General features: G+C 42.3%; 2 protein-coding genes across 2 annotated transcripts; one reads left to right on the top strand and one right to left on the bottom strand.

Moving 5' to 3' along the window:
- Nucleotides 1-53,478: 53,478 nt before the first annotated feature.
- LOC128746182 (uncharacterized) lies at nt 53,479-54,904 on the top strand. The gene is made up of 4 exons (XM_053843224.1): nt 53,479-53,664; nt 53,731-53,995; nt 54,053-54,723; nt 54,833-54,904. Exons 1-4 carry the CDS (start codon nt 53,479-53,481, stop codon nt 54,902-54,904), a joined length of 1,194 nt encoding a protein of 397 aa, XP_053699199.1.
- A 1,336-nt stretch (nt 54,905-56,240) lies between these two features.
- Nucleotides 56,241-57,624, bottom strand: LOC128745442 (uncharacterized). Its single transcript, XM_053842520.1, has 2 exons — nt 57,500-57,624; nt 56,241-57,441 (listed from the first exon to the last, which is right to left on the bottom strand). The coding sequence occupies exons 1-2, from the start codon at nt 57,622-57,624 to the stop codon at nt 56,241-56,243; spliced, it is 1,326 nt and encodes a 441-aa protein (XP_053698495.1).
- Nucleotides 57,625-72,089: the final 14,465 nt, after the last annotated feature.

Genomic DNA, 72,089 nt, shown 5'->3' with positions numbered 1-72,089 from the left:
AGCCGAAATGTGTCGGGATAAGAATGGCAGTATTCTGACGGACGATCGTGAGGTGATCGATAGGTGGAAGCAGCACTTCGACGAACTCCTGAAAGGCGCCCAGGCGGAGAATCATGGTGGCGGGCAAAGCGATTTCGACGGTGCAACAAACGGGGAAGAGGTGCCAGCCCCAACGATAGGCGAAGTTAAGGAGACCATCATGCAGCTAAAGAACAACAAGTCAGCTGGAAAAGATGGCATCGGAGCGGAGCTTATTAAAATGGGACCAGAAAAGCTGGCCGTTTGTCTGCACCAACTAATTGTTAGAAATTGGGATACGGTACAGCTACCGGAGGAATGGAAAGATGGGGTTATCTGCCCGATCTATAAAAAGGGCGACAAGTTGGACTGTGAGAACTATCGAGCGATCACCGTTCTCAATGTCGCCTATAAAGTGCTGTCCCAAATCATTTTCCGCCGTCTATCACCAATTGCGAATAGATTTGTAGGAACTTATCAAGCCGGCTTCGTCGAAGGTCGGTCCACAACGGATCAAATATTTACACTGCGGCAAATCCTCCAAAAGGGCCGTGAATACGAGTTCCCACGCATCATTTATTCGTTGACTTCAAAGCCGCATATGATACCATCGACCGGAAAGAGCTATGGAAAATCATAAACAAGAACAGCTTCCCCACGAAGCTCATCAAACTGATTAAATCTACGATGGATGGTACACAGTGCTGTGTTCGGATTTCGGGTGGATTGTCAAGTTCATTCGAATCACACAGAGGGCTTCGTCAAGGTGATGGTCTTTTATGCCTCTGTTCAACATAGCGCTACAAGCTGTTATGAACCGAGGGGATATCAACACGCGGGGCACGATATTCAACAAATCTAGTCAATCCGTCTGCTTTGCCGATGACATGGATATTATCGGCAGAACATAGGTGGCGGTGGCTGAAGTACACCAGACTAAAGCGCGAAGCAGAAAAGATTGGGTTAAAGGTAAATACGTCTAAAACAAAGTACATGCTGGCCAGCGGAACCGAGGCCGAACGGCACCGCTTGGGCAGTAGTATATTGATCGACGGCGATGAGTTTGAGGTAGTCGATGAATTTGTCTACCTTGGCTCACTGGCAACGGCGGACAATGATACCAGCCGTGAGATTCGGAGGCGTATTATCCGCGGAAGTCGTGCTTACTATGAGCTACACAAGCAATTGCGGTCGAGCAGACTAAGTTCCCGTACAAAGTGCACCCTGTACAAGACACTTATTAGACTGGCTGTTCTCTACGGGCATGAAACATGGACAATGCTCGAGGAGGACCTGCGAGTGTTCGGAGTTTTCGAACGACGAGTGCTAAGAACGATCTTCGGCGGCGTACAAGAAAACGGAGTATGGAGGCGGAAGATGAACCATGAACTCGCACAGCTCTATGGCGAACCCAGTATCCAGAAGGTGGCTAAAGCTGGACGGATACGATGGGCAGGGCATGTTGCAAGAATGCCGGACAACTACCCTGCAAAGATGGTGTTCGCCTCAAATCCGGTAGGAACAAGACGACCAAGAGCGCAGCGAGCAAAATGGTTAGACCAGGTGGAGCGAGATCTGGCGGAGAGTACTCGGTGTCCGAGGAATTGGAGAGCGGTAGCCCTCAACCGAGTTACATGGAGAAACTTTGTTCAACAGGCTTTGTCTTAGGACGGTAAGCCACCTAAGTAAGTAAGTAAAACGTCGAAACATAGGTACAAAACTCGAACGTAACACTCGTTGTGATAAATTAAAATCAAATACTGCCGAAACTCGGTTGAAAGAACGCTGTAGACCAGATATAGCGCTGTTGGCACTGTAATTTGTCCGTCGAATAGGTAAGTTTAGTAGAGATAACCTCCGCAGTGATCTCGTTGGTGCATTCAAGTTGATTTGACGAAGGATGGTAGGGTCGATTTTGGAAGTTAAGATATCCGAAACAACCATGGCGGGCGCTGTTTCTCGGCGAAGTTCGAGCGTATGGATTCGGATGAGTTGGCAACGATCCTCGTATCGAGTATTCCTCATTGGCTGTCGCCATGGAAGCAATCGAAGAGCGTAGCGTACGAAGCGACGCTGGACACTTTCGATGCGGTAGATAGCGTTGTAGTGAGGGATCCATACTACGGAACAGTATTCTAGGGAAGCTCATGCCAGTGCAGTGACCCGTAGAGCGCTACCAAACATTCAATGCTGTTAAAGTCACGTTGTCATTTGCTTAATTAAGCCTAGTTGTCTAGAGGCTTTGACAACAACCAATGAAACGTGTTGTTTGAAAGTTAGCTTAACATCAAGTAACACGCCGAGATCCTTGACTTGTTCCACTTGCTGAATTGGAAGTCCATTGAGTTTGTAGTTGAAGTGAATCGGTTGATTTTTTCTCGTAAAAGTGATTACAGAACATTTGATCAGATACGACTCGTCTCGCACCGGCTGGCAAAAGCATTTAGCTGTTGTTGAAGAAACAAAGCATCGTCAATGTTTTGGACAGCGTTGAAAAATTTTAAATCATCCGCGAAAGCTAGACGTGGGCATTCTAGCGAATGGATTGCATCGTTAAAATACAGGTCAAATACCAGTGGACCCAGATGACTGCCTTGTGCAATCCCGGAAGTAGCAGGGAACGAAGCGGAAGTCACATCACCGATTTTCACACTCAGGATTCGTCCAGTTAAGTACGATTCGAACTAGTTCAACATTTTGCCGCTAAAACCATACCTATCCAATTTAGCGACAGCGATGCGATGATTATCTTTATCGAGAACAGTGGAGAGGTCTGTGTGTGTCTGTGTCTGAATGTGATCCCATGGTTGTCTATGCAAGCAGGGAGGCTATGCTAGGATTGACATGGTCTTTTATGGAAAACCATGTTCAGAGCCCGATCGGCGCAATCAGGAATCAGGATTGTTTCAACTGATCCTAGTACTACCAAAGCACCACTTGGGAAACGAGTTTTGAACGTACCCGAAGGCCCGCCAAAGTTTTACCGGGACGGGGGCAACCAAGTCATTGCCCAACTCGTATATCCATGTACGAAGCGGGTCGTGCTTAATCGGATATTATCTATACCTATAAAAAAGGATTTCTGTCCGTATGTTCCTTATAAAATCGAAAACTACTGAACCAATCGGCGTGAAAATTTACATGTAGAGGTTTTTGGGGCCAGGAAAGGTTTTACTGATGGTTAGAGACCCCTCACCCCAGTAAGAGGGGGGGCTCCCACACAAATGAAACACAAATTTCCTCATAACTCGAGAATTAATCAAGCAAAAAGAACAAAATTTGGCATGTGGGTGTTTTTGGTGAAAAGAATTTATTTTATGGTAAATTGGGACCCCTCCCATCTTTAGAAGGGGAATTATGAATCCTCTCCCCTTTAAGAGGGGGGCTTTCATACGAATGAAATACAAATTTCCTCATAACTCGAGAGCTAATCAAGCAAATGGAACAAAATTTGGCATGTGAAAGTTTTCGAGGGCAAAAATATTTTCTATGGAGAATTAGGACCCTTCCTCACTTTAAGAGGGGGGGCTCCTATACAAACGAAATTCAAATTTCCTCATAACTCGAGAACTAATCAAGCAAATGGAACCAAATTTGGCACGTGGGTGATTTTGGAGACAAAATTTTGTTCTATGATGAACTGGGACCCCTCCCCACTTTAGGAGGAGGGGCTCCTTTACAAATTAAATACAAATTTCCTCATAACTCGAGAACTAATCAAGCAAATGGAAGCAAATTTGGCATGTGAAAGTTTTCGAGGGCAAGAATATTTTCTATGGTGAATTAGGACCCCTCCCCACTTTAGGAGGGGGGGCTCCTATACAAATGAAAAACAAATTTCCTCATAAGTCGAGAACTAATCAAGCAAATGGAACCAAATTTGACATGTAAGTGGTTTTGGAGGCAAGATTTTTTTCTATGGTGAATTGATACCCCTCTCCTCTTTAGAAAGCGAGTTATGGCCCATCTTTCCTTTAAGAGGGTGGGCTTCCATACAAATGAAATGCAAATTTCCTCTTATGTCGAGAACTAATCAATCAAATGGAACCAAATTTGACATGTGGGAGTTTTAGATGACAGAAATTTTTTATATAGTGAATTACGACCCCTTCCTTTTTTAAGAGGGGGGCTCCCATACAAATGAAATTCAAATTTCCTTATAACTTGAGAACTAATCAAGCAAATGGAACCAAATTTGGCATGTGGGAGATTTTGGAGTCTTGAATTTATTTTGTGATAGTTAGAGACCTCTCACCCCTGTGGTAGGGGGATATGGACTCTCATACAAATAAAACAGAAATTTTTGCGAAACTCAAAAACTAATCGAACTCGAGAAATTCGAGACTCTTCCATAAAACATTAGTCAATAATAAGACCACAAACACTGTCTATAGTAACACTAGATCATTCAGGACGAGACGGTCGCGAGTGTTGCCGGTGACCCGCCGTTAGAAGCGCCGCCCACTGGGGGGCTTGCAAAACTCGAGATTGTGACAAAGATCATCCGAGATACATGATTTGTGTACAACACAGGTTAATTTGTGGCAATACGAAGTTTGTCGGGTCAGCTAGTCATATATAAATGCTTATATAGTCATAAGGCTTCAAATTATTTCTAATCACGTATAACGCCTCCAAAATAGTACGGATATGCCAATTTCGCACATCAATTACGATTTATTAGCATGTATATCTAGACGTAACGCTGATTTTATCTTTAATATAAATATGAAGCTAGCTGGGTAACGCAGTCGCCATTTCTGGGAAGTACCACCATTTCTTACTCAGAGAGTAGAATGGCAGTGTCAAATCCAATCGTGTATTCCAGTAACCAGTATACCATAGTTAGGATCTTACTGGTGTTTATCCTAATGTGCTCACCGTATGTATCTGCTTAACGTCACAAGCACCATTAGGACGGGACAAGGCACTGTTAGCGGTATTAGACCACATTGAGGTGCTGGTTTTGGAATTCTGTGGCATTTTTAGAAGACTCGTCATGCCCAGGGGTCGCGCCCCGCCACACCTATTCAACTCACCGGGTGGATCAACCGTTAACGCCTAAGGGCGTTAGGGCGTTAGGGCTAGGGCTAGGGCTAGGGCTAGGGCTAGGGCTAGGGCTAGGGCTAGGGCTAGGGCTAGGGCTAGGGCTAGGGCTAGGGCTAGGGCTAGGGCTAGGGCTAGGGCTAGGGCTAGGGCTAGGGCTAGGGCTAGGGCTAGGGCTAGGGCTAGGGCTAGGGCTAGGGCTAGGGCTAGGGCTAGGGCTAGGGCTAGGGCTAGGGCTAGGGCTAGGGCTAGGGCTAGGGCTAGGGCTAGGGCTAGGGCTAGGGCTAGGGCTAGGGCTAGGGCTAGGGCTAGGGCTAGGGCTAGGGCTAGGGCTAGGGCTAGGGCTAGGGCTAGGGCTAGGGCTAGGGCTAGGGCTAGGGCTAGGGCTAGGGCTAGGGCTAGGGCTAGGGCTAGGGCTAGGGCTAGGGCTAGGGCTAGGGCTAGGGCTAGGGCTAGGGCTAGGGCTAGGGCTAGGGCTAGGGCTAGGGCTAGGGCTAGGGCTAGGGCTAGGGCTAGGGCTAGGGCTAGGGCTAGGGCTAGGGCTAGGGCTAGGGCTAGGGCTAAACAATTGAGTTATGTTCGGAAGTCGTGTTGATTTCTATCTTAAATAATAAATAAGAGGTTATAACAAAGGTTCTTTTCACCACAATAGGAAAACTAAGCCGGTCCCTTGGTGAACGAGTGGTCCACTGCTTCAAAGTTTTTAAAATGTAATCCAGTTTTCAGTCATTTTCAACCAATCAAACCAAAAACAATAGGATATATCGGAATACCTTGTATTAGATTCACGCTACACGCCATTAGAATTATTACGCACCCCGTCAGCTGTAATTTGTTCGCCGTAGTTATTAACCTTTACGTCCCCGACATCAAAAATGAAGGTACTTTCAGTTACACTTTTGGCTCTATCTCCACTAATTTTCAATCGATTTTTATGAAACTAGTCTTAAAAGAACCACATTAGATTGGCCTTTAATGAAAATATATGCAGGTAAATTATGGTTCCATTTTTTCCGGAGATATTCCAGATCGCGGTGGGATTTTTTTTGACGTCATAAGTAACAGATGAAATAAAATTAGAAATCTGTTTAATTGACATCGCAAAAGTTACCCATTTTATTTGTAGTCACTAATAATGACTTGTACACTATCCTGTAGAGCGCTGACTTACGCCTCACTCTCCGGAACATCCGTTGTCGGTTCTACCGGAACTCAAAAGTGGTCATTCAGTATTCTCTTCGAAAGTATGGCAAATGGGGTATCAAATCACAGGATTTTTCAACACGAGCTCGTTAGTGGACATTTGGATGTATTTTGAGTCGATCTGGACATTTTGGAACATCCGGCATCGGTTCTACCGGACTTCAAAAGTGGCCATTTGGAATTCTCTTCAAAAACATGGCAAATGGGGTATCAAATCACAGGATTTTTCAACACGAACTCTTTACTGCATATTTGAATGTATTTTGAGTCGATCTGGGCATTCCGGAACATCCGGCATCGGTTCTACCGGACCTCAAAAATGGCCATTTGTAATGCTCTTCGAAAACATGGCAAATGGGGTATCAAATGACAGGATTTTTCAACTCGAACGCTTTAGTGGACATTTGGATGTATTTTGAGTCGATCTGGACATTTCGGAACATCCGGCATCGGTTCTACCGGACCTCAAAAGTAGCCATTTGGAATTCTCTTCAAAAACATGGCAAATGGGGTATCAAATCACAGGATTTTTCAACACGAACTCTTTAGTGCATATTTGGATCTATTTTGAGTCGATCTGGACATTCCGGAACATTCGGAATCGGTTCTACCGGAACTCAAAAGTGGTCATTTGGAATTCTCTTCGAAAATATGGCAAATGGGGTATCAAATCACGGGATTTTTCAACTCGACCACTTTAGTGGGCATTTGGATGTATTTTGAGCCGATTTGGACATTTTCACACCCCATTTGCCATATTTTCGACAAAAATTCCAAATGATCACTTTTGAGTTCCGGTAGAACCGATGCTGGATATTCCGGAATGTCCAGATCGACTCAAAATACATTAAAATTTGCAATAAAGAGCTCGTGTTGAAAAATCCTGTTATCTGATACGCCATTTGCCATATTTTCGAAGAGAATTCCAAATGGCCACTTTTGAGGTCCGGTAGAACCGATGCCGGATGTCCGAAATGTCCAGATCGACTCAAAATACATTCAAATATGCACTAAAGAGTTCGTGTTGAAAAATCCTGTGATTTGATACCCCATTTGCCATGTTTTTGAAGAGCATTACAAATGGCCATTTTTGAGGCCCAGGAGAACCAATGCCGAATGTTCCGGAATGTCCATATCGACTCAAAATACATCCAAATGTCCACTAACGAGCTCGTGTTGAAAAATCCTGTGATTTGATACCCCATTTTCCATATTTTCGAAGAGAATACTGAACGACGACTTTTGAGTTCCGGTAGAACCGACAACGGATGTTCCGGCGAGTGAGGCGTAAGCCAGCGCTCTACAGGATAGTGTACAAGTCATTATTAGTGTCTACAAATAAAATGGATAACTTTTGCGCTGTCAATTAAACAGATTTCTAATTTTATTTCATCTGTTACTTATGACGTCAAAAAAAATCCCACCGCGATCTGGAATATCTCCGGGAAAATGGAACCATAATTTACCTGCATATTTTTTCATTAAAGGCCAATCTAATGTGGTTCTTTTAAGACTAGTTTCATAAAAATCGATTGAAAATTAGTGGAGATAGAGCCAAAAGTGTAACTGAAAGTACCTTCATTTTTGATGTCGGGGACGTAAAGGTTAAACAGTCATTAGCTGTAACTTATCCGCTTACAAAATAGAAACCGCGTACTGAATTTGAAACCTCGCTCTTCTGATGTTTGATTTACAATCAGATAACGGATACCACGAAGCATGACTATGTTCCAGCGAAGCTGGAGAAGATGATAAGCTAATTATTATCGATTAAAGTCCTATTATTGCTATCTAATGTGCCAGCATCATTAGTCCCTAATGAATCGATTAGGATTTTGTGAGTAGATTATGGTTCATTATGCGGCTCCATCCCACGCGGAGCAGATGATGGTGACGCCCGGTTATTGACGGCATTCGAAGCAAGCGAAGGTGCGGTGGTGGCAAGGCATGCCAACAAACAGCGAGTGATGGAAAATCACTTCTCCAAGTAGTTGAACAGTTTTTCGAAACCATTTTCAAGTTTTATGCAAACTCGAACTAATTTCCCGGAAATCGCGCACAAACAGGCAGGAAGAAGTTCACTTTTCCACTTATTTGGCCTGTTCCTGCTCTCAGTCAGCCAGAAATGGAACGACGACGATTCGTAAGTAGAAGATAAATATAAAACTTTCCGCTTGCCGCGAGAATGCTTACTTGGCATCAACTATTCGCCGAAGGCGTGAAATTGTGTTTGCAACTGAAAGCGTTTCTTTCAGCTGCATTTCCACGCCCCGACTCGACCCGACCATCAAACCATCCATCCGTCAGTCGGTGTGTAATGAATGACTTTGCAAACATGAAAGGTGCGGGCGAAAAATTGCATAATCCTTCCGCTGCGCTACTGGCTGGTGGATGACTGGATGGATGAGTGCTAAAAGCCCACCGCTGTTGCTTTCTGTTTCTACCGGTCGAGCCGTGCTGCACTGTCATTAGCAGCCGTAAGTACATGTAGTTTTGCACCGCACCGCACCGAGACAACAAAGGCAGGATTTGATGCAAATTTAACAAGATGCTCGCGGCAGTTTTCGTCCGTCGAATTAGCATGTAAAAACATCCGTCCGCTAATCTGTGATCTTATCCTTGTGCAGGAGCATGTTCTAGTGTTTCATGAATACGTATCATGTTTGTTTGTTGTTTTTTTTTTGTTTCTACTCAACACCGACAACGCCGTTTTGCTAAATGCCGCCTGCATGATCGTTAGTGGTAGTAGTAACACGTACATATACACAAGAGAAGCAAGCAGTAGGACGAAATGCTTTTAGATGTGCCGTCAGGCTGGAGATTGTCCACGCCTTCCAGTAGAAGAGGTTCGTGCCAAAAGTACAACATTGTTTGTTACACTTTACACTGCTGGCAGTAGAATAATGTGAGTGATCTTGTGTCTAACTTACTGTAACCACGGCATTCTTTACCGATTTTGCCACAAGTTGCACTTTGAGTAAGGAAATTTTGAGAAATTCTCCTAGTAGAACTGTACAAAGTCAGAGTTATTTGTTGAAAGGTTTCTTCTCTATTAGAAACATTTTTTAATATCTCTTTTTCCTGTGAGTCTCCTTTAACCAATCAAAGTTGATCCCACATCCCATAAACATTACGCTATATGTCGCAACCTAACTTCATCTAATAAGTCACCTCTCAACAAGAATAATAGCCCAAAATGGGTTCTACAAAGTTGCATAAAAATTAAGACCTTTACTTTATCGCATGTTCAACTATATGAATTACGACAAAAGTTCATCCAACACCCATTACCACGCGCATAGCCCCGGGGACACGCCGGTAGACCGTAATGATTTGCAGTTGGCACACGTCGAATGACGGAACTTCCTGTCGCAGACTCGAACAACCGGTCCCTCCGGGAGTGAATCCCGTCCTGTCGGGAGGGAACAGCCCTAATTGTAGAAAGAATAATTGCACTTTCATTTGCCCGCCAGTAACCGCAGTCGGAACAATAATTCCGGTCCGTTGGGAGCCGGCCTGCATCGGAGACCGTCGGTTCCCGTTCGGTTATCTATTGCACAGCAGTCGTGGCCCATAGAAGGGAGAGCACTTTGTGGTTAGTTCCACCGTTGAATATGAGGTGCTACATTTCGTCAAGTTCTTTCGAATGTATTTTAACCACAACAATGTCGTTAATTGTTTTGCTGCTCACCTTCGCTCACAGACAGGAACCATAATTATCGCACTCGACAACGTTCGAGTTCCATTAACTGAAATTGGCACATTTCATTGCCCTCATAATTTGATAGATACCTAATTGTGAAAGTGGCTTCACATTATAAATTTTCATAATTTCAAACTAACTACTCTGCAGCAAAGAACCACGAATTTATGGGTTATCCGAAAACTCGTTCGATTTGTGCTCAATTACACTTTCGCTATTAAATTTGATTCGGTTAAATTGTTTGGCCTTGCGGTTGTAAATTTATGGATGCTCTCGGTTCTGGAATAGCGCATCCCATCTAGCCTAATTCCAGCCAATAAATGCAACGCCAGACACATTGATTTGTGGGTGGCTATGCATTTCCGTAAACCGTACCGTGGCTAGCCAAAGTCACGCCACGTGTAATTAAGGAAAGGACATGTTCATTACCATCGAAAAACGGACGACATAGCACAGTACCGCGAGTAAAAAATTACCGCTTCGCCGAGCGTGGCATGATTGAAAATTAATCCCGCAGCCATTTCCGGTAGACAGATTCCTCCGGAGTGCTTTCCCGCCGGACGATGTAAATGAATAAAATACTGCACCTTCCCGCGGAGCGTATGGACTCGAACGGAATATCAATGAATGGGCAGATGATAAAAAAAATTGCTACAACCAATCGAAATAAAATTTTACTCCGTTGTCCACGCGTGATTGATCGCGTGCAGAGCCCTCTAGAATGGCGGAAACAAGTCGGAAGAATGCTGCTAAATGATCTCCTCTAGCAGCAGGGGAAACCATTTCCGCCCGATTGTGATGGTCGCCATCAGTCGCACAAAGTTGTATTCTCTGTCGGTATCGAAAAATAGTCCCCCGCGAATGTGAGTGAATGTATCAGCAGTACGATAAAAAATGAAGTTCGCTGAGTTTTGCTGTGTTGAGATTTGTTTTTTTTTCGTATTGCGATTTATTTCGTTCTGCTATGAGTGAGGGCCTGCACATGGTTTTCTGTCGCACCTACTCCGTCAGGATGCCCGTTCCGCTGGTGGGAACCGATTGGACAAAAATTGATGTGCTAATTTAAAACCATTCATTTCTCTTTCGCCTCGGTTGACGAACGAAATGTCACATTTCATTGCTGCGTTTTCGGTTGTCGAAGGAGTTTTTTTTTTCGATTTCGAAATCGAGTTTTGCATATTCGCGCAATAGAATTTGACGGCACCGCACCGGGACGTTCCCCGTTGATGGCCGTTTATTGGGCCTTAAAAATAGCCCGTAATAGGTATAATAGACTAAATTTCATGTGTTTCCGTCCTGACTATAAATGACGTCTATAAATTTGGAATTCACTAGCAAACATCAGTATCGGTAGAAAAATTTATTGATATATTAGATTTTGACACTGGGAAAAAGCAGTGCTGTGATGAAAAATTGTAGTTAACTAAATTTTGAGTACGTATATACATCTAGTTCTTTCATAAATCGATTTTATCATTTACAGTCTTCAGCACTTTTGTTCGTATGAATATCCCCCTAAACCTCAAACTGTCAAAAGTTAGTCTTTGCTTACTATAATGAAATTAAGAAAATTACTTTTTTGTATTAGGAAATATAGACATAGTTTCTTCGGCAATGTTGTAAATAATGTAAAAACAAGCAACTTTGCTGAAGAAATAAAATTTCTATCTTTATCGAGTGCTGAACTTCCGGGCATATTCTTTAAAACTTCTTTAAAAATTGGTTTTTCTTACTTAGCTTTTCTTAGTTACAAGAATACAATGTTCTAGGCAATTATCGGAGCACTCAAAATATAGGTTTTTGCGGAAGACCGCGAATCTCTTGGACCTTTACTTGCTGAGTTATAGCATATTCATGCTATAAATTTTCATAGCCTCACGAGCCCATGGGGTAAAATATGGCAAGCGGATTAATGAAATCAGCACTTCATCTTAAAGCTTAAGTCGAGTACTATAAACTTGCATGGGTTCCGCTTGTCCCCAACCACTCAAATGCGAGTACGGCAACTTACTTACTTTACTAAAGTGTGCATGTCCGCCGGTCCGGCAGAACTAAGGGATGAAATCAGTGTTGCGAACGCAACAAAAAGACAGTTTTCCGGTTCTTTAATAACTTAACTTTATTTATTAACAGCCACTGATGACGCTATTAAAAATTTCCTATCGAATAACGTAATACAAAGTTAATAGATTTTTCATGTATAATGTACAATATTTTAGATTTTGATATTTCAACTTATAGTAATTTAACAGTGTTTCATGCTTCATGCTTTCATGCGAAGTTTCAGGGCACTTACGTTTAGTGTCTTTTCTAATTTTCGTTTTCCAAACAGGTTAGCTCAACTAGCTTAGTATTTTGTTTAATCCTTACGTTTCTATAGACCGTACTGTAGGTTAAGAATCTGTCTTTATAATATAGATTTATTTAGTGTTAACAATTTTACTAATTTTAAGAAAATTCAGGTAGTTTTAATGCAATTAGCCAATAATTAGATTAACTTTTAGGTTTAGTTATCTCCTCACTTACGAAACGTTTTTCTGTTTACCTCTTCCGAGTGACGTTTTAGAAGTTGTCATTTACTGACGTTAATCCCATCGGTTCGTTGACGTTAAGGGCGAACTATGGTATCAAAGTAGTTTTGACGAAGGTGCGTAACAACTGAAGGTTATGACACTCCCCCCGGTACTTCGAGGTCAACGATTCGACGTACCAACATTTGCACCGACGTCCAACACTGCTAGTTTCACCGCGGGTCTCTCCAAGATTCCATATGCGGTCTGTACAACGGCACGTCGAACCTGTCCATCTTTAGAGCGGATCGCACGAATCACTCTACCTTTCGGCCAGCTGTTCCTCGGCAAGGTCTCGTCCACTATGATGACGATGTCTCCTTCAGCGATAGGTTTGACCGGGGCAAACCACTTCGTCCTTCGGGTCAGCGTCGGCAGGTATTCTGCTATCCAGCGCTTCCAAAAGCGGTTTGCATACACCTGCGACATCTTACATGTATGCTTCAGTGCACAATTATTGTCGTCGAATGCGATCGGGGGCTTAGAGCCGTCTGAGGATCCGAGGAGGATATCATTCGGGGTGAGCGGCGAGGACAACTCATCCTCTAGAGGTAATTCGGTTAATGGGCGGAAATTGATGACTAGTTCGATCTCAGCCAACATATTTTTTAATATTTCATCGGTTGGTGTACGTGTGAGTTGAAGGTGTTTGATGGCCTTTTTGACAGATTGCACGAGGCGCTCCCACACGCCTCCAAAGTGCGGTGAGGCCGGCGGATTAAAAGACCATTTGGTGTCGACGGTGACAAAGTGTTCGACCAATTTATTCTGGTTCAACTCTTGCAAAGCGTCTTTTAACTCTCGGCTGGCTCCGACAAAATTCGTTCCGCGGTCGCTTATTATCTCCAAAGGGGGACCTCTTCTGGCGATGAAGTTTATGATGGCGAGAAGAAAAATACAGTGGACTCTTGGAAAAGTTAACATTTTGAAAAGTTAATTGTTCAGAAAAGTTAAGCGTATATTAACTCTCATGCAACACTCTAAAAAGTTAATTTTTGCCTTAACTTTTCTGAGAGTTTAAATTTTTTGGTTATCCAAAGCGTTCATTCACACACGTGTGTTTTCCTTCTATCTTTATTTCTCCTTTTACGATTTCTTGACGCCTTTTCACAGTTACTTACAGAGTCTCATCATAACTGGGATTAAATTAAACTCTTGTACCGGACAGTTGTATCAACAGTTCAATACGGGCACATACTTATCTCAGGATTTTTGATAACATACTGGAAAAGCGCAAACTTCGATTTTAAGTGCAAAAGAAGGAACAGCAGGGACGAAAAATAAACGCGAACATTATCAAAACGTTGGCGTGGATTACGAAAAATCAACGGATTACGACTATTTTAAATTTACTAAAAGGAACTAAGTATTATTTCATAAAGATGTTTTTTTCTTTTTTTTTCTTTTTTTCGGGTTATCTAACTGGTCGCTTAATCTTCTATACCTATAAAAATAGATTTATGTCTGTCTGTCTATTGGTATGTTTCTTATAGAATCGAAAACTACGATCGGCGTGAAAATTTGCATGTAGGCGTGAAAATTTGCATTGTAGGATTTTTGGGGCCGAGGAAGGTTCTTATGATGGTTAGAGACCCCTCCCCGCACTAAGAGGGAGGGCTCCGATACAAATGAAACACAAATTTCCTCTTAACTCGAGAACTAGTCAAGCAAATGGTACCAAATTTGGCATGTGGGGGATTTTGCAGGCAGGATTTTTTTATGACAGTTGAGACCCCTCATCCCTGTGGTAGAAGAACAACTCTCATACAAACAAAACAGAAATTTTTCCGTAACTCGAAAACTAATCGAACTCGAGAAATTTTAGACTCTTCCGTAAAACATAACAGACAATAACAAGACCACCAAAAACTTTCTGCAGCCCCCCGCAGAAATCAGCTCTGTCTAGGTTGATTTGTTTTCCTAGGTCTACTGACCTCTATTACTTCCCTTCAGTTGGGTCCGAACGAGCGACAACGAGTAAGGAGAGGATCGCCCCGAGGATCGAAATGGAACTTTTCATGGAAAGGTTTTCCGTGAAATGGGACATTCCGCGTAAGGTTTTTCGCGAAATGGTATTCAGCGAAATGGTATTCAGCGAAATGTTATACAATCACGGTGAATATTTAAGTGCTATCCGCTTTATTTTATGTGGCTAAGTAACAGGGGGATTGTTTTCTACTTTATTGCGAGGAAAAATTGAAAATTTGTAAATCAAACTACCCATGCTCTCATAGTGACGTTACTGCCAAAATCTTAGGTCTTATCTTATCTTAGGTTGAGCTCCTCAGAAACTTGCTAAACTCAAGATTGTGACAGATTCACGATTTATGTACAACACATTTTAATTTGTGGCAATACGAAGTTTGCTGGGTCAGCTAGTAGCGTATAACACTCTGCGCTGGGCCCTTTTGTGACGTCAACAAAGTGTCAGGGAGACCTCAAACATCAGTTCTACCTGACCAGACAGGCAATGTCGCCCACTTAAACACAGGTAGAGTCCCAAGCATAGCCGTCATGCCTATGCACGCAGGCGGAGGCGTTCCGGCCCTGCGCAGACTCCATGAACTGACTCTAAGATCTCTCTGCCAAAGGCCAGAATGCCATATTTTAAATATAATGATGATGATAATGATGATGACGATGATGATGATAATGATGATGATGAGAAGAAAAATGATAGATCGAATTTGTAAATGTGCTTTGGACTTTTTGTGCTACTTGAGTTAGACTAATCTCATGTTTTTATTCTTGACCTTGAAATGCGGTCATACTTGAGTTGTAAAATGTAGTATAGTGAAGTGGAGGATTCGTCAGCCTCGCCTGACACCGGTCATCAACCGTGCGCCTGCTTTCTACATATTTTCTAACACAAACAACGACAAATGAACTAATGGGAAAGACAAATTTCGGAGCATTGGCGGTTATCAACTTATCAGGGCAAATTGAATCTTTCATTCCCCCAGCATTGATGCACTGTCCCAAGATACAAAGTAAATTGAGCGCAGTACAACCCGGACGTTCGCGGTAGTCGACAGAAGTTTTAGAGCTTATAAAGCTTTATAGAGAAGCACCCGCTTTCCAACCCTCGAGACCAAAGAGCTAGTGCAGTAAAGCTGTGGGCTTAAACGTCTCTCTAAGACTCAAGCCCTCCCTATCGACAGACCCCGCGGCCGGCCATCAGAGCACAGGTCAGCCACGGGGCCAGTGCAAAAATCCTACTGACTATCTAGCAGCACCGCCCAGCCGAGACTCGAACACACGACACGAATTGACCTAAGTACTTCTATTATTATACCCGTAATCATTGTAGAGTGGTCCTTCGGCATCCAACAGGATCTGGTATCCCGCTTACATCCCCTTACTAACCCTAAGCCCCCGATCGACCCAACCAATCCGACATTTTTCGGAGATATTTGTGACAGCTGTGATAAATAGGGATGAATCCCAAAAACATTCATTTATTAATTATCAGAGATCCCCATACTGGCCTTATTCTTAAACGGAATAAAAGCACTTTCTGAACAACGCAACAATCGCATTTGGTAAATTTTTACCCCGAGTTCCACTTGAAATCACAAAAGTATTTTGACAGGGCCTTTTTCTAATTCCCGTCGTAATAAGGAAAGCCATTCTAATTTTTATCATTTGCTGGATGGATTTAGTGAATACTCCAAAAGTTCTTGTACTGATTTGACTAAAACACACTTACCTTCCGATCCGTGAACTTTGAAATCACTGAAAAGCGACTATTAAAGCATATTATTGAAATTATGCAACTGAGTTTATTGCTAAAATTCGTCGTACCGTTTTAAAATCCGTCCAACAAAATTTTTCATCGTCCGAACTAAAAATCACAACAATGTTTACGAAGCTAACGCGCATGTATTTGTGTAGGACGGCATGACAAATGTTATTCTACAAAATTTCTGCAGGTCAGGCAAGTTTTTCTGGCTGTAGAATAACGACAATGCTTTGCGTGAGTTATTTTCATTTATGAATGACGGAAATTAGCACGATTAGTCGACATTGTCTTCTTCGTCGCACGAAAAAACGTAGGAAATTTGGCTGGTAGGACTTCTTTAATGATAAAAAGCATTTAAATAGATCTCAGCTCACTTTGATTGATTGCGTATGATAGACAACTTACTAAAATATTAGGGAATATCTAGTTTTGCATTGTGTGTCATAAAAATGCTGATATTTTTAATAATTTGTGTTGGATAGGACGGGAATAGGCAATTACGACGTTGTAGCAACATACCCTATATTCAGAAGTAAACGTGACCGCTGTTCATTTACTGATTAGTTAAAAAGCCCTACACCACGACACGGTTCAGTTTTATCGTAGGGAAGCATTATTTCATAAAGATCTTGCTACATATTTCTTTACGTTGCAACTTCCAGATACTTAAAAATGAGTATCCTGCATCCGAGAATATATTTTCCGCTTTTGTGTTTATCATTTTCAATGACTCTTAGGACTACTCAGAAAAGGTAATATTTCGAAAAAGTTAATCGACCCATTCACCAATCGATTAACTTTTCCGAGAGTCCGCTATATTTTAAAATTTCTTAAGACTTAGAACATGGGCTTGCCAACATTTCCTTAGAATTTTGCACCGTCATAGAAAATGATGTGGAAAGCTTGTTCCAACTAATATTTTTCCTGGATTGCTGGGAATTCGTTGGACTTGTTTTGGAGCCTTGCATATCGTTTCGGCGTTGTGCGAGCAAGACAGTGTCGCCGGCTAGGTCGAAATCATTCAGCTGCTCCTTCGTTAGAGGATTCCAAGGCAATCCTCGATTTGGTCTACTGTCAATTACTCCAACTAATATCTCATCCATAACGATGAGAAACAGAAGCGGTGATAAAATGCAGCCCTGTCTCACGCCAGCAGTAACCCTTATGGGATAGGACAAGACGCCGTCGTGCAAAACCTTGCACGAGAACGGCTCGTACTGAGCCTCGATGAGATGGACTAGCTTCTCTGGAACTTCTCTACGCCTAAGTGCACCCCAGATGTTTTCGTAGTTGAGTTGGTTGAACGCCTTTTCGAGGTCAACGAACACCAGCAGAAGAGAGTCCTGGAATTCGTTGATCTGCTCCAATATAATGCGGAGCGCTGTAATATGGTCTACACATGATCGGCCAGCACGGAATCCGGCTTGCTGCCGCCGGAGAGTAGCGTCGGTCTTCTCATGGATCCGGTTGATGATTACCTTACAGAGTACTCGGTTAAAATTATGACTCTTGTTTCGATGCCTGCTCGTCGGATCACCCCCTAAAGAGCGATGTTGAACAGCATGTAGGATAAGCCGTAACATTGCCTCAACTTTCGTCGAGTCTCAAAGCGAGTCGAGAGTGTTCCCAAGATGCGCACGAAACACACCTTTCGCGTCAGTTTATCCGAAAAACCGTGTTCGTACATTATCTGCCATAGCGGGTCTCGTTCGATCGTATCGGATGCTGCTTTGAAATCAATAAACTTGTAATGCGTGGGCACATTGTACTCCCAATATTTCTGCATCTGATCTGTCGGATGGTTTTTAGTCTTCAGGATCGTGGTCATCAACAGGTCCTTTGTTCGTCGGTATTTGGACAAGTTCTCCCTAGTGGCAATGCTCCTGATAATTTATGACATATAGTCATAATATGACTCACGACTTAAATATACTTAAATATATTTTAGTCGTCAATATGACTGATGTTTTTACTAATTGATATACAACTAGATCACTACCTCATACCAGTTAATCCTTCGAAATTTTAATTTTCCGGGAACCGTATTTTGTTTAAATTTGGAACTTTGCTTAAAGAATTGATAGTAGTAAGTAGTAGTAGTATGAGGGAAATCCACCATCATTTCAAGGACTTGCCAGTGTATGTGGGTAGACTTACAGTAGATCCAAATTTGATTATCAAATGAATATCACACTAATGCTGTTATAGAAGGACCAAAAGGGGTTTGGCGGACCCACAAGCAGAGACACTTGTGCGCATTCCGGGGTTTTAAGATTTTCCTTCCAACATTAGGATCCTTCCATGTAATAATCAATTTCGCTGCACCAGCTTTAACCCACGTGATGGCTTGTTTGTGAGAAGAAGAACTTGGCATAACTGTTTCAGACCTTAAGGACTCCGGTTGGCAATCCACTCCATCATCCAGCCTTCCACAATTATGCTGTTCATAACAATCATAGCAATTATAATATGATATATAGTAAGGTTATAATAATATTCTGGTAAAAGTTCTATGTCATACCTTCATGTTTGAGTTTTACCTACAACCCGTTAAGTAATTTCCCGTTTTGTAGTCCTCTCATCCTTCCTGTCCTCGCCATAGGTCTTTCCTCTCCACGTAAGCTAGCACTAATCTACAAAAAAAAAAAAAAAAAAAAAAAAAACCGGGAGTCCCTTGGTTTTCGTCTGGCTTGTTGTTGCTGTATGCAGATGTTATTATGTTTTCGTTTGTACCGATATTATCAATATTTTGTATGTATTTGGTAGTGTGGTAATTTTCAATAATATAAAAAATTTACATGTGATTGGAGGTGAATTTAATATGGATATTTTGCTCACCAGTACCGCTGATCCAATATGGCTATTAAATATTATTATTAGAATAAATACCTGTATGGAACGTGTCAACGATACTGGCAACACTCACCCGCCTTGCTAAGCCAGTTACCAATACTTAAATATACTTCCTCACCACTCCGCTATTTAGCGCCGTCTTAGCTGTCGGTGCCGCGCTCTTTCGTTTCAACGCCTACTGTGCGAACGTAAATCAACGAAATCGTGATCCGATCCGATATATACGTGATTTATTTGCAGCTTTCCTTTGCATATATAAACCAGCCTCTACACCGGTTATGCCACCGCACTTCGATGTGTGCGCACAGCCAGTATTCTCTTCACAGATAATAGGTGATTGCTTAGGTGTCCAAATTCCCCCAAATTACCCTACCAGTCGAAAACTTCAACCGTCTGTCCAAAGGCTTGTTAGCGCCAATATGTGTACCTCTCCATTCTGTTACGATCAGGGATTAGTGCCTCCATTTTGTTGTGATGTGGACACTGCCGATCAGCAAGCTCTGCTTATACTTACTAGCCTTTATAGTAGGTTCTGTTATATACGCACTCTTACATACGCTCCCACAAATTCAGATCTTCCACTCACTCACTCACACCGAGCCAAGGCAGCACATAATCGCATGTCATGACAGTTTGTGGAGATTTTTTCAGTCTCTGATGAAAATGGCAATGCGTTCACCCACACTGAGTAACACTATCAACCCACGCGCTAGGCTGTTGTTTTCGCTATCGCTTATGACCTTTTCACTCATACTTCCTTGCATGCACAACTTTTTCGTTTGCGCTTCCCTTCCACTTTTCAGTGCCACTGAAACACAATTTTATTTTAAAATTTTTCCCTTCGTAAAAGAAAAGATTCTTTTAGAAATTTGGACAATTCCAACGACTTCATCACTTCCCAGCACATTTTTCCCCCCACACAGCTGACTTCGAAAACCAAAAACTCGTTTGGAGCACTCGACCGGCGAACGCAATTTTTTTATTTTTTCCACTACGCTTGTTCACTTACGGACTGACTTCAATACACGACCGCACCAGCCGAACTCTTGTGAACGAATGGAACTTTGCTTAAAGAATTGATGGATCAAAACTAAACAAAATCACGAACCAAATGCCACCGGTCTCGTAAAAATTTTTTCAAAATTGTTAAAGTTATGGCAACAACAATGACCCGGGCACCCGAACGAACCAAAAAGATTAGCACAGAATTTCAGGGATTCCTCGCATTAGAGTCGTGTAAGGAATTCTGCAGAGAATTAGCCTTGCTTATAGAAACAGGATTAGCCTCCCAGTTGGCCTCGAGGTAAGACGCTGGTCTAATAAGCCAGTCGTAGGATCGTAGCACTGACCCCGCACTGTCCTGTATTCTAACAGCTGGTTGCGAAGTCTGTCGTATAAAAAACATAAGGTCAAATTTCGATAACGGAACTAGCACCCAGGCTTTTTTTTTAGAAACAGGCTTCTTATATGAGAATCCAAGAGTTGAATCCCCGGGATATCAATAGCTCGGTAACCCGAGCAGGAGCGAAGAGCAAAATAATATAAAAACAATATCAAACTGTGTTATAATGCTATATTTTGTTATTGAATAGATATGGAGATACATTGATAACATATTTTGTTATTGAGTAGATATTTTATATAGTGGACTATTAGGACTGACTTTTAATTTAAGTTGCAATGGTTAGTCCATGATAGAAAGCAAATACATTGCAAAGTTATGGGACTGATATGAGGTTAACGGCAGTGTAGTAGCTATCAATATACGTTACGTTTCAGTACTGGTCGTTGGCATTCCAACCGTTACATACTTAGAGTGTTGGGGGAATGTGTGTTCCTGCCAGGAACTTCCTGCGTACATATAAGTTTGTGAGCTAACAAACTTATATGTACGCAGGGACACACATTCCTCCAACACGCTCGTACGTAACTCAACGAGCTCCAATTTGAAAGCAAACTTTCTTGTCTACGAATCAGCATAGCTTAGCATAAAGAAATCACTTGCGAATCATCCAGTTCAGAATCAGCTGCAACTCGTGCTTTTACTATTGGAATGAACAAGTGTTTTTCTAACATAACGCCTCCATCCTGCAGGATGGAGCCGCAGTAAAATGAAAATGAAAAATAAAAGAACACTGCAATATACCTATTTTCTCCCTATAATTTTTTTTCTGGAACTTAACAGATCCAGCAGAGGGGAAAACAACTTGTTTCACAGCTATCCGATGTGAAACTCAAAAAGATATTCTCGGCTACGGGGGATGAACAAAAAAAACATACTGCCATGGATTTTCCTCCTGAAAGGTGTTCTGCTGTAGATTGGATGCGGTGCATACAAAAGAAAGGTTGGTTGGTTGCTCATTTCTTTATGTATTTTATACATACAGGTGCGCCGTATGAAAAGTCATGGAAACATCTTGAGCTTTTTTTTATTACTCCTCCATTCAACACCAAGTCAGCAGCTGGTTGTACCATTTGGCATGCAAAAGGGAGCGATGCAGCAGTTCTTTCTGTGCTTTGACCTGTGCTTGCTGCCTTCGCTGCAACGAGGTACCCAAATGACAACAACAAGATTAGCCTCCCGGAGAAAAGGATAAAATTCCGTTGGTGCCGTATTACAGTGATTTTGTTTTCCAGCTGGATAATTGCGTTCACAAATATTGAATAACGTTACGGGAATAAGATTCGTTATTGCTACAATCCCTGCCATCGTGTGACCGGGGATCTTAGACCAAGAAAACGTGATTGTGTTTAATTCGAAGACGACAACACTTTTAGTTTTCAATAATCTCTCTAGAATTCATTTTTATAAGGTTAAGAGATTTTTTCACCTTCTCACCAACACACTGTACGTATCCTTTTCCTGGGATAATTGTCTATTTTTCACGGTCTCTGTACTCCTGTTTGTGCTTTTGCTCCTCAAGACCGTGGTCAACATGATCAGCACTCGGCGATACTTGTCAAATTCTCTCCCGTGCTTAGGGTTTCTTTTAAAGCTGTTTTTCCTGACCTTTCTTTGCATTTTTTTAATAACCTATTTTGTGTTGAGCACATAACAATAGCATTTATTTCCATTTAAACAATTACATAAATATACAGAAATATGTAATCTTTAGTAATACCATTTTCCCACATCAATCATTCACGCATAGAAAAGTGTTTTCCACCTCGGCTCATCATCATTTCGCAACTTTGCTCGTACTTAGCAAGAAAAGAAATCCAACAATCGTGTAAACACATAATCCAGACTGGGCAGCGGCGGCATCAACATTATCAGGAGCAACAATCTGTTAGTACACAGCCGCACTGGGGAAAGTTTTTGATTTATGGCTCAATTCTGCTTTAATAATGTGGCCGCCACCGGCTCAGACTTAGTAGGCCGTGATTCACAAATTATCACCACCACCGCGGATCTACAGTCTCCCCCTTCCTCCTACCAAAACCGAACGGTTTCCAGAGTTGTTTTATCTCCCCTGCGCCGCCGGTGGGTAATAACAATGTGGACGCCATTTTCAGGCCCAAACATAAATATAATCACGTAATCACGGCCCCATCTTCGGCACACGGTGAGCCTCTTAAGCCGATGAATGATACGCTCACGTTGTCATTTCAGCGCGTGATGCCGATGAAAATAAACAAACATCCCCCGGTTGACTACTTCGGCAGCCAGTGCCGGCTTGTAGAGGTACGCTCGCTGACAAATTTTGATTGATTTGGGCAATTTGATTAATATTGGTCCTCTCGGCCCCTCTCGATTCAGGCTGGCAGGTCGAAAAACAATCGCTTCGTTAGTCGGAGCGGATCGAAAAATTCAAGTTTGTCACACGGATATTTTCCGTCCTCCATCAATCACCGCACCGGCACTGGTCTCGCGTTTAGTAGCCGTCCTGCGAGCAAGCACCACCGGCTACGGGTCGTCAATCCCATCGACGCCCGACGCGACGATGGCAAACGACGAAGAGGAGAGGATATAGGCACAGCTATTGCGCGGCCATTATCGGCAGGATTATGGACAACTAATTTAATTTTCGTGCCTGATCGGTTTTGGAGATAATTAATTTTACACTGTTGAAGGATAATTAGCTAGCTGGCTTTCGTTGTTGGGGGCGGGTGACGGAGAGGAATTGCGAGTTTTAATTATAGACTGCGGTTTCAGCCTGACGGTTCAAAAACAATGGATGTTTAGTGATCGGTCAGAGGAACAAAAATGTGTAATACAGATTAACTGCAAGCAGTTTAGAAAGAAAATTTCTAATTTTTCTGAAAGTGTTCCCATACTGCTTACTGTTTACGTCGATCGAAACTGAAATGGACCAAGATAAAATATAAGGCATTCCCATTAGTGCGAAACCATTGCAAATCAAAAAGAAAAGTCAGGTATTCGCCAGTGCTCAAATGGCCAGTACTTTTTCATGTCGAATTTGATGAAACGGACAACAAGCGAGCGAGCGAGAGCACCATCAAGAACAAGAACAATCGGATAATTAGAAAAACACGGATTGCTTTTCCTACTGTGGATGGCTTCCTGGAAAACGGATCGTTTTTTTTTCTTCCCGGTCTCCATCCGCTCGCACGGCAGCTTCAACCTTACCTACGCTACGCGAAGTATCAACTCAATGAATGCGGCGCATTGATTCATTGGATCCGATCCGCTGGCCGTTCATTCGTTTTGTTTCCAAATGCTGAACACTTTACACGATGAAGCGCGTCCCGAGGAAATCTATTATGAAGTAAGTATTTCTGTACATCGGATACTGCGAGGAAGCAAAAAAAAAACGAGCTTCTCTAATGCTGAAACAATGTGGAACGAAAGTAGAGTAGAACAAAAAAAACACACGCTCATGAGCGAGAAGTGCACAATTAGCTTTCGGCACTTTTAATTAGCGGATGCTTTGTTCGGCTTTATCCAGCAGTAAATCCTCTTGTGGGGAGCTCATTCCAATTGGAAGATGATTTATCTTGCTACGCCGAGTCAATCGCCCGTACGCCTTACTTTCGTAATGTACAGATTCATTAATAATGATTTCCCTCTTTTGTTTTTTTCATTTCACAGATCAAGGAAGACCATAGTCTTATCTACTATTTAAGTCATTGAGGCTCGCAGGGCCGAGTCTCATATATCTATCGATAGGGTTCAACGAACTAAGCAATGTCTGAGTGTGTGTGACGCTTGACTTTAGCCGTCTGTTTCTCGGAGATAACAGAGTAAACTGAGGAAACAGGAAAGTCAGAAAACAGAGTAAACTGAGGAAACAGGGAAGTCAGAAAACAGAGAAAATAGGAAAGTCAGAAAACAGAGTAAACTGAGAAAATAAAAAAATCAGAAAACAGAGAAAACAGGAAAATCAGAAAACAGAGAAAACTCTCAAGTCAGAAAACAGAGTAAACTGAGAAAACAGTAAAGTCAGAAACAGAAAAAACAAGAAAGTCAGAAAACAGAGTAAAATGAGAAAACAAGAAAGTCTGAAAACAGTGAAAACAGGAAAATCAGAAAGTAGAGAACTGGAAAGTAAGAAAACAGAGTAAACTCAAAACAGGAAAGCCAGAAAACAAAGTAAACTGAGAAAACAGGAAAATCAGAAAACAGAGAAAACAGGAAAGTCAGAAAACAGAGTAAAATGAGAAAACAAGAAAGTTTGAAAACAGTGAAAACAGGAAAGTCAGAAAACAGAGTAAACTGAGAAAACAGGAAAGTCAGAAAACATAGTAAACTGAGAAAACAGGAAACTCAGAAAATAGAGAAAACAGAGAGAACATTAAAGTCAGAAAACAGAGTGAACTGAGAAAAGAGGCAAGTCAGAAAACAGAGAAAATTTTAAAAACAGGAAAGTCAGAAAACAGAGAAAACAGGACAGTCAAAAAACAGAGAAAACTGTGAAGTCTGAAAATAGAAAACTGAGAAAACAGGAAAGTCAGAAAACAGAGAAAACTGGGAAGTCAGAAAATAGAGTAAACTGAGAAAAGAGGCAAGTCAGAAAACAGAGAAAATTGAGAACAGGCAAGTCAGAAAACTGAGAAAACAGGAAAGTCAGAAAACTGAGAAAACAGGAAAGTCAGAAAACAGAGAACACTGGAAAGTCAGAAAACAGAGTAAACTGAGAAAAGAGGCAAGTCGGAAAACAGAGAAAACAGAGAAAACAGGAAAGTCAGAAAACAGAGAAAACTGGAAAGTCAGAAAACAGAGTAAACTGAGAACACAGGAAACTCAGAAAACAGAGAAAACAGGAAATTCAGAAAACAGAGAAAACAGGAAAGTCAGAAAACAGAGCGAACTGAGAAAAGAGGCAAGTAAGAAAACAGAGAAAATTGAGAAAACAGGAAAATCAGAAAACAGAGAAAACAGGAAAGTCAGAAAACAGAGTGAACTGAGAAAAGAGGCAAGTCAGAAAACAGAGAAAATTGAGAAAACTGGAATGTCAGAAAACAGAGAAAACAGGAGAGTCAAAAAACAGAGAAAACTGGAAAGTCAGAAAACAGAGAAAACTGGTGTTGGATAGTGATGTCACACCCTCGTATGATCGCTACCAACCAAATACACCCTGCGCGCCGCAATAGCTATATTCACCACTTTTGATTGATTAGGCAGAGAGAGAAGGAGTTATCAAATGATCGGGTAGATCATCATCCACTCGATAAGCGATCGGCAGTCGTCTCCAATTACACCACGAGAACACACGGTAACGAATCAATTATACCGTTATACTTTGGCGCGGAAATTAATAGAATTCAATTTATCTTAAGTTAAATACACGTAGTTTATAAATTATTAATAAAGTGTCATTCGCTAAATAAAGTTTACAATAATTAACTCGGCCGAGTCGCGTGTGCTAAATTTGATTCCTTTCATTTACCTATCCGTGGCCATACGGATAAATCCGGATAAAGGGAATCCGGATAACCCATCGATAACGCCAGCCGGATCAACCCCAGGAAACCGGGTGATCTTCAACCGTTCCTCAACCCAACAGCTGGTCCTTCGAGCCGGATCGGTTGAAGACCACCGGTAAAAGGACGGATTTTGGTTAATTCCGCACTGACGCCATCCACCATTGTTAAGGCCACACAATTGGTTACCGCCGCCATTGGAAAATTTGGCGCTGAAAGGACCGCCATTGCAAACGACCGCCATCGTATCTTCGAGCGTTTTTCGACGCTTGGCTTGGGTTGCTTGGAGAGCAACATTTCTGGAAGGAGACGGCGTTTGGTTCCGGCTTAAATAATTTATTTCAAGGCATATTAATTTGGAGAATCACGTGAGTAGCATTCCAAGCTGCTTACGAAATCCGCTGGTGTTTCTCTTTGGTTTTCTTCGGTTTTGGTTCCAGCAAAGATCACTATTGCGTCACGGTTTACTCTCATCCCACCTACTGCACCGAAGTAGGATTTCGGCGGCTCACAATCAACGTTTGTGATAAATAAATACAAGGCATACTATAATTGGTAGCAGGTTAGTACCTCTCCAACGCGATAAAGGCGTTTTAGTTGGTGTTACCCTTGGCGTTTTTGCTTTTCGCGAGTTGGTTCGCGGGTTTTCAGTTGGCGTCACTCTACATAGACGGCCATTTTGGAAAAAGGGCCATCATTGGCATATCATCCGACAACTTCTAGCACTGTACAGGAGCCAGTGAGGAAGCCTGGCGATCGTTCAGCACATTTGGAAACAATTATTCATTGGCATCTTTATCTCGTCTCATTTGGACATTACATTTATTCAGCGCGTAGGATCGCGCGCTGTGGCAGATTCCCAATTAATTCAAGGCACGAATTTTTTGGGAGAAGGTTAGTACCTCTCCAATACTACACACGTTCCCCACGGGTACTTTTTGGATTTTTGTTTATTTTCTCGGTCACTGTCATCTGTTGCTGCAATATGTCGAAGCTGCGGGACAAGCAGACACGGCTGCGAAATTTGATGACATCGTTCAACGTGATCTACACCTTCATGGAAAAATATGAGGCTACAAGTCACTCCAGTGAGCTGGCTTCGCGATTGGAGAAATTGGAGCCTCTGTGGGAGAAGATAAACGAAGCTATTACGGAGGTAGAGTTGGTCGACAATGAGGAAGGGGCGGTAGGCGAGAGGTATGTTAAGGAACTGGTAGAGTTCCAAAATAAATTCTACATTGTGAAAGGTTTCTTAGTGTCTAAACTTCGGGACAATCCCGAGCAAAATGGAGCCTTGCATACGTCTCAGGTGTTGGAGTCCACTATTATACCCCCGCATCATCATGTTAAGCTACCATTGATTAGTCTACCGAAGTTTTCTGGAAAGGTTGAAGAGTGGTTGGCTTTTCGTGACTTGTTCTTATCTCTAATACATTTGTCGACGGAGTTACCAGATATCGAAAAATTCCACTATCTACGGGGTCAGTTGGAAGGTGAGGCATTAGCGGTGATTTCGTCGTTGGCATTAACTCAGGCTAATTATAACATAGCTTGGGAGTTGTTGGTGAAACGGTATTCAAACAGCAAGTGTCTAAAAAGGAAACAAGTGCAGACCCTTTTCGAACTTCCAGCTTTAAAAAGGGAGTCGGTTGCGGAATTACACAAATTAGTGGAAGGCTTCGAAAGGGCGACCAAGGTACTAGACCAAGTAGTACCCCCGGAAGATTACAAGGATTTGTTGTTGATTCATCTTTTAGCCTCGCGATTGGATGATAAAACCCGTCGTAGCTGGGAAGAACACTCGTCGACATTGAAGGAGGAAGGTTTCAAGGATATGATCGAGTTTTTGCTTCGCCACATACAAGTTTTAGAGTCTTTACCAAGCAAACCGGCAACAGAAAATCAACTGCCAACCATCAGGAGGTTTAATCCACCCAGGGTTTCTAGCAACGGATTGACTGATTCGAATGAATATAAGTGTATTTCCTGTTCTGGTTCCCATCCGCTCCACACTTGCCCTATCTTCGAACGGTTATCCATCCGTGATCGGGAAGGCATATTGCGTCAACATTCTGTTTGTAGGAATTGCTTTAGGAAAGGGCACATGGCAAGGGACTGCACTTCCAAATTCTCGAGCAGGCGATGCAAGGAACGTCATCACACATTAGTTTGCTACAAACAGGAAAGGCGACAGGACAAGCAAGACGGTAATTCCAATAATAAACCCACGAATACCGTCCATTCCAACGCGGTTGAAAGGGCGGCCACAGCGTCGATAACGGATGCTGCAACCGTAAATAGTAACGTTGGCAGGTCAGGCACTCGAATTCTTTTAGCTACTGCGGTGATTCGAATCATAGATGATTATGGTAACGAAGTGCTAGCAAGAGCGCTCCTAGATTCTGGTTCGGAGTGCAATATTATATCTACTAAGATTTCGCAAAGGTTACACGTGAAGACACATAAAACCAATATCCAAATATCTGGTGTTGGACAAAGTCCCACAAACACACGGCTAAAACTTAAGGCAACAATCAAATCCAGGCTAAGTGATTATTCCCAAGATATGGAGTTCTATGTTTTGTCAAAGATAACAGAAGATCTTCCAACTTCAGTTATAAGACGAGGAGAATGGAACTTGCCAGCTGGAATACAGTTAGCGGATCCGGAGTTTTTCAAAACTAATGCTATCGATGTGCTACTAGGTGGAGAGTTTTTCTTCGACTCCCGATGAAGCAACGAGTACCACTAGGAAAAGAAATGCCCATGCTCGTTGAATCCGTTTTTGGTTGGTTGGTTACAGGACGTTGCGGTTTGGGCCAAGGTGCGGCATTAACCGTTTGTCAACATTCGGTTATTTCGGAGTCCATGGAGCAGCTGATGAGCAAGTTTTGGGAATGTGAGGAAGGGCATTCAGCCTCGAGTTATTCGGTAGAGGAAACCATGTGCGAGCAGCAATTTGTGGAGACAGTTAAGCGAGGAAACGATGGGCGTTACACGGTTGGATTACCAAAATCTCAAAATTACCTGGCTCGACTTGGCGAGTCCAAATCAATCGCTTTTAGGGGTCTGTTGCTGCTTGAAAGAAGGCTATCCCGAGATGAGGCATTAAAAGACGAGTACCATTCTTTTATGAAGGAGTACGTGGATCGTGGCCACATGAGAAAAATTTCCGTGAACCCAACTGAGGCTGTTGGGAGTTATTATCTTCCTCATCATCCTGTTGTTAAGGAGACAAGCACTACAACCCGCGTCAGAGTGGTGTTTGACGCATCTAGCAAAACATCTACTGGAACGGCTTTAAATGATATTTTGTTGAACGGACCCGTCATACAGGACGATTTACGCTCTATTATTTTACGAAGTCGAATTTATCCCATTATCCTGGTGGCGGACATCGAAAAAATGTTTCGTCAGATCAGGATGGATACCAAGGATCTGCCCTTGCAAAGGATCCTTTGGCGGTTTTCCCCAGAACAACCTGTAGACACATACGAACTCCTCACCGTTACTTACGGTACAAAACCAGCACCCTTTTTGGCCACACGGACCTTGAAGCAGTTGTCGTCAGATGAAGCCGCTAATTTTCCAATAGCGTCTAATCGGATGGTTAAGGACGTTTACATGGACGACGTCATTACCGGAGCAAGAACCGTCAAGGAGGCGAGAATTATCCGGTCCGAGTTGGATGAAATGCTACAGAAGGGAGGCTTCCGTTTACGTAAGTGGGTGTCAAATAATGACAAGGCACTTAATGGCATCGCCGAGGACAATCTGGCACTTCCTCGAGGAGCAGGTATTGACTTTGATCGTGAACGTACCGTTAAAACTCTCGGTCTGGTATGGGAACCAGAATCGGATACATTCAGATTCAAAATCAATATCGTATTGTTACCGGATGCAGAACTCACCAAACGAAAGGTTCTGTCATGTATTGCGAAGGTGTTTGATCCTTTAGGGTTGATTGGTCCGGTCGTGACAAAGGCAAAAATGTTCATGCAGCAAATTTGGCAGTTTAAGGATAAGGAAAACAAGCCGTTAGGTTGGGACGACTTGTTACCACCAACATTTGTAACGATTTGGAAGGAGTTTTACCATCAATTACCAAAACTAGATGAAATCCGTATACCTCGATACGTATCTTGTCCTGATGCAACATCATTCCAGCTGCATACATTTTGCGATGCCTCGGAAAAGGCTTATGGGGCTAGCATATACTTACGGTCTCAACAAAGTGACGATAAGGTCACAGTCGTTCTGCTTTCTTCTAGGTCCCGAGTCGCGCCACTAAAGCGGCAAACGATTCCCCGCTTGGAATTATGCGGAGCACGGTTGGCAACAGAATTGCATCAAAAGGTCACCATTTCAATGGCAATTAAATGTGAATCTTTTTTTTGGACGGATTCTAAAACGGTGCTGCAATGGCTTGCGCAGCCACCGAACACTTGGTCAACATTTGTTGCGCATAGGGTTTCGTTTGTCCAGCATAATACTCAAAATTGCCATTGGAATCATGTACCCGGAATACTAAATCCATCCGATCAATTATCCAGAGGCCTGGATCCAGAACAAATAGCAACCGAATCTAGCTGGTGGAATGGGCCAGCGTGGTTAATGAAAAAACAAAGTGACTGGCCGAAACTGCCAGATACCACACTTCATGTAGAAGACGCAGAAGCCGAACGTAGGAGGACACTTGTTACCGTGGCAACTCCGATAGAACCGTTCAACGACTGGATTTTTTCCTTATTTTCAAGTTATTCCAAACTAATACGGGTTACAGCATATTGCAGGAGGTATCTGCATAATTTACAAGCAGCGGATTCGACTAGACTCAAATCAGTTCCACTAACAACTTTAGAACTACGTAATGCTGAAATCAGTCTTGTTCGATTAGTACAGCAAGAGGTTTTCCCCAAGGAAATGAAACTTCTTTCTAATAACGAGTCGGTTCATCGTGGCTCTCGACTTCGTTGGTTCAACCCTATCTTAACATCGGAAGGCATCATTCGCATCGGGTGGCGATTAGGTAAATCGGACCTACCAGACGATGCAAAACATCCAATGGTCATTGATGGTAGTCATCAGTTTTCCAAGCTGCTAGCAGAATACTACCACAAGAAATTGTTACACGCTGCTCCTCAGCTTCTTTTGAGCTCTATACGACTTCGATTCTGGCTATTAGGAGGGCGAAGATTGTGTAGACTAACCACCCAACGCTGTCTTACTTGCTACCGAATGAAACCCACACTTCAGCAGCAGTTTATGGCTCAACTGCCCGCTCCGAGAATCAAGGCAGCTCGTCCGTTTTCAACAACTGGTGTGGACTATTTTGGTCCAGTGTACATACGCCAGGGATACCGCAAGGGAGCTGCAAAGGCCTATGTAGCAGTGTTCATCTGTTTTTGTACCAAGGCGGTACACCTAGAGTTGGTGTCCGACCTGTCGACAGCTAAATTTATACAGGCTCTTCGCCGCTTCATCGCCCGCAGAGGACCTTGTCACGATATTTACTCCGACAACGGGACTAATTTTGTCGGAGCCAGGAACACATTAGCTGAACTTCTACGATCCCTAAAAACCCATGCTCGCAACGAAGAAATTCAGAAGGTGTGCAGTGACGAAGGTATAAATTGGCACTTTAACCCCCCTGCCGCCCCCCACTTTGGTGGATTGTGGGAGGCCGCAGTTCGATCCACTAAGAAACATTTACTTCGAGTCTTAGGCAACTCCCCCGTCTCATACGAAGATTTTACCACTCTCCTCGTACAAATAGAAGGTTGCCTCAATTCTAGGCCCCTCACACAGCTTTCGGACGACCCCACAGACCTCCAACCGCTCACGCCAGCTCACTTCCTCGTCGGTTCATCGCTCCAAGCACTTCCCGACAAGAACTATAGTGGGATCCCAACCAATCGGCTTTTACACTGGCAGCGTATCCAGCAGCAACTCCAGCATTTCTGGCGACGTTGGCACACCGAGTACCTGTCGCAACTTCAGGCACGTGTAAAAAACTGGCAACCATCTATCAAAGTCGAACCAGGTCGACTTGTCATCATCGTAGACGAAAATCAACCATCCATGAAATGGAAATTGGCCCGGATTGACCAAGTACATCCATCGAGCGACGGTGTAGTACGTGTAGTGACTCTACGCACAGCAACAGGTTACCTGAAGCGACCAATAACCAAAATTTGTATGCTTCCTCTACCAACCGAAGACACACAAGGAATTAGTGATCTTCAGAAGCATTCGACTGAAATTAAGTAATTTCAGGGTGGGTCGGGATGTTGGATAGTGATGTCACACCCTCGTATGATCGCTACCAACCAAATACACCCTGCGCGCCGCAATAGCTATATTCACCACTTTTGATTGATTAGGCAGAGAGAGAAGGAGTTATCAAATGATCGGGTAGATCATCATCCACTCGATAAGCGATCGGCAGTCGTCTCCAATTACACCACGAGAACACACGGTAACGAATCAATTATACCGTTATACTTTGGCGCGGAAATTAATAGAATTCAATTTATCTTAAGTTAAATACACGTAGTTTATAAATTATTAATAAAGTGTCATTCGCTAAATAAAGTTTACAATAATTAACTCGGTCGAGTCGCGTGTGCTAAATTTGGTTCCTTTCATTTACCTATCCGTGGTCATACGGATAAATCCGGATAAAGGGAATCCGGATAACCTTCGATAACGCCAGCCGGATCAACCCCAGGAAACTGGGTGATCTTCAACCGTTCCTCACCCTAACAGCTGGTCCTTCGAACCGTTCCTCAACCCAACAACTGGAAAGTCAGAAAACAGAGAAAACTGGAAAGTCAGAAATCTGAGAAAACAGGAAAGTCAGAAAACAGAGAACACTGGAAAGTCAGAAAACAGAGTAAACTGAGAAAAGAGGCAAGTCAGAAAACAGAGAAAACAGGAAAGTCAGAAAACAGAGAAAACTGGAAAGTCAGAAAACAGGGTAAATTGAGAACACATGAAGCTCAGAAAACAGAGAAAACAGGAAATTCAGTAAAGAGAGAAAACAGGAAAGTCAGAAAACAGAGCGAACTGAGAAAAGAGGCAAGTAAGAAAACAGAGAAAATTGAGAAAACAGGAAAGTCAGAAAACAAAGAGAACTGAAAAGTCAGAAAACAGAGAAAACTGGAAAATCTGAAATCAGAGTAGACTGAGAAAACAGGAAAATCAGAAAACAGAGGAAACAGGAAAGTCAAAAAACAGTGTAAACTGAGAAAACAGGAGAATCAGAAAACAAAAAAAAACTGGAAGGTCAAAAAACAGAGTAAACTGAGAAAACAGGAAAATCATAAAACAGAGAAAACTGGAAAGCTGGAAAACTGAGAAAACAGCAAAGTCTGGAAACAGATTAAACTGAGAAAACAGGAAACTCAGAAAACGGAGAAAACAGGAAAGTCTGAAATCAGAGTAGACTGAGAAAACAGGAAAATCAGAAAACAGGAAAGTCAAAAACAGAGTAAACTGAGAAAACAGGGAATCAGAAAACAGAGAAAACTGGAAAGCTAGAAAACTGAGAAAACAGCAAAGTCAGAAAACAGAGAAAACAGGAAAGTCAGAAAACAGAGTAAACTGATAAAACAGGCAAGTCAGAAAACAGAGAAAGCTCAGAAAACAGGAAAGTCAAAAAACAGGAAAGTCAGAAAACTGAGAAAACAGGAAAGTCAGAAAACAGAGTTAACTGGAAAGTCAGAAAACTGAGTAAACTGTGGAAACAGTGGAAAGTTAGAAAACAGAGTAAACTGAGAAATCAGGAAACTCAGAAAATAAAGAAAACTAGAAAGCCAGAAAACAGAGTGAACTGAGAAAACAGGAAAGTCAGAAAACTGAGTAAACTGAGAAAACTGGAAAGTCAGAAAACAGAGTGAACTGAGAAAAGAGGCAAGTCAGAAAACAGAGAAAATTGAGAAAACTTGAATGTCAGCAAACAGAGAAAACAGGAGAGTCAAAAAACAGAGAAAACTGGAAAGTCAGAAAACAGAGAAAACAGAGAAAACTGGAAAGTCAGAAAACAGAGAAAACTGGAAAGTCAGAAATCTGAGAAAACAGGAAAGTCAGAAAACAGAGAACACTGGAAAGTCAGAAAACAGAGTAAACTGAGAAAAGAGGCAAGTCAGAAAACAGAGAAAACAGGAAGCTCAGAAAACAGAGAAAACAGGAAATTCAGTAAACAGAGAAAACAGGAAAGTCAGAAAACAGAGCGAACTGAGAAAAGAGGCAAGTAAGAAAACAGAGAAAATTGAGAAAACAGGAAAGTCAGAAAACAAAGAGAACTGAAAAGTCAGAAAACAGAGAAAACTGGAAAATCTGAAATCAGAGTAGACTGAGAAAACAGGAAAATCAGAAAACAGAGAAAACAGGAAAGTCAAAAAACAGTGTAAACTGAGAAAACAGGAGAATCAGAAAACAAAAAAAACTGAAAGGTCAGAAAACAGAGTAAACTGAGAAAACAGGAAAATCATAAAACAGAGAAAACTGGAAAGCTGGAAAACTGAGAAAACAGCAAAGTCTGGAAACAGATTAAACTGAGAAAACAGGAAACTCAGAAAACAGAGAAAACAGGAAAGTCAAAAATAGAGTAAACTGAGAAAATAGGAGAATCAGAAAACAGAGAAAACTGGGAAGTCAGAAAACAGAGTAAACTGAGAAAACGGAAAAATCATAAAACAGAGAAAACAGGAAAGTCAGAAAACAGAGTAAACTGATAAAACAGGCAAGTCAGAAAACAGAGAAAGCTCAGAAAACAGGAAAGACAAAAACAGGAAAGTCAGAAAACTGAGAAAACAGGAAAGTCAGAAAACAGAGTTAACTGGAAAGTCAGAAAACTGGGTAAACTGTGGAAACAGTGGAAAGTTAGAAAACAGAGTAAACTGAGAAAACAGTAAACTCAGAAGATAAAGAAAACTAGAAAGCCAGAAAACAGAGCGAACTGAGAAATAGGAAATTCAGAAAACTGAGTAAACTGAGAAAACTGGAAAGTCAGAAAACAGAGAAAACTGTAGAGTCAGCAAACAGAGTAAACTGAGAAACAGGAAAGTCAGGAAACAGATTAAACTGAGAGAGCAGGAAAATAAGAAAGCTGAGAAAATGGAAAAGTCAGAAAACAGAGTAAATTGAGAAAACAGGAAAGTCTGAAAACAGAGAAAACTGAGAAGTCAGAAAACAGAGTAAACTGAGAAAACAGGAAAATCAGAAAACAGGGAAAACAGGAAAGTCAGAAAACAGAGTAAACTGAGAAAACAGAAAAATCAGAAAACAGAGAAAACCTGAAAGCCAGAAAACAGAGTAAACTAAGAAAATAAGAAAATCAGACAACAGAGAAAACAGGAAGGTCATAAAACAGAGTAAACTGAGAAAACAGGAAAGTCAAAAAACAGAGAAAACTGAGAAAACAGGAGAATCAGAAAACAGAGAAAACTGGGAAGTCAGAAAACAGAGTAAACTGTGAAAACAGGAAAATCAGAAAACAGAGAAAACAGGAAAGTCAGAAAACAGAGTAAACGGAGAAAACAGGAAAATCAGAAAACAAAGAAAACTGGAAAGTCAGAAAACTGAGAAAACGGCAAAGTCAGAAAACAGGAAAATCAGGAAACAGAGTAAACTTAGAAAACAGGGAAGTCAGAAAACAGAGTAATCTGAGAAAACAGGAAAGCCGGAAAACTGAGAAAACTGAAAGTCAGTAAACAGAGAAAACTGGAAAGTCAGAAAACTGAGAAAACAGCAAAGTCAGAAAACAGAGAAAACTTGAAGGACAGATAGTAGAGTAAACTGTGAATACAGGAAAGTCAGAATACAGAGAACTGATCCCCCCTACCGATTTTAATTTCAAGACCACCATCGGTAAGCTGAGAAAGAATGATATAAGGAAGTTTCATCAAATTACATGTTTAGTGGCATTAAATAAACGAAACAATTAATTTTCTGTATCAAGAGTTACAACTTTCATATAATGGAATATCTTGCTACAGAAAATTAATTGTTTTATTTAGTTAATGACATTGCATACCTATCCTGCTGTTTGTTGGTTTCTTAGCAAATTTTGTAAATATCACAATAATTATCTGAAAATTGTGAACTTTGCTACAAATAACTGATTGTTTTATTTAGTTAATGCCGTTGCACACCAAAATGTATGAATGTTTCTTGTAGCATTTTTTCCCAACTTCATAATGGTGGGTTCAGAATGAAAATCGGTTTGGGGGATCATGGTGAAAACGGCGATTTTTTGATAAAATCAAATATGGCGACCAAATCCAAGATGGCCGCCGAAACTGTTTTTACTCCCCTTGAAAGCCCTGTTATTCTTCTTTGCAAAACCGGGCCATTTGTTAGTTGTTTCATGGCAAATTTATGAAATATTACATGAAATAGATCTCAAGATTTGCTCAAAATTCAACTTGTTTTTAAACTGTTAGGCCACTTAATGAACTAGGGGTACACTATGTCGAGGAATCAAACGTGTAATTTTTAATTTTTAACCATTTTCAACCAATTAAGCACAAAAGTTCCAAAATTTGAAGGCCTCGTGTCAGTAGTGGCCCCGTTTCAGCAAGAATTACTCATAGAAGTCTTTTAAAAGTTAGTATTGCATATTTAACTCTTGTTTGTTGCATTTTACATAAATATGAATAACTAATTTTTAAGGAGTTTCCAAAGAAAATGCACTATACCTATGCACCCGACAGAGATACGAATTTTATTTCTTCAGGAAAATGGCTTGTTTTTACATTTTCTACAACTTTTGAGAAGAAACAACGTCTCTATTTCCAAACACAAAAAAGTTAGTCTAAAGACACTGTATTGCTAAAATGAAAGCAAAACACGCAAGGAAAAAATTCCGCTTTTTGCCCTGGTAGACCATAGTGTAATCATCGCAGAGTAAATGATGATAATAATCTGTAGGATAATCCATTCTGCTCATTTTTTGTGGAATTTACTAAAATTTTTAAGAATTTTTGTATCTGAGCGCAAACTCATCAATTCTTAATTTTAATTTTTTTAATTTTGAGAAATTTTCAGGCCTTGTTTTATCAACTATAATAAATTATTCAGAAACAAAAAATTTAAGCAAGGTTGAATAATTTTAAAAACTGCGAGCTCAAATGGTTCTCGACTAGATTTTCCATCTCACTAAAATTGGCGACCTAAAGCGTAGAATTCTCCCGTGGCCCGTCTATTTTCCGTATTCGTTATCTCTTGCAAACAAAGCGGCCTGAACGCGAGCGGGCCTTCTCGACGACATACTTACTGTTATACTTGAGAAATCACTCGTCTGTGATAAGATTACAGAAATAATGGCAAAAATTTGCATACAACAGACATTTTCCATTACTTTCTCGATTGCTTTTCATTCCTACAGTGAGTGCAGTGGCGGTACGGTTCCAGGCAGTGCGCGATGGGTCTGATAACAGGGGCTGAACTTTTCCTAACGCGACGAAAATCAAAAAGCAATTTCGCCACTCATGAGCGAGTTCACTTCGTCACTTACACTCTTAATTAAACTCCTTTTGTCGTGTACTCGTCGTCTGACTAACAACGCAAATGTGTAATTATGACTTTGAAACTGCGGATGAAGTTGTTTTTATGAAAGGAGGTGCTGAAATGGCATTTTGTCTGTCTTTTCATGAGATCCACTCAAAAAAAAAAAAAAAAATTCGCGCCGAAGGCAAACAAAGCTTGAAACTATTTATCCAACTAATTTTCACCCTTTTGACATTTCTTCGTTAGCAAATGCTTTTGTTTCAACGAGTGCTCATCTGCTCTTCTCTATTTCCAAACCAACCGCCTTCCTCTGCGGCACATCCCGACCGAATGAAAGAAGCAAAGCGAGAAAAGTTGATTATCCCGTCCCGCTTTACTGCTTCGCAGTACAGTCAGGATCTTGCTTTTCACCAACGGCAACCGCACTTGAAAGCTTGTCGTTATTGTTTAAACAGTTTTCCACTGCAAATGTGGATACGGATAAGGGGACGCCGGCGGACGGAGAGCGCCGCAAAACTTTTCCTTTTTCCCGCTGTCTAAGCCACTCTGCAAGGTACAGACATGCACATCGGAATCAGACATAAACGGAAAAGACTTGAAATTTTGAACTTTCCTCCAGCACGTGCCGCCTGGACCGCACATACTCACATGGCCCTTCGGAAATCAAGCAAGCTGCCAACTGGAATGCACTTTGAAAGAAACTCTCCGGCACTTGAATGAGAGTCTTTTCGGGAACCGGGCAAAAATAGAACGTTTAACTCAATTTTGTCGTCATCACCATCATCATCATCGTCATTATCATCATCGTCATCGCCAGCAGCATCGACCCCGTCTTTAGAAGTATTATTACCGCATTCAGCAATCGTTGTCGTCGTCGTTGTGGCCATCTGTCCGAAAAAGTGGAAGTGATGTGCAATCAGCAAATTTTCCTATTTTCCTATTCCGCCCACACTCTCGTGCCGTATAGAGCCCAGCCACGACAAGCCAATTTTCCGAAAAATAAGAGGTCGGCAACTTTTACTCCTGCTTTGGTTTCCCACATCGATGACAGATGTCGTGACGGTCATCACGAGAAAAGTGAAAAACTATACAAAATAAACCGAGTGTAGACGTAGAGTAGACTAGAAGACTAACTTGGTGATAAATATTTCTTATTTAGACGATTTGGTATGTTCGAGTAAAAACCCCTAGAAATTCGAAATTCATCCTGCCACACGGCAATCGTTTGGGAATTTTGGCAATAGTGGAGATAAAGTTATTACCATCGAATGAGTCATGAATTGTTTGCTGACGGGCAAATTGATAAACTCTTTCACACTGTAGCCGGGCTTGCCGGGATGCATCATCAGCACAGCACACCGATGCGAGATGTCTTTTCCGCTGCAGACAGCAGGAAATATACATTATTTCGAAATGAAAATGCTTCCATTCGAGTGCCACTGAATCCTGCCTCTGCCTCCGTCAATAAATCATGAAAAGTACATAGCACAGCAGAACGAAGCACTTTGTCGGACCCAACCCACGCACAGGAGGGCACAATCACACTGATGATGTGTGTTTGTCAATATAATTCCCATTTATTTACTCTGGCAAGTCGAACCGGGGTACGGTTCATATTTCTCTGTCTTGCTGTGTGTCATCGAAGTAAATCCTTTCGCCGTTCGTTTCGTCCTTTGGCGCTGCTACTGCCACACGGCGGCGCCCGCTGGCAGACGGTACAATCGGTACACGGAAGAAAGTTCTATTGATTCTCAGTCGCCACCGAGATTAGGAAGCCCGGGCGACGACGCGACGTGCCGGGCAGGAGTTGGAAGGGGGAAATAATTTTCTTTTATTATCGCAGTTTTCACTTACTTACAAGTGTACATATTTCATGCCACACCGAGTGCTCGGGTCTTCCGGTGGAGATCGATAATGCCGTTAGAAGTTGTTGCTTTTTACGAGGATTTGAGCAATTTGCTCTTGTCGGCTTAGCAATAATGGGGATTTATTTTCTCCTATTTAGGAAGAAAATTGCTGTGAAATCGATGGATATTATTTCCGCACTAGGATTTCTTCGGTCACCAACATTGGGACGGGATTTGATAGGAAAATGATTCTGAAGAAAATACCGAGTGTGCGATTTTTTTGGAAATGAAAAATATTGATCGAGCTCGTGACCACTTGTCGCTTATACAAATCGGCACGTACATCAGAGGCCTTAAATTCGTGATTCTTCTAGTCACCAGGACCAATGTCGACGAGGGACTAGTCGGAATATGTTCCACCCACAATGCTGGCTTAACCGCCTTTACTAGCCGTTCCCATGTTCCACCCGTATGAGGCACTTCCGGTAGGCCTGGTCATCGCTAAAGAATTCTGCGGAATCACCCCGATCAACTTCATTTTGCACCCATGATTCATGTCCGTAAAGGGTCACTGGGAGGATTAGTGTTCCGTAAAGCGCCAATTTTGAGTGAATTGGCAAACTACGGGAATTCAGCTGGCTACGTAGTCCGCAGAAAGTCCGATTCGCAGTTGCATCTCGTTCTTTTACCTCGCGGCTTACATCGTTGTCAAATATCACGAGCGTATCAAGGTTTGGGCTTGCTTCATTTAGAATTGGAACAAACTTTTGCTCATATTGTGGCGCTCTTGGTGGACGGATTTGGAAGTTCACTTATGTATTTTTGACATTCCGCAAAACGACTGTATTTTGTAAACAAACAACATGGACGCCGAAAGGAAGGAAAAAATTGTGTACAGTTATTTGGAAAATCCATTGTGGTCTGCATCCAGGCTAGCTAAACAGCTGAAATTGCCCTGAAATACCGTATAGTGCGTTATCAAATGGTATACGGAAACATTGACGCTGCTTGGGAAGCCTTAAGCTAATCATCGGAGTGGAACTGTCGATCGGAAACTGCGTGGTAAGATTTTGAATACCATCAAGAGGAATCCCAATCTGTCGGATCGTGATTTGGCCAAAAAATTCGGTGCTGCTCATAGTACCGTGAGGAGAATTCAGCCAAACCGTACCATAAAACAGAATAGTGTGGCCAAAAACCGTGCTCGAAAGCTATACGACCGGGTGCCAACCAAGTTCGACGGTGTCTTGGACGGTGATGGACGATGAAACCTATGTCAAGGCTGACTTCGGGCAAATACCAGGTCAAAAATTTTACTTGGCAACGGCTCGGGGGGATGTTCCAAGAAAATTTAAATTTGTTTTTGCCGACACATTTGCACGAAAATTTATGATTTGACAGGGCATTTGTAGCTGCTTCAGAGAAACGAAAGTCTTCGTTACAAATAATACAATGACGTCGGAACTGTACCCAAAGGAGTGTCGTCAAAAACGAATTTTGCGGTTCATTCGATCCCACCACCATCCCGTGATGTTTTGGCCGGATTTGGCAAGCAGTCATTACAGCAAAGTCGTTCAAGAATGGTATGCAGAGAAAGGGGTCCAGTTTGTTCCGAAAGACCTTAACCCACCCAATTGCCCTCAGTTCCGCCCTATTGAGAAATACTGGGCAATCATGAAGAGGAGACTCAAGGCAAAGGGAAAAGTAGTCAAAGACATAATCAGATGAAGACCTGGTGGAATGAGATGGACGAAGGAAGAGTGCGCCGCCTAAAGAACCATATTACAGAAAAAGTTCGAGAATTCCTTCGAAACCGTGACGAATAATTTTGTCCGTATTTTTTCTTAAAAGCATGAAGAAAATGCTATATTTGTATAAGAAAAAATCTTGAATTCAATAATAAATAACTGAAATACATGCAAGCTTTACAAGTGGGACACACCGAAATAATGCAGCGACCTGAATGCAAACAGTTCTACAATAATATTGAGCAACCCTGATCACATCTGTCAAAGTTGGCTGTCACCATAACAGGCAGCACTGGAAATGTCAAATACGCAAGTTAACATAACGGAGCACTATATATTTCACGTTCTTTTGCTCGGTGTCGTCGGAACGTCTCGGTGTGCTAGAGCCAGCAGCTTTTCGTACGCTGGCAATGTAATCGGTAAATACATACACCAATTATTGCAAGAAGCAAAACTTACGCCATTTTTATGTTGGTAGATTTAGGCAACGGAAAACGGACGTGGATGCGTCAATTCCGTCAAGTGCTTCGTCGGACTTCGAAAAATCCTTAAGGGAAGTAACCTCGATAAGAACACGTGGAAAATACTGTGTTTAGACATTAAGCATCTTTCATTGACGAAGGGTCATTTTATACTCTTCTGGAAGAATCAGTTACGAGATCGGTTGGCATTAGTGGCAAACCGGAAGCGCTACCTGTAAAGTGGACGGGAAATGTGACACGGGTTGAGTCGAATTCCCAATGCATACGGCTCGACATTTCCGGAAAATGTAGCAAATGCCGCTACACTCTATCCAATGCGCGTACGGTTAGCCGTCTTGTTCTGCCCATGCAAAGCTTGAATAACGGCATATGGCGAATCATTTCTCTCATTTGTGTGGCCTCCCGATGGAAGACTCTGAGTCAATCGAATCCAAGATACTAATAGGTCAAGATAACCTCAGATTAACATAGAATTCAGCATGAAGGATGGTGAGGGTAGTGAGGGGCCTGAGAATAAACCCATGCTAAAGTCACTTTGACATCGAATGGCCTGATTCTACTAAGATTCGAACCCATGACCATTCGTTTGTCAAAGCAGACTCGGTAACCTTGCGGCTACAGAGCCCCCTCTCGGAGTAGAGCAAAAGCATACCGTTTGGACTGAACATTATCGATCAGGAGAACCAAAGAGAATAACATCCCGCAGGTAACCGTAATTGATCCGTGGTTTCAAGGACCGGTCTTCCTCTACGAATTTAAAAAACGGTGGCCTAAGCAGCGCGCTGTTGCGCCGACTGAAGAAGAACTCCGTCCTAATCATCTTCAGGCCGCCCACTGTGCTCCAAACATGGCATTTGCAAGATTTGGTCGGCGGGCCAAACTGCAGCGTGTAACTGCGTATGTTCTCTGCGGCAAAGTCAAGCGACGAACTTCGTCGGGCTGAAGAAGCGTTCCTGAAGACCGCGCAAGGTGGGTGTTTCGCTGACGAAACCGTCATCCTCGTCAAAACTCAAAGGCCGCCCGGGAATCGACATAATACTGTAGATAAATCCAGTACTATCTCACAAAATGTCCGTTCGTGGATGAGAAGGGTATCCTGCGCAGTCATGCCCGAATCGATGCCGCTCAGCATGCACCGACCGAAGCTAAGTTTCCCATAATTAGGTGTTTCCTCCTTGTAGACTGGTACTATCGTCATTTCCGTCACGCCAACCACGATATCATCTTCAGCGAGATTCGCCAGCGCTTCGAATTCTCAACTCTACGACAAATGTTTGAGAAAGTGGAACGCGCCTGTGCCTGTGCCGCCTAACGAAATGCTGCATGAGATGCACATAATAACCTTCATTTGCCCCTCTAGTTTCACCGGGTTGGACTACTTCAGACCAGTACTCATGAAGGTGGGCAGCGTTTCACGTGCCTTACAATCAGAGCAGTGCACATATGAAGTCAGTACACCCACTGAGCACCGAATCTTGCATCATGTCGGTGCAACGTGGCATGCCAAGAGAGTTCTGGACGGAGAACGCCAGTTGTTTCCACCTGGTACTAGTAACGAGTTGATGTCTCAAACAAAGCACTGTCAAAAAAGTTCACGCCGGCAAACAGCACTCGGAAATTCATCCCACCAGCGACGCCGCATATGGGAGGCGTGCGGGAGAGACACGTGCAATCGGTCAAGGTGGCGATTGGAGCAATCCTGCATTGTGCACGCAAACCGGATAATGAAATATTAGAGATTATTCTTCTGGAAGCGGATAGAATGGTCAACTCCAGACCGCTTACCGTTGTCTCTCTAGAGTCTGGGGATCAAGAGGCTTTAACACCCAACCATTTTCTGCTAGGTGACTCTTCTGGGACGAAGTTTATACCGACCAAACATACGTTCTACACTTCGGAGTAGCTGAAGATTAATCAGGTACATCCTCGACGATTTCTTAAGCAGATGGTTCAAGCAAGATCTACCTGTAATTTTTTTTAACGAGTAGGGAAATCTGCTATCAGACACCTGAGAAGACAACTCAGGGAGTTTGGGGGTTTGGAATCCCGACCCCCCTACTGGGCCGCGAGGATCCAGACCCACTAAAACCCTACTCGAGTCTCCAGCCTCAATCCCCCCTGGAACCACCTTATCGATATTACTTCAGGGAGGGGCTATTGTGGTTTTGTAGCTCAAGTAAGATCTGGGTAGTAGCCGCATTGACCGCTCCCCAGTCGTCCGAGCTAGACCGCATCCTTTGGACTAAGTTATCCGGAGTAGTTGACCCATCCGGATAGTTCCGGGATAAGTCGATGTATCCACCGGCCTTTTGTGGAATCAGACCATGCCCGCTGCCATGTGGTCATCGAGGCCGATCTTGTGGTACTCCGTATGCCTCTAGTTCCACGTTGTTGAAGCACTCTACGTCCTCGCTGATGATGATACCAATAGGCATCATACCCGCTAAGATGCAGATTGCGTCATGTGAAACTGTGCGATACGCACTCGCCACTCTTAAGCACATGAGCCGATAGGTGCTTTCCAGCTAGGCTAGACAGCTTTTGGTACCTAACGCCAATGACCACACCGGCCCACCATACCTGAGTTTGGACTGGACCACATTGGCTACAAGCCTTCGCTTGCTACCATATACCGCAGAGCTATTAGACATCATACGAGACAATGCCGGAATAGCTGTGGAAGCATTCTTGCAGGCATAGTCAACGGCTATGCTATGGCTCCCGAACTTGAGCTTGTCGTCGACCATGACGCCCAGGAGTTTTAAGGACCGCGTTGACGAAATAATACAGTCCCCGACGCTGATATTTGCTATTTGCGCTGCATCGACTTGCGGTTGTTCACCACGATAACCTCCGTTTTATGATGCGCTAGGTCCAGTTTTCTGGATCGCAACCAATATTCAACAATGCTTATAGAGTGGGCAGCCGTCAACTCAACCTCTCTGATAGATTCACCGTAGACTTCCAAGGTGATATCGTCTGCAAAGCCGACAATCACCACCCCTACCGGGAACTTTAGCTTCAACACCTCGTCATACATGACGTTCCACAGCACCGGGCCCAGTAAGGAACCTTGCGGAACCCCTGACGTGATTGGAAGCAAGCTTCCGACTGCTTGAGCATGCTTAGTGGGCATACCGACCATCCCACTTTTAGTCTAGCAGCTTTCAGGGCTTTGTTTCCGTCAGTCAGCGGAAGTCATATGGTAGCTACCTGGGTCCTGGCCGGACCCTTGCGTCTTGGCCGGACCCTCGGTTGCCACCACCACTCCACTTTGCTCTTTGAGGAGAGTCACTTCTGGTGTGAGAGCACGTACCTGCACTCCGTCCCGAGCACTCCTTCCGTTATGGACTTGTATGCGGAAGTCTTCTTGGTGGCGTCCTTCTTTAACTCGAGGATCATATCCGTACGTCCGCGCCCAGATCCTTGAGTAGGGTGTCTCCTCTCATGGCCTTCAGAACCTCCGAGTATTTCGACCCGTCGGTTTTCAGGATAAGAGCGTCGCCCTTCTTCGCTCGCTTTCTTGCCGGTTTAGGTGGAGCAGTTTTTTTACTGGAGCCTCCTCCGCCTTTTCTCTTGGCCCTAACCTCGGTCCACGGGCCACCTGTCTTGGAGCTTCCCGCTGGTTCATCGGTTAGCTCTGCCAACCCGCTAGCCTGAGGGATTTTACCGATCAGGCGTTTTTTCGGTTCACCAGGGGTGCTATCCCCCGGGGACTATCTCAGACGCTTGGCGGCCACCTTACCGCTGCTGGCAGCGCTTTCCGCTTTCTTCTCCATCGCCCTGATTAGCGCTGGGACGTTCATCGCTGTGTCCGGCGTGGTAGGCATACCGCTGCCTTTGCCACTCACACTAGTGCTCCTAGTTGCATTCTTCTCCACCCTTGGTGGAGAACGCTGGATGCTCCCTTTCGCGAACGGGGTTTCCACCGTATCTACACTTGTTTTATTTTTGATTTTGTTTTCCTTAGTTTCCGAGTTGAGGAAAAGTCCGCCACATCAGAGCCCCTCATGATGCGGTAAGGGCTGATTACTGTGGAGGGCGCTCTGGTGCTCCACAGGCTCCGTTTGAGGCTGAGTATTTATTGAACCCCCCTCCCCCACCATTCATCCTTCGGCACGGGTCGCATAACACCTTGGATTAGGGGTTTATCCATTCATGTTTTTACTTTTAGCCATGGATAACAGCTGTTAAAACCATCCTCATTTGGGGGCTTTGGGCCCTCTGTTCAGGTTCTCAGTATTTTCAGGTTCATCGAACATGCTTCTACCGAGATCCGTCATTTACAGGCGGAGAGTTTGCACTCAGCTTTCGCATGAGTGCCCCCTTCTCTGTCCGCATACGACCCTAGCTTCCACCGGTTGTCCGATTTCCACTAAGGAACGTATCCCGGATGGTACCACGAGGAGGTAGAGATAGGAGTTGCTAAATAAGTGGCTGTGGAACTTCGTGGTAGTTCTGGAGCGCATTATTCAACCATTTAACATCCAGGCGATGTGGTACTTGTGATTGATGGAACGGCGAGGAACCAGTGGATACGAGAAACGAGGACGGATCGAACAAGTGTTTCCTGGACGAGACGGCAGACTACGGCAGGCTCTGGTTCGGACATCTTCATGGATGCTGGGCAAACCAGCAGTTAAGATCGCTGTATTGGACGTCGAGGAGAAAGATAAACCTGGTTACGGAGTGCCCGGTGAATCGGACTCTCACCAAGGTTTACGGGTGGAAGTATATTACGATGGGACTCTTCGGTACGGTAACGCTCTTTAACAGCAGCATACCGTTAGCTGTCAGTGAAGAGTTACATCGAGACTGAGGAACGTCAGACACAGTCGAGACGTCAAAACCAGCTGCTTTACTGCTTATGTTAATACTTATTGGTTACTTGGGTGTTTAAGTTTAAAGCTTTACACAATAAAACGCACGTGTTGCTATTCAGAGTTGGTTAACCTAACCCAACGGCCTGGTAGTAGTAATATTTTCAAGAAAAAGACTTGTTGAAGAGTTCAGCATGTTTGGCTCGAGCAGCACATTCCTCAAAAGAGTTACGACGCCACTGCAGTATGTACAGTGAAATGTATCTTATTTTTAAACTATAGACTCACTAGTTTGAAATCAGGAAGAAGCGAAAAATGTCGATGATAAAAGTAATGTCCTATTCTACGGTAACATTTGATACCTTACTTTTATATCTTATCACTCGCGGAACACTGTACTGAGGGAGATTTCGGATCAACAGGTTAACGACCGTACTTAAAGTTCAATCAACTTAAACATCGGATTCTGAGGCCAGCTCAGCCGTATTTATTTGAAACTCATTTGCATGTGTTCGTTGCAGTATTTGAATCTGCTGTTGCATCTCTGATATGGGCTTAGCTATTACTGAGCCTTTTTCTTATACATAACAATTCTTCCTCTTTTAGAATTTGAATACAAAATTTTTTTTTAAGTATTTACAATTTTATAGCTAATAATTTTCATGTTTTGTATAACCACTTGATTGCGCTTAACATTCTAAATTTTTATTCACTTAACTAATTAATATACAATCATTGACTTCATTTATTCATTGACAGTTTTGTATTTTGTAAGTAATATTTGTAATATTTATATTTCACTATCGATTGTGTCCTTTGACACCTTTCTATCTTGTTTGTATATAAAATTTGCTCAATAAAATTTTCTTTTTCAGATTGTGCCCGTTGACACCTTTTACTTTATACATAATTTTCGTTTAATAAAATTTTTGTTTTTCAGATTGTGCCCGTTGACACCTTTATGCTTTGTTTGTACATAATTTTCAATTAGTAATGTTTTTCTTTTTCAGCTTGTGCCCATTGACACCTTTCACATTTGTTTTTATATAACCATACATATAACCTTTTCTTTTTTTTTATATAAAAACTTCTTCACGTTTTCTTAAATTACATCTTTTCTCTCACCAAAAAAACTCAAATAAAAAACTTTTCACTTTTCAATTCCTGTTGTCTCTATGCTGTCGTAATCTGTCAGATCGTCGCAATACCGAAGATCCCGCTTTGCTACTTGAACCATCATTGTATCGGATTTTCTTTTCTTTATTCTTTGATATCGTGTCAGAGAAATGAAAGAGTTCGTCGTCTGACATGGTCCTTTCACGCTTGCAGGTCCTTCTGCATGGAACTGTCAGATTCTGACGACAGTTAGTTACTTTGGGGACCCTCAATTGCTCTCGATGCGCCTTTAGCACCACGCTTCCAATAGAAATCTGGAAGATTGTAGGAGAATACTGTTTTACAAATTTAGCTTCAACCCATCTTGAACAGTCTTTTATATTGTGATTTTTGTACCAAATAATATCCCCCAATTTCAATCGAGCAATAGGGTCCACAGAAACTGATTGCTTATTACTAATATCACAGATTTTTGATTTATTATAATCAATGAAATCGTCAATTTTCTTAGGCTTATTTATTTTCTTTGGATTAATTAAATCCAATAGGATTTTTGGCGTATATTTGAAAATCCTCTCCGATGGAAAACTACCATCTTTAGGCAAGCAAGAATTCCGATAATTCATCAAAAATAGATTAATTTGATCTTCCGTTTCCATCCGCTTTACCTCTGAATCAAAAAGGAATTTTTTGAACACCTCCTTTACAATCCTGACAGACCTTTCGGCTTGTCCGTTACTAGAAGGATTGTAAGGAGGGCTTTTCATGACAACTATACCTTGCCTTTCCAAAAACGAAGTAAAAGCAACCGAATTAAATGGTGGGCCGCCATCTGTAACCACCACATCCGGAAGACCAAATCTGGCAAAAAAGGAAATGAATTTCTTAATAACCTTGCTTGCATCTGTTCCAAACCTCATCCATTCTACTTCGATCCATTTTGAAAAACTGTCAACGATCAGTAGAAATACCTTTTGACCAAAATAAAAAAAATCCGCGTGTATCCTACTAAACGGACGAATCGAAGGAAGCCAGTGAGTTTGCGTGCTAACTTTGGGTGTTACTGCCATTCTATTACACGGTTCACAGGCGTGGACGAAAGCTTCAATAGCAGCGTTAATACCAAACCAGAACACAGACCTACGAGCCATTTGCTTCATCTTTACCATACCAGAATGATTTACATGCAACAATTTCAAAATATCTCCTTGCATCGATTTTGGTATAACAACTCTATCCTGGAAAATTAGACACCCGTCAACCACTTCCAGGTCGTGTCTATTAGAGTGAATATTCATCAAGTCTTTGTCTATTCTCTCAGGCCAACCATTCTGGTAATAAGCAATTATTCTTTGTAAAAACACATCACGACTTGTTTCCTTGGCTATCTTGGAGCAATCTATGGGAACTTCCTGAGTAAAATTTATGCTCTTTACAAATTCCCTATCATACTCTTCTGGAGTACCCTGTTCAAGCGGAAAACGAGAGCAGAAATCCGCGTTACCCATTTGTGCTGATGGTCTGTAACATATAGTAAAGTCATAGATAGAAAGCTCTAAAATATACCGCTGTAACCTAGTGACATAAATAGCATTTTTACCCGTCTTTCCAAAAATTCCAACTAGAGGCTTATGGTCAGTATAAACCGTGAAATTTTGTCCATAAAGGAATTTGTGGAATTTCTTAACTGTACTTACCAGTGCCAAAGCCTCTAAATGCAGAATCGGATAAGAACGCTGTGCTTTATTCAAGGAAAACGAAGTAAAACAAATTGGCTTTTCTACACCGTTAACCACATGTGCGATTACTCCACCCAATCCATAACCTGAAGCATCTGAAACAACTACGATTGGCTTTTTTGGATCATAATATTCTAAAATATTTCATCCAATAAAGCAGCTTTGCTATTAATAAAAGCCTGTTCGCATTCTTTACTCCATTCATATTTAACATCTTTCTTGAGTAATTGATACAGACAAAACAGTTTTGAAGACAGATGCGGAACAAACTTGCCATAATAGTTAAGGAGACCCAAATAAGCTTTCAACTCAGTTACATTTTTAGGTGTAGAAGCTTGGTTAATTGTAGTCACTTTATCTGGGCTTGGAAGCAACCCATTGTCAGATATAATATGCCCTAAATAAGGCAAACTCGACACGAAAAACGAACATTTCCTCCAATTAACTTTGATGTTTGCATTGCTTAGTCTTTCCAGTACTGTATAAAGCTTCTTACGACAATCCTCCATATCAACTCCTGCAACTAGAACATCGTCTAAGTAAACAGAAACATTGTCTAACTCTGCCAGAACCTGCTCCATAACCTGCTGAAAAATAGCAGCACTAGAAGACGCTCCCTGAGGCAAACGATTGTATGTAAACAGTCCCTTTATGGTATTTATTACCATTATTTTCTTAGATTTTTCTGATAAAGCTAACTGGGTGTATGCACCTTCTAAATCCAGCGAACAAAATACTTTGCAACCAGACAGTTTAGCGAACAAGTCCTGCGTAACGGGAAGAGGATATGTGTTTGGAATGATTAATTTATTAATGGAAACCTTACAGTCAATAACCATTCTGATCTCCTGATTCTTTTTCATCACTACAACTACAGGGGAAGCCCACTCGCTAGTCTTAATTGGTGTAATAACCTTTTCCCTTTCTAACATGTCTAAATGTTCTAAAACTTTTTCTCGTAATCTGTACGGAACATCGTAGGCTCTCTTAAATATCGGTGAATCATCCTTCAACACTAAGTCAGCCTCATACCCTATAATCGGAGAAGAAAAATTTTTGAGGAAAACATTGGGAAAACGTGTTTTAATGTCCGAAATTATTTTATCTTTACTGTCATATGAACGAATATTGTTAGCAAAAGAAGAATTAGCAAAAACTTTTCTCCAGCTTGGATAGAAAACGTCCAACCAACTACGTCCTAATAAAGGAAGAAAATCGTTTTTACTATCTAAAACTATCAACTCTAAACGCTTATAAATTCCGTTAATAACAACATCAACCAACACCTTCCCCAAAATTGAAAGTTCAGATCCATTAACAACAATCAATTTCCTTGAACATTTTTGCAGAGGCATGTCAAAAAATTTGCAATATAATTGTTTTCCTATTAAAGTAATTGAAGAGCCGCAATCAACCTCCATTTTAACAGTACGACCCTCAATCAACACATCAGTCAAACATGGTTCATTCAATCTAGTTTTGTTAGATACCATCATACAAGTAAAATCACCTGATTCATCCGAAGAGTCATCCATTGTTGGCTTTAATCTGTTGAATAATTGTTCCAAACCGCTGCTAGTACCAGGATGCGGTTCGTCAGCAAAACGAACAGTCGGTTTCCGTTGGCTGTTAAGATACTTAAAACATTTCTTTAAAATGTGGCCCGGTTTGCCGCAGTAGTAACAGGTTACATTACGTTTGTTATAACCATAATGGTCATGTCTAGAGCCGCTCTTACTTCTATTCCTGTTACCACTCCTACTCCTGCTTCTCAAACCAAAGCCCGAACGACTTCTGCTCCTGCTCCTGCCTCTATTCCTGGAATCATTCAAAAAATTATCCCGTCTTCCCAGCCTAGCTTTAACCGTTGCTACCTGCTCTGCTCTACCACCCAACATCCTAGCTCGCGATCCGGCCAACTCCCAATTCACTAGCATGCGCTCAGCTGATGCTAGCGTAAGATTCTCTTCGCCTAACATCTTTTGCTGCAAATCTTTGTCGTACACACCCATTAATAATTTGTCTCTAATTGCTGTATCCCTAAACTCCCCGAATTCGCAAAACTCAGCCTGCATCTTGACGGCTAATACAAAATTTTCCGCCGATTCATCAACCCCTTGCACACGGTTGTAAAATTTAAACCTCTGAATCAAGTCCGATTCACTTTTATCGAACCGCTCTTTCAATTTTTTTATCATCTCATTATATGGTATGGTTGATAAGTCTTTAGCTGGGTACAGTAGCTTGAGTTCCTCAAATACTACTGGCCCACTCAACGTAATGAACAGAGCTTTTTGCGAGTTCTCGGGAACCTGGTTGTATTGAAAGACATATCCAAGACGCTCAACATAATTGCTAAATGAAGCACCAGGGACGTAGGGTTCAATAGAACCGATAATGTTAGAAGCCATGTCAGATGAAATTGCTGCACAAGAAAAAATACGGTCACCCTAATAAAAGCAAATGTAGAAGTCGCTTACCGAAGCTGATGTATACTATACTGCCGTGAATCGCATATCAGTCCCATATGGAAATTCATCAATCGGAGAAAACAGTGATGAAAGCTATGATCATGTTTATCAAGATAAGAAAAATATCGCATGACATATCGTTATTAACTTGACTCCAGAATATGTATTACAATGTTTTTAATACTTTTGTAGTACTATACAATAAAATTATAATATTTTTGTATAAAAAAACAACAATGGGACTGATATGCCTTTATTTTGCATGACAGACTGCAAAATAATTGCATATCAGTCCCGCTATGACCTAGAAACCGGGTTACGGTGTAACTGTTAAAGTTGATTGTTTCGCTTAAAGTGTTGTTTATTTAAAAGTTTTAATAACTCCTGAAAAATGTCCTCGTTAAGTTTTCTTAGAGCGTGTTATGCTTACGATGATAGTTTCGATGAAGATTGTGTTGGTTTTGACTCGAATGATTTTGAACTGTTTTCATGTCGCGAAACAATAATTGAAAAGTTTTGGTCATGTTTTGACAATTCATCAGTTTCAGCCGGTGAAATTGAGAAAACTGGTGCAAGTGTTGTAGCAGAAGAAAATGTCGACGAATCTTTGGGATTGGATTATGATTCGGATGGCAGCTTTTTTAAAAACAAACATGTCCAGACATCGTCAAAACCAACCAGAAAGCGTACTAGAAAAGAAATTAGGAAGTTGGATAAGGCGAAAAAACGGCGTCTTGCTCATTATGCTATAAAACGAAACTAAAAAAACAATTTTGGATTGAATTACCAGAACAAAACCAGTGAACGCATATTTGATGAACGATCTGTGATGTTTGCTAACATTTTATCTATAATAAGAGTAAATATGAGTAAATAAAGTACGTAAGAGTTGATAAAATTGTGTTATCATTCATTTGAGCTTTAAAGTATGGGATATATTATATCTTCTTCCTGCGGCCACCGTTGTGGGACTGATATGCGATTACTTTTAAGATGGGACAAACTGACCTGATATTTTTTTTATATTTTTTGAAATGAAACTAGCTATTTTTTTCTTACAACCTAAAGAACAATGATAACTAATACTGTTTAGCGATTAAACTCAAAATTACAAAAAATACATATGGGACTGATATGCGATTCACGGCAGTATACCACTCAGAACAAAATCTCTTCACGCGCTCTCTGCCGCTGATGACCAGATGAACGCTATGGATGCGTAACGATAAGTAACGCACGATAAGTGGACGCTGCTAAATCAAATCCTCTCACGCGTCGATGCGGTAAACTGGTAGGTAAGCTGCACACCACTTCAAACTTCAGCAAAAAAATCTACAGCTGCACACAATTCGAAGCTAAGCTCAATACGCTTCAAGCAATATAGGCGATGTATGTATTGTTGAATTGGGTCCTAAAGCCCTATCTCGTTTTTGGTTTGTATCCATACAGTTAGGGCTAGAAACACATATTTCTATATTAAATTTTATATTTTTGGCTTATTTTCGTTAAAAATTGATTTTTTTTTATTTTCTGAAATTTTGCACAAAAATATTATTTTAGGCAACTTTATATAAGTCAACTATAATAATGTGTATTTGTGCCAAGACAACACGCATTATAAGGAGAAACCATAGTTTACCCTCAAATGTCACGGAATTCGTTTTGCTTATCTACGTTCTACGTTCATGTGATGGTGTGTTGTCGGAAAAAAGTGTACGGAAATGGCATGCATTGTAAAAGAATGCAATCGGCATCAAAAACATTCCCCTAGTTTACATTTTTTTCCGGTTCCTAAAAATTTAGATGCTCGAAGATTATGGTTTCATCGGTGCGGCATTTACGTGGAAAATCCAATGCCAAAATTGTTTGAAACCAAAAGTCTTTTCGTTTGTGAAAATCATTTCGAGGTAAGTGTTTGCTATTTGTTTGAAGTTGTGACATATACAGAAAAATACCGCTCTTCTTAATTTCAGCCAAGTGATTATCGAATAATTAATGTAAAATGTGAGAATCCTCGCCAACCAAGTCGCCAACGCTTTTTGTTATATCCAGATATTCTGCCACATAAAAACTTGCCACTGGAATTTCATAATGGCCGGTATTCATTTCTTCGTAGTGAGGAGGATCCATTGAAGATTTTTAAAAGCTCAACAGGGTCAAGATCCATGCCGTGTTGCACCAACCCCGTTATATCAGACGAAAACGTGAAACAATTAGGATACACGCAGTATCATAAAAGTACGGAAGCCAATTACTACATCGTACTATGAGTTTATTTAATGTTTGAAATTACAGGGTCCAAGTTGGTGGACATCAGTTCGAGAGACAACGTCCAAAAAAGTTCAAAGCAGATTATGACAGACCGAAGTGTTATAACCGATTCATTGATTCAATCATCCGCATCGGTGCAATGTAGTGTTCCAATGGAAAATAGGGGAACTCAGACCCTGCACACAATGATATCGTACAAAGCTGTTTCGTCTACACCGAATTCATGGGTCCAAAGTTCAGCTGGATCTACGCTTCAATCAAGAGATGGTTCTGCGGGGAGCGTGTATTTGCCAAGCACAGAAAGCATGAATGAGCTCAAAGTGGAGTGTCATTCCAACGAATTCTACTCTCAGATTCAAATGTCAATTAAAACGAAGTCTATGAACTATCTAGGTATTTCTCAGGATAACTATTTCGTAATAGATGCATTAACTGAAACTACTGGTATAAGGGAAAGAGATTTGATTATAGTATTTCGAAAAATAAGGTTAAATGAAAGTTTTGAAATCTTAAGCGACGCGATAGGATTGACTGCTGCTCGCGTCGGTCAAATATTTAGCACATGTGTTCCTATAGTTGCCAGAGAAATGAAGGAGTTAATTTTTTGGCCCGCAGACAACGAGATTAAAAAATTTTTGCCTGTTTCGTTTCTTAACAAATATTCGACCATACAAAGCATCATTGACTGCTTTGAAGTACAAATTACTAAACCGTCTAGTCCTATCTTACAATCAGTGACATACTCCCAATATAAATCGTGCAATACTTTGAAGTATTTAATATCTTGTGCTCCTTGTGGATTAGTTACGTTTATTTCAAAAGCGTTTCCAGGACGTGCCAGTGATCAAAAAATTGTGCGACGATCTGGTTACTTGAAAATGATAAAGGCAGGTGCAGGAGTGTTAGCTGATCGCGGTTTTAAAAACATAGCATCAGATATAGCTAATGCTGGGGGAGTACTAATTAGACCGCCAAGCGTGTCTGGTGAGGAACCATTATCTAAGGAAGATTCAATATTAGCCAAGGAGATAGCTAGCGTTAGGATTCACATTGAACGTTTAATAAGACGATTCAGAGAGTACAAAATATGTGCACCACACGCTGGATTACCATCCACCTTATTTGATAAATATGATGATATTGTTATTATTGTAGCTGGTTTAGTCAATCTCCAAGCTAAATTAATTAAGTAGCTTAAGAGTGTCTCAATAAATAATCAATGCTAGCGATTGCCTGATCTCACTCGGGGCCTTTGTCACTCAGTCACTTGTACATCTGTTTTTGTAACGAAAACTCATAATGCAAAAAAGAAAAGCATCTTTTTCATTTGAATAAGTCTAGTCCCTTTGTCAGTTCCTCTCACGTTGTCCCCCAACTACTTGTAAATCTATCTTCTTCTTCTCGGTAATCCCTAATCGACACAAAGCCTTTTTTACGTTTTTATTCCCCCTTTCAGAAATAAAACAACTTGTACAACTGCTATTATTCCAAATGCAAGAGAAACGCACCCCTTTACCCATTTGAACCTTTTTATCCCCTTGTAAGAGACCGTCTCCCTTGTTTGTCAACCCCCGGTACTGATTCTTTTATGCCATAAAACATGTGTTTAATAAACGACGTTTGATGAAGAATAGTCCAGAAGTTCCGGAGCTATGGCGGAACATACATTCATACTCACGTTCCTCGTCCCCCTACATGTCAGTTCCTTCTCAGTCAGCTCCCCCTTCTGTCACGTAGCTAATTCTGCATCAGTTTGCTCAATGAAAATCGCTATAATGGAAACGAAACAAAGGTTTATTTAACATATATTGCTCCTCTGTGAAACCCCCCTCTTTTCTCAAAAGCAGTTGCACAACTACAATTGGTTTAAATGCAAGAGAAACGCAACCCCTTTTATTTATTTGGATCACTCCCCCCCTTGTTAGGGATTCCTTCTTTTGTCAACTTCCCAGTGCTGATTCCCTTAAGCCAAGGAACATGTGTGCCAAGTTTGATAAAGAACCGTCTCGGGGGTTTTACAGTTATGGGTTTCTCCCCTGTTATAAATCTCTCCCCCCTCCTCTTTTTGGAATATGTGTACCAAGTTTGGTGAAGATCGGTCTTGGCGTTCTGGAGTTATGGTGGAACATACAAACATAGTCACGCTCACTTTTATATATATAGATAGATAGAAGATGTTACTTATTTATTCTCATTTCTTATTGCTCAACTATCAAAAATTTTCATATAATTTAGGGTATATATTCTTACACCAAAACTTAAAACTAGATTTCATTATTTCTGTTATGTAAGTTTCATCAAAAGCAATTTCGTAAAACTCTACAAGTTTCTCTGGATTTCGGCTTTTCTCAAAACCTGGGCGGGCCAACACTAGAACTCCATTTTCTCTTTGCGTCATAACCATTTGCAGCTGGATTTGAGAATATACTTTATCTTTAAGTTTACCGTCATCTTCAACATAGTATTTTTTGTTTTCTTTCTTAAAAGGGCACTTAATTTCGAAAACAGTTGTCGCATTGATTGCGTCGGGAGAAGCTCCAAACGCGGGATATCGAGGATGTAGAAAAAGCCCGCATCTTTTCACATTTGGATAGTATTTTTTAATAATATTGACTACCTTATTCTCAAGCCACAGGCCCCTCTCCATAGCTTCTGTAGTTTTGTTGCTGCGTCCCAGAACAGCATGAACTAGAGACCCATCGGGAGTTGCACAGCGTGACAACTCATATAGCTTGGACGCAGTAATTCGGCCAAATTTTAAATGGTACCACAACGACGAATCCTGTCCTCTAGTGTTTATCTCATTAAAATTACAAGCTTTTTCGGTCATTGAACTTTTACAAAAAGAAATGAAGTTTTTGAAACTATAAGTTGCCGAATTTTTAGATTTAAACTCCAGCATTAAATTATGCATACTGCATACATCACCTTCATAGGTGGGTTTGAAGTACTTCAAGGCAGTGTTTGTGTGTGACTTAGGGCACTTTTCAAGTAATGTTTGAAGAAATCTCCCACTTCCGCTTTCTGTATCCGTTTTTCTTTTCACACCAGTTACAGCACAGTTGCTTATATCAAAATTGTCGATATTTTCATCGACACGCGCCAGTTGTGGAACTTTCCATAGACAGTTAGTGTCAGTTGGTGAAGGTGATGCAAACTTCTCGTACAGGAAGAACAAAAATGCAACTGCGTGTTTACAGCCACCAGCTGCCGCTTTGCAACCATCGCTTTCACTTTCACAGTAGACGTCTTCTATCTTCTCCAGCTTAGTATCGACGATTGCCACTACGCTGTATTGCTTGCTGGTCACCTTGTGTTCCGGAACGACTTTGGCTTTGATAGTATAAATACCATTTTCAATTTTGTATTGAACTCTGCCAATAGCTGACTTCAAGTAATCGGGATTATTAGATCTAAATACAGATAACTATTAGATCAATATTAATAACTTGAATACAACTGTCGGTTTACCTTTCAATTTTTCCACGCTTGTTGGCATCTCGAAACTTATCATTAGTAGAGAGGAAATGCTGGACCATAAAAAAATCCACTTTAGGGAGAGTATTTATGTCAGCTTTTGAATATCCTGTTTCCATTTCTCGTTATTGACAATAAGTGTCGAGGAGTAAGCTGCAACAGCGGAGGATAACCAGCAGCAGAAGATCGTCAGCAGCAGCGGGAACAATTAGCAGCGTTGGGTACAAACGAGCAGCGGCAACAACTAACAGCAGCAGATTGTAGATACAAACCAGCAGCAGTGGAGATAAATCGGCTGCAGCGGCAGGAGAATCCAATCGGTGACGCGAAGCTAGAGATGGATGAGAGCAACGAAAGCAAAGTTTACTTTTTCTCGAGCAAAACTAACTGAGGCAAGGTAAACTGTCAAAATGATCAGCTGTTTCATTGCTGTCAAAGTTAATGTCAAACCAGGGTTGCCAGTGGAAAAATAGTTATCCTTGTTGCCAGAAACATATTTTTTCCTTAATGTCAAGGTAGATCTGTAATGTCATGGTGGAAATTGTGGTTTATTTTTTGTTTTTTAATTTTTGATTGTACGGAGTGTTTTAAAAAAGAAAAAGCTGTGCACATGTAGTCACAACGTGGAGCTTTATCGTTCTTTCGAATAAAATATTATTTTTATTTCAAATTTTAGGACCCAATTAGCAAAAAAAAACTATTCTCCCGTTGGAGCACCGAATATAAAACTTCCTTTAAACTAAAACTTGCCTTTAAAAAAAAACACTTTAAATATACTTTTTGCTTCATTTCCGTATTTCCGTATTCCGCTCAATTCAACAATTCAAAATTCAAATTCAATTCGGGAAGCCTTTGCCTCTCACAAGCCGCGCACTATTTCCGCCAATTTTTCAAATAGTAGACCTTGCCTTTCACAGATATTTTCCCCCTCAGCGACGCTATAAATCTCAGAAAATTTAGCACCTTTGCACACAAATTATCGTCAGTTTTCTAACAAATTTCCACTACTAAAAGCACTTATACCGACCTTTGCCGTACAATTTATAAAAATCACCGAAATCTTCAAAATGCCTTTGCATTACATAAATTTCACTATTTGCACCATTTGAACTTAAACGCGTACCGGAAACTTTTCTCGCTCGTCGCCAATTTTTATATCTTATCACTCGCGGAACACTGTACTGAGGGAGATTTCGGATCAACAGGTTAACGACCGTACTTAAAGTTCAATCAACTTAAACATCGGATTCTGAGGCCAGCTCAGCCGTATTTATTTGAAACTCATTTGCATGTGTTCGTTGCAGTATTTGAATCTGCTGTTGCATCTCTGATATGGGCTTAGCTATTACTGAGCCTTTTTCTTATACATAACACTTACTAGATTGTTAAGTGGGGCAAAATCATCTAAAATTCATCCACTGCTCCACCAGGCCAAACAATTGATTTCCATTGTTGATGAACCGCACAAAGGCCCGGAAGCAGCGCTTCTCAGCCTAAATGGCGCACGTATAAAGAATTCCCACGAACTCGATTCGTTTTGTTTAGCACCCACCGGATGATTTAAAATTCATATTAACGAAAAATCTGCTGCTGGCAAATTTAAACACGGTTCATTGTTGCGCTCGCTCGTAGCTTTCTACTGCCGTCGAAAGACATTCTTGGCAGCGGCACTATAACGGATGTCTCCTCCGAGACCGGAACAAGATTTAGTTGCTTTTCGAATGCTGCGCTGCTGTTGCCACCAGGACCAGCTCGACGAGGAGGCAAGCAAGTGACAAAGCAACAACCATTTGGGGTGGGTCATTGTTCACAGTTTGTGTCTCTTGTCTCAGTGTGTGTGTGTGTGATTTTATGTATGTTTGTAAGAAAGACATTATGCAACGGGAAATGGCAGCAGCTCCCAGTGCACTGAAGAAATAAATCAGGTGAAATGGTTTCCGTGTCACTGTTGAAGAAACAGAAGTTCGTAGGTTGGAAGGCTCGGGGTCGTAGTGTATAGTGTTTAAGGGTAACCCCTCAGTTGGGGCGCTTTCTTTTACCATTGATGTTGCGAGCTAGCTCGTAACAGGTATCAATGAAAATTTAACACTTGATGGCAGAATAATTCATTAATGCATTTCATTGAATCGAATATACGAGATCACTGAGGACTTTTGATAGAGAAGTGCCACTTCATTTGCCTCGTGGAACTACACTGGCCCAACAAACCTGTAGTGAGCAGAGAAAAACAAACCTTGGGTATAGAGGTCTTTAAGATTTGACCCTTCTTTATCGACAGTCTTCGCAGTCGGGTATTAGAGTACAGGACAATTACGGGGTTAGTGTAACATCCATATTACTGACTAGCACCACTTCCCAGATTCGAACATACGACAACTGGCTTGTTCGACCAGCATCTCTCCTCGAAGTTTACTGGGCGGTGCACTTTATATAGACATATTTTTTAAATAGCTATAGACGTGATAAATTTTCCATTGTAAATATTTTACGAACGATTAAGATTAAGTCAGAGCTGCCACTCATCTGGATACATAACATCATCAAATGATCATCAAAATGTCAAGTACTACTAAGCGAGCGATAAATTTTCAAACCAGCATATTAACACGCTTCCCCTGATGTCTTAGTTTCGGCTTTCGGCATTCGACTTCATAGCAAAGCACGTTTAGTCAACAACTGGCTGGCAATATCCAGTGTCGAAATGCACTGATTCCGTACTTAGTAAACTCTCAATTCTGCCGAAACCGGCGTTGCATTCTACACACTATGTATTGCACCAACAACATGGAAAACACACTTCCGCATCATGTCCGTTCTCTTTGAAAGGCTGTATCGTATCGATGGCTGACCCGCTTTGGGACTAACACGATTCATTTGTGGTACTTTGACTAACCGACTGACTGACTGACTGGCTAAAACGTTTTGGGCCGGCTGGTAAAGCCGCCATAAAGGGACACCGTATCCACCGAACGTGTCCTGCGGCTTTGTTGAAAGGTTTGTTCTGGTCTTCCGTTGCTGCATTACGGTTTTACTGTGTTGCACCGTTCAAACCGATACAATTTACGCGCTCTGAACGATCGACTTCGGAATGAGGGGAAAAAACTGTTGCAATAATATTTGCCGTTTGCATCGGTTGGTCCAATAGTACCGGTACCTATCGGCCGCGAGAGACTGGACACCGAATTTGCTTCACTGGATGCAGTTCTGTTTGGTTGGAAATGGAACATTGTGTTTGTTCTGTGCACACAATCATACACAAATGCACACACACATACACACGCGAACGCTGCCTTTTCCCAATCGTTTTGTGAGTCAATAAATAGTGCCGGATGAATAGCGGTTCATGTGACAGAGTGTACATTGAATGTGGGTAAATATTTTCCAATAGAAATTGATTACACGATGTGATTTTGATTCAACTATCAACGTTTTGTAAAGTGATAAGACGATTTACGATAATGGCAGATTCGACGATGAAAAAATGGTTATTTATTTATTGGCGCAATTAAATTCGTAGAAAGTATTTGCATTAGTTTGGTTCAATTGCAACACATAATTAAACTAAATTCAATATTTTAATTTTGTTGAGTATTACGTGAACAACGTAACCAAACGTGTCCATATTAACATTGAAGGTAATAGGGTAACGGCACCAGTTTTCGCCACCCTAGGGGTTCAAAAGTGTTTTACTGATATTTGGTATGCCATAATTAGCATAACACATTCAATAATTTAAACATATGTAGTTATATCCTGGACCATTATTATATGACTATATTATTAAAGGCTGGAAATCTAAGTTTGTAATTTTGAACGTTGAAGGAATTTTATCAATTCGATCCCATTTTATCAGAAGCACACCTTTTCACTACACTTTCAATGAAACGGCAAACATACGCATCCATACGGGCCAAGAATGGCTATAATAGTGTAACCTGACCACTTTCAGTTATAGCAACTCTTATCCCTACCTTCTCGTGGTGCCAGCTGGTAATACCAGCAAGTCCCGGGAAAAACCAGAAACTCCCCTCTGGTTGGACCCGTGGTTGTAAACAGACAGGGAGAGAGGGACATCTAGACCTTAAACTTCTGGTCTACCAGGTGTCTGAACGGTCCGTTGGGACCCATTGGGGCCGATGCCAGTAAGGTTTCAACTTCGGTAAACTGGCGGTTATGTTATTGGACATGATTCGGACACGATATACAACACGACTTAGGGCTGGCATTTGCGACGAGCTCCCCTAGTAAAGTCACGTGATAGCGACTTGAAACGGCGAGGTGGCAAACGGTGCATGTGTCTCCGTCCCGTAAAACCTGGCAGGCCTTCAAGTACGTTCCAAATCTATCGACCGGCGACCACCGGGCGGGAGTAGGTTCAGATGCTTTTTCCTGATTTACACCGATCTGGCTCTGAGGTGCAGTTGCCCATAAGGCGCTGCCCCAACCCTCGCATGGTTCTCCCTGTTCCATAGATCGCCATGGGATCATTAAAGCGACTACTTCAAATGGGTTTGGATAGCGGCTTGAAGGGGGACCCTTTAGAATCAAAATGAGTCTTTTAAACAAATTTACAGCTACGGTGGAAAACCCGTTCGCGAGGGGAGGCATCCAGCGTTCTCCACCAAGGGTGGAGAAGGATGCAACCCGAAGTGCTAGTGTGGGCAGCGGTACGCCTGCCACGCCAGACACAGCGATGAACGGCCCATCGCCAATCAAGGCGATGGGAAAGAATAGGGAGGAACTACCCAAAGTGGTAGCCGCGTCACAGCAGCTCGATTTAATCATCGAGTTCACGTCAGGTCGCGGCAATTTCTCCAAGGACTTGAAGCAGAGCTTGCTCATGCTTTGGAGAACCTTGTGTGCTGCGACCAAAGTGCACAACGACCTCGTGGCGCATGAAGGAGAAATGAAGACCGTGAAGGCGTCGAAGTCAGTACAAACGGATGCCTGCTCGTTGACGGCGTGTCGCAACGTGGCCCTGGAAGCCACGGAGAGCGCTACCAACAGCGGTAAGGCATCAGGCAAGAGTCTGAGATAGTCCCCGGGGGATAGCACCCCTGGTGGACCAAAAAACGCCTGATCGGTAAAAGCCCTCAGGCTAGCGAGTTGGTGGAGCCAACCGACCAAGCAGCGGGAAACACCAAGACGGGTGGCCCGTGGATCGAGGTCACGACCAAGAGGAAGAAAAGAGGAAGCTCCACCAAAAAGAAAGCTTCATCTAAACCGACAGGGAAGCGAGCGAAGAAGGGCGTCGCTCTTATCCTGAAAACCGACGGGTCGAAATACTCGGAGGTTCTGAAAGCCATGAGAGGAGATGCCCTACTCAAGGACCTGGGCGCGGACGTGGGGAGTATCCGCCGCTCACGCACGGGCGAAATGATCCTTGAGTTGAAGAAGGACGCCACCAAGAAGAGTTCCGCATACAAGTCGATAGCGGAAGGAGTCCTCGGAGAGGGAGTGCAGGTACGTGCTCTCACACCAGAAATGACTCTCCAGCTTAAAAACCTGGATGAGATCACCGATGTGTGTGAGGTCGTACAGGCCCTCAAAGAGCAAAGTGGAGTGGTGGTGGCAACCGAGGCGGTTCGCCTGCGTAAGGGTCCTATCGGGACCCAGGTAGTCACCATACGACTTCCGCTGGCGGACGGAAACGAAGCCCTGAAAGCTGCTAGGCTAAAAGTGGGGTGGTCGGTATGCCCACTAAGCGTGCTGAAGCAATCGGAGGCTTGCTTCCGATGCTTCGAGCACGGGCATAAGGCCTGGAACTGCAAAGGGCCAGATAGGAGCCAATTGTGCAGGAGATGTGGCAGTGTTGGCCATAAAGCAAGGGACTGCGCGGAGCCTCCGCAGTGCTTGATCTGTACCGGTAAAAGGGACGCAAAGTACGTAACGGGAGGCCCAAGGTGCCCGGCCGGTGGGCCAGCGACTAAACCACGTTCATAGTGCAAGGGACACAACTCAGCCTGAACCACTGCAGCACGGCCCAGCAGCTGTTACACCAAGCAGTTTCTGAGTCGGCAACGGACGTTGCCATCATCTCGGACCCATATCGCGTCCCTGCCGGAAATGGCAACTGGGTGTCGGATGGGTCCGGGACGGCGGCTATATGGACGACAAGCAGGTTCCCGGTTCAAGAGGTTGTGTCAACCGCAGACGAGGGATTTGCGGTTGCCAAAGTGAGTGGAGTATTCTACTGCAGCTGTTATGTTCCGCCGAGTTGGTCTATCGAGCAGTTTTCGCAGATGGTAGCCCGAGTATCAGTTGTGCTGATTGGTCTAAGGCCGGTGGTTGTGGTGGGCGACTTGAACGGGCGGTAGAATGGGGAAGTCGTCGCAGGAACCATAGGGTCGGATTCTGCTTGCGGCTCTGGCAAAACTCAACGTAGATCTGACAAACGTCGGCACCACAAGTACCTTCAGTAGGAACGGTGCGGAGTCTATCATCGACGTGACATTCAGCAGTCCTGGTGTGATAGGTAGACAATGGCTAGACTCACAGGGACCATTAGGCGGTCCGCTATGGTGTCGGTCAGATAACGAGGCGGCAGGCGGGGAGTAGAGCCGACACTCCAACCACCCGTGGATAGAAGACATCATACTTCGACTCCGAAGTATTTGTGGAAGCGATCCGAAAAGAGTGCGGTGCTCTCGATCTACTCGATCCGAACGCTGATCATTTAGTTAAGGTACGGTCGCGAGCGTGTGACGCTACCATGCCTAGGAAAGGCCGACCTAGGTACGGCTTACTGTTACTGGTATGCAAAAAGCTCGTTCGGACGAATGTAGGGGTGAATGTCGAGAAGTACTTGTTGCTGCACGCGCAGCGCGTTTTTTTAAAGACTAGGGAAATCTGCTATCAGACACCTGAGAAGACAACTCAGGGAGTGGGGTTTGATATCCCGACGTGAGGATCCATACCCACTAAAACCCTATGTTGATTTTATAAACAAGAGAAACGAGAGTATTTCCGATATTTTAATCACTATTTATTATAGTTGCACGATGCCGCAAGTGCACGATAAAATTAACCTACAAAGTTATAAATGTTGATTTAGGTATTTCATTGGATGACAATTTCAGTAAATGCTTACGTTTACTATTTCTCGTATCTGCTTAATTATGTTCAACTGATGTATGCACAAAGATCTTAACAACTATAAATATATTTTAATATAATGAGTAAAGAAAACTGGTATAAGGTTAAAGATTTTGTTGCTCACCACGGCATGAATGTAGGCTTTGCTACCGTAAATGTACGTTTTCGCTATCGTTTGTATATATAGGATCACTGCTAAATGTTTTAGATATAATATAATTTTAAGTATGAAATAATTATTATTTTAGAAATTCACCTTAGATTCACTATAAAACAATCACCTTAAATTCACTACTATCGTCTTCTAAACTGTTAAGTTCTAATCGCTAACGGAAGCAGAACTTTTTATCCCGCTTATCAAGCTATCTGTCTGCTAGAAATTTATCTGACATTTAACCATCGTGACCAGGGTTCTGACTTAAAGGCCTATTGCTTGACGTGGCGCAAGTGACACCCTACTCGAGTCTCCAGCCTCAATCCCCCCTGGAACCACCTTATCGGTATTACTTCAGGGAGGGGTACGATCTGGGTAGCAGCCGCATTGACCGCACCCCAGACGTCCGAGCTAGAACACATCCTTTAGACTCCGTTATCCGGAGTAGTGTCCTGTCCGCTAACTGCCATCATGTTGCTTCTCACGTCCGCGAAACGGGGGCATATGAAGAAAGCATGTTCTGCAGTTTCCTCAACGTCCGCGCATTCGGGACACTCGAGGGACTCCGCGTTCCCGAACTTCTGAAGATACTGTCTAAAACGCGATGATTTATCAATTTTTGAAAACAGGCAAAAGCACTAACGGATATTGAATTACACCGTCAAAAAAACTTGTACCTATCATTTATGTTGGTTTTTCAGTTCGACTATTAGCACCTGAGATACTTGGAATATACATTTTTGCGACATCTATACCTATAAAAAAGGATTTCTGTCTGTCTGTCTGTATGTTCCTTATAGAATCGAAAACTACTGAACCGATCGGCGTGAAAATTTGCATGTAGAGGTTTTTGGGGCCAGGAAAGGTTTTAGTGATGGTTAGTGACCCCTCTCCACTTTAGGACTGGGCGCTCCTGTATCAATGACATACAAATTTCCTCATAACTGGAGAACTAATCAAGCAAATGGAACCAAATTTGGCATGTGGGTGTTTTTGGAGACAAAAATATTTTCTATGGCGAATTAGGACCCCTCCCCACTTTAAGAGGGGGGCTCCTATACAAACGAAATACAAATTTCCTCATAACTCTAGAACTAATTAAGCAAATGGAACCAAATTTAGCATGTGGGTGTTTTTGTAGGCAAGAATATTTTCTATGGTGAATTAGGACCCCTCCCCACTTTAGGAGGGGGGGAGGGCTCCTGTACTAATGAAAAACAAATTTCCTCATAACTCGAGAACTAATCAAGCAAATGGAACCAAATTTGACATGTAAGTGGTTTTGGAGGCAAGATTTTTATCTATGGTGAATTGAGACCCCTCTCCTCTTTAGAAAGCGAGTTATGATCTCCCTTTTAAAAGGGGGGGCGGGGCTGTACACAAATGAAATACAAATTTACTCATAATTCGAGAACTAATCAAACAAATGGAACCACATTTGGCATGTGGGAGATTTTGGAGTTTTGAATTTATTTTATGATAGTTAGAGACCTCTCACCCCTGTGGTAGGGGGGTATGGACTCTCATACAATTAAAACAGAATTTTTTGCGAAACTCAAAAACTAATCGAACTCGAGAAATTCGAGACTCTTCCATAAAACATTAGTCAATAACAAGACCACAAAAACTATCTATAGTAACACTAGATCATTCAGGACGAGACGGCCGCGAGTGTTGCCGGTGACCCGCCGTCGGAAGCGCCGCCCACTGGGGGGAGGCAACTCCCCGCAGAAATCACTACTGTCTAGGTTTATTTGTTTTCCTATGTCTACCTGGGCTTCCTGGAACGAGCGATAGCGAGTAAGGAGAGGATCGCGAAATGGTACTTTCCACAAAAAAGTTTTCCGTGAAATGGTACATTCCGCTTAAGGTTTTTCGCAAAATGATATTCGGCGAAATGTTGTACAATCATGGCGAATATTATTATCCGCTTTCTGGCAATGCAATGAGGGGACAAGGGAGTTGTTTTCTACTTTGCTGTGAGGAAAAATTGCAAATTTGTATATTAAACTACCCATTCCTGGTAACTGATAAGCATTAACATAAGCAGCAAATCAGCGTATCTGGCATTTTATACTGCACGCTGTTGTATATTAGCTTTTTGACTGCATAGGTGTTGTAAATTGGCATCTAAAATTGTATTCAAATTCTTCGTGTCGGTAATTAGCTGTAAATTAGCATTGTCAGCACTATAAGCAGGTTATCAGTAAAGTAGCTGTATATTTTGCCAAAATAGCATTTAAGTAGCATTTAAGGCGACTTAAATGCTTATTGGCCTACATTTGAATAGCATTGGTGATGCTTATTGGTTACCTGGGATGCTTTCATAGTTACGTAAATCATCTAAGGGTGAACTCCTCTGAAACTTGCAAAACTCGAGATTGTGACAAAGATCATCCGAGAGTCATGATTTATGTACAACACAGGTTAATTTGTGGCAATACGAAGTTTGTCGGGTCAGCTAGTAATACATAAATGCACTTCAAAACATCAACGTTCTTCTACACCCAGAAGACTTTTAATCTCATAAAATTATTTTAACATGTTATTCATAATTTTTCAACATTCACGTTAAGTGCAGCAAAAAATTTTTTTTTCGTGACAATGACAAGCACCTGCAACGTTTGCAAATGTTTACAAGATACAAGCGATTTTTCAGACATGTTGGTAGGATCAAATTTTGAACAGTGGCCGACGATATTTTTATTATCAGCCTTCATCGTTAGTCACACAAGAAGTAGATGTATTATTTTTCGAGGCACCAACTTAATAATGATAATATTGCACCAGGTTTGCACTCCCTTGAAACTAAATCCTGAAACCATTCTGTTTGTCCGTGTGCCGCTTGAAGTTACTGGTTGTGTATGGCGTCGCAAGTGTATGTTGACGTTTGACAAGTCCATAATTATGTGTGATACGAATAACGTTTTATGATTGAACGAGCAATATTTTTTTTTGTAATTTGCCAAAAAATAAGCTTGTTTACGATTCATCGCAAAATACATTCTTGGTTGGATGACAGCGATTAATTTTATTCCGTCAGACACCAATTTCATATAGGTACTTATAGTATTCATCAGTGTCTGTTTTCGAACACCGAAAGTTGGCTCTGTAATTACTGTATTTTTGAAGAACAATAAATTTGAACCAAGTTTCAAACGACGAAACAATGCATTGAACATATTAATTTGGACCTACAGCATCAATCAATTTATTACGACAATGAGCAATGACAGTCATCCTCAATCATACAAAAACTGAACCAATCGAAGACGCCTAAATTAGCAGTCCTAATTTGGCAAATAGACACCTAGACAGCAACCCCGTGATCACATGAGTGTGTGTGCGTGTGTGAAATCCAAAGCATCTTGAGCCACCTGACTGGGATTGGACAGCCCCAACTGCTCTCATTATTATCACGTTTGTGTTTTTATGGCTTGTTATCCCCGAAAGGGGTAATGAAGCGCAGCCCCAAAGAACTGTTACGGTTCATATACCTAATCAGAGTAATGAGTTTCCCTGCTTGTGAACGACGACGGACGGCGACGACTTAGTATCGGTCCGATAAAGTGTAGTTGGGCAAACATGTTTCATTAATTAGGTTTTACGAGTTCGTTTTGGTCAACGCTGTTGCTTAGTTGGGACGAAAAAGATAATTTATTTCTGGGTCCTATGACAATATATTCTCATTCAACTTCGTTTAGCAAATCATGTAGAGGAACGAACCTAAAAAATTTTACATTAAAGGCCTTACAGAATCCACTTGAAATTAAACGGCGATAAACAATAAATAAGAATCGCTTCATGTCGCATTCTTCACCTGGAACCTTATAGAATATCCGAAAGTTTCTTTCATCACATTTGCGTTAAATGTCAAATTTATCGTAAGTTTTCAGACAAACGAGTATTCCTTTCAGCGAAAAAATTACACTCATAGCATCATAGCAATGTCAAACAGAAATTCATCTCGTAATGTCCCACGTTTCGATGTAATCGCATTCCACAAATGCTAGAAAAAAGTTTATCCACTTTACTTAACAGCTTCCAAGTCTCGCTTCCATTTAACTCCAACACGCAAAATGTAAAGTGGATAATTTTGGAAAAGCCTATCCGCCACTGCGCGCCGGTCGTGAGAAAGCGAATTTTCGCGTTAAAAGCTTGGGCGTGAATTATGCATACGAAACGAAACGAAAGCCCAAAGCAGCAAAGAGCATGGATTATCGTCGCCTTTAGAACAAAGCAAGTGGAAATACTTTTCTCCTCTTTCTCTCGGCATGGTACCTATCGGATGATGGAGCACAAATAAGCAAATTTAGCTACGAATTCGAAACTCAAGTGTGTGTGTTTGTACTTGCATTTACCGACACAAACAAAAGCTGTTAGGGCAAATGGAAACTAAACTTTTTCCATTCTCGCACATGCACATCCCGAGTCGAGGAAAGTCTGGGAAAATTTCCACCCTATCGTCGTAATTGCTTTCAATCGCTCGCATTGCATTTCTTCGCATGTCTTGCAATCCAGGGGTTGACTTTTTCAACAACAACTACACACGTATTTGTTCACTACTTCCGGTAAGCTGTTGCATCCTGTAGTTTGCACTGCATTCCAACTTTGATTATAAAACCAGTGAAAAGTTGAAGAGCTCAGTTTGAATAGTGTGGGAGTAAGAAAGAAAAGCTGGTAATAGTCTGTGAGTCTTACGTTTCGGTAACGAACTCCGTAGATGTTTTTACTTTATGCAAATTGTTGTTCGCTAAACCAAACAGAACTAGTTTAAAATTCTGTTCGTACTCTGACAACCCCTGATTGATTTGAACATCCAAACAAACAATGTAGCTCAAACCCATTCACATTCATTGTACGTACCAAGAAAAATCTTAATCAAACAACTAAACCATCCGGCAACCGGAGTGTTCCGTTGGTTCAAATTTGTAACAATTTCATTCGAATCCAAACGACAGCGCTGAAAACTAGCAGATTATCGTTCACAAATCTCAACTGTCACAATAAAGCTACGAAATACAGCTGCTTTCGTTTCTCGTACACCAGAAAGCTTCCAGAACCGGGTCTGTATCCCGCGTCTGTCCCGGAACCGTAACTGACAGTTGAACTACTGTCATTCGCACTAAATCTTTGTGGTCGCATTCGTTTCCCACTAGCCCAGTCCATCCCAGCCCGGCCAAGCCCACCAGCCGGGATCAGCTCCGGGCAAACTTTTAATTGCAATATTAATGCTCAAAATGCTGAAACATAATCACTGTTTTATTATTCTCCGAAGCACCATTCGCGCCGCACATGTTTGCGAATCCGACCCAGGATGGTTAGCAGTGTAATTACGTCGCTCACCGTATGCACAAATCTCGGCACGGGCAATAGGATTTGGTTGACTGACAAGCGCAGATGGCAGGCAGCATCCTCCTTCGGTCACATATGTATGGCCGGATGTAGCTACCAGTCAGTGTGGGCAGGGCAGTAGTGTCGCGCTTTCGTCTCTTGTTTGGCCAAGCTTGAGCAAATAATCCTGTTGGAAGCGTAACGTTGATCCGTACGCTCGGAGAGATAAATTACATCTCCCTCGGGCGACGGCCATCAGGATATGTTGGTTGTTGGTTGGTGGGAAAACGGCATGCAAACCACAGACTGCTGCTGCTGCACTACTGCTTTTGCTACTGCATTTGAAAAGTTAGAATATAGTACATGCGAAACGACACGATCGAAGCCGGAATTGCCAATGTAGGTACAAGCACTATCAAATGATTACCGTTTGTCAAATTGTAACAGCCATGAAAAAGCAATTATTTTTTGACAAATTGTTTGAATTCTCTTCAATTTTAATGTTCATGTTTTGGGGAACCAACCCTTTCTGGGTTGGTTCTGGGCTGTGCAACGTAAACCATTAGACTTAGTTTCGAAAAGGGCCTGAACGTGTGTTGACAATAGTTGCTTAGGTTCGTATATTGGGCATGCCCATTGGGTATATGCCCAAATTGTTACTTGGGCAGTATAACTAAACACATTACTCGAAACTGAGGACTGGGACTGGTTCTGCAACTGGGACTGGGACTCGGACACTGGGACTGGGACTGGGACTGGGACTGGGACTGGGACTGGGACTGGGACTGGGACTGGGACTGGGACTGGGACTGGGACTGGGACTGGGACTGGGACTGGGACTGGGACTGGGACTGGGACTGGGACTGGGACTGGGACTGGGACTGGGACTGGGACTGGGACTGGGACTGGGACTGGGACTGGGACTGGGACTGGGACTGGGACTGGGACTGGGACTGGGACTGGGACTGGGACTGGGACTGGGACTGGGACTGGGACTGGGACTGGGACTGGGACTGGGACTGGGACTGGGACTGGGACTGGGACTGGGACTGGGACTGGGACTGGGACTGGGACTGGGACTGGGACTGGGACTGGGACTGGGACTGGGACTGGGACTGGGACTGGGACTGGGACTGGGACTGGGACTGGGACTGGGACTGGGACTGGGACTGGGACTGGGACTGGGACTGGGACTGGGACTGGGACTGGGACTGGGACTGGGACTGGGACTGGGACTGGGACTGGGACTGGGACTGGGACTGGGACTGGGACTGGGACTGGGACTGGGACTGGGACTGGGACTGGGACTGGGACTGGGACTGGGACTGGGACTGGGACTGGGACTGGGACTGGGACTGGGACTGGGACTGGGACTGGGACTGGGACTGGGACTGGGACTGGGACTGGGACTGGGACTGGGACTGGGACTGGGACTGGGACTGGGACTGGGACTGGGACTGGGACTGGGACTGGGACTGGGAGTCTCCGAGACGCGTAGAAGACACATTGCTGGATCCAATGTTGCTCTGATAAGTCGTGTCAGTTTATCCGAAAAACTCTACTCTTGCATACATTTTTTCGACTGACCGTATCAGATGCTGCTTAGCAACGAACATGGGATTCGTGGGCGCGTTGTAATCCCAACATGTCTGCAAGATCTGCATGATGGTAAAAATTTGTCCATAGTGCCACGAATTTCCATGAAGTTCACTTGATAAGTTCCAGCGAAACCATGTGCCACTGGTGACAGACGGTAGAATATGAGCTGGGAGAGAACTTTGTAGGAGGCGTTTTATCGCAGTAATTGCAGTAGTCAAGACAATTACTCAACTCGACACTCATGTACATGTTAGCTTTCGTTGTGTAGACCTTACAAGACTGGTTCACCTTCTCCTAGAAATTATGCTTGTCATTCGCTCGGAATAATAGCTCTAATTCTTCATGATTCCTTTTCTATTTCTGACGTTTTTTTCTCCTTAGCTTCATGGTCAACTGGCTTGC

Source organism: Sabethes cyaneus, chromosome 1 (assembly GCF_943734655.1).
Source record: "Sabethes cyaneus chromosome 1, idSabCyanKW18_F2, whole genome shotgun sequence".
NCBI classification, from domain to species: domain Eukaryota; kingdom Metazoa; phylum Arthropoda; class Insecta; order Diptera; family Culicidae; genus Sabethes; species Sabethes cyaneus.
Note: the sequence above shows the minus strand (reverse complement) of the source record. Positions and strands in the feature narration are given on the sequence as shown.

What these genes read in the sequence shown, in the direction of transcription:
- LOC128746182 (XM_053843224.1), top strand. Translation starts at nt 53,479, where the DNA reads ATGGCATGCATTGTAAAAGAATGCAATCGGCATCAAAAACATTCCCCT. An exon ending in TTTGTGAAAATCATTTCGAG is followed by an intron (nt 53,665 to 53,730) that starts GTAAGTGTTTGC and finishes TCTTAATTTCAG; the next exon opens with CCAAGTGATTATCGAATAAT. An exon ending in GCATCATTGACTGCTTTGAA is followed by an intron (nt 54,724 to 54,832) that starts GTACAAATTACT and finishes CTTGTGGATTAG; the next exon opens with TTACGTTTATTTCAAAAGCG.
- LOC128745442 (XM_053842520.1), bottom strand. Translation starts at nt 57,624, where the DNA reads ATGGAAACAGGATATTCAAAAGCTGACATAAATACTCTCCCTAAAGTG. An exon ending in AAGCGTGGAAAAATTGAAAG is followed by an intron (nt 57,442 to 57,499) that starts GTAAACCGACAG and finishes ATCTGTATTTAG; the next exon opens with ATCTAATAATCCCGATTACT.